This window comes from Electrophorus electricus, chromosome 2, assembly GCF_013358815.1.
Source record: "Electrophorus electricus isolate fEleEle1 chromosome 2, fEleEle1.pri, whole genome shotgun sequence".
Lineage (NCBI taxonomy): Eukaryota > Metazoa > Chordata > Actinopteri > Gymnotiformes > Gymnotidae > Electrophorus > Electrophorus electricus.
Window position 1 is genome coordinate 25,447,693 of NC_049536.1, and position 69,433 is coordinate 25,517,125.

Below are 69,433 nucleotides of genomic sequence, written 5' to 3' on the forward strand. Positions count from 1 at the left end.
GGGTATGTTCTGTTTGAGATGTACTCGAGCCATTGAATAGATGGTGTCAATAAAGATTTCTGACAGTTGATGTAATTATCTAGGGGAGGGATGGCCAAAGTGTTTTCTGGCAGGAACATGGTGTGGAATATTTTCATGCATATGGGTGCTATGGTAATCGACTTGAACGGCTCAATGCCTGTGTCTCTCAGAATCTTAATCCTGAAAAATGTACACCCTGTTTTCAAAATTTTATATCGTTACAGCAATATACTTTAATCTCTTTTCTGAAGTCAAAGACTTTATCACTGACCGTTTTATACCAATCAAAGAAATCCTGCCTCTCTTTGGGTTTCATTGTATCCACACCGTAAAACTCAGGCTGAGGATACAACTCCACATAGTTCTGATTCTCTAGGGTGTTGTAGAAGTGGGGGAATGTTCCTTTTTTAGCGTCTGTAAACCCCATGGCTTTTGGAATGGCGCTGAGTTTCATAGGTAGGAATGAGAGACTGTCTATGAATCTCTGTTCATAAGCGGTGTCTTCAAAGCACAAACTTTTCCCCCTTGTGCTATGATAGTAGGAGTAACCCCTTCTTTCACCAGATAATTCAACAAAAGATAGGAATCATAACCCCTTGCATTATGTGCTACAAATGTGTATCCTTCGAATTTTCTATGACAGAACATTTTAAAAAACCCATCCCCTTCAGCCGTCCACACACCCTCATTAAACCCCATGCAGCATATAAAATTAGCTATATGTACACCTGTTTCCTGTCTGGACTCTATATCATAAAATATGTAATGTTCGTCCGCCATCTCTACCTGTAGCAGTTGTATGAAACATTCGTGATTGACCTCTGATTCTGTTTTTTCCTTACAAACTTTGCACCGAGGCTGAGCACATTTATGTTCTTTTCTACCTGTGCTAAAGGAGCTCAGATGTTCTACCATTCCACATTTGGAGCAATAGAATCCTATTTTGCATAACGAATATGTATCATCCAACAAGGTTCGCATCTCTTCTTTGTGTTTTTCGTAGCAGTTATCTGACCTACACAATCTTAGACAATCTGAACACTGTAACGTATTCTGAGTATAAGTATAACATTCAGGATCAAGACATACTTTACAGTAATACTCGCATTTGTGTTTTCTCATACTTGTGAACCCTTTGTAACAAAAACGACAGACGTAATGAAACCCGAGAAGACCCTCAATATTTTCAACACTGTAGTAATGGTTGTTGTGTAAGAATAAGAAAATGGTATTCTCATGGGGTGTCCTGCTAGTTTCCAAAAAAGAGTAGCCACTTTTGTTGAACGTCTGATACAACACAACTATTTCACAATTCAATAACTTCTCAAATCGGTTTACAGTGCATCCAGAAAGTTTTCACAGAGCTTCACTTTTTCAATTCACAATACAAATACAATTTACAATTCGATAACTTCTCAAATCGATTTATATCATTAAAACTACCATTATCAGACACCCTACACCCCGCTGCATTTGATTAGCAACATTTTCAATGTATTGGGGTGTTTCCTGAGGATTCAAAAGCTGTGTGACGCATAAGGCAAAGCATAGATTGTTGACAGTGTTGTAAAAAACATTCAGATGTCTCATCTTCTTTCGGAAAATGTCTGATATGAAGAGGTGTGCTATTTTACTCTTAACACCGCCTTTGGTGGGGGGGGGGTGTACTATCTGAATCACCAGTTCCATTCTATCACTTGCCAGGATCTCAAGATTGCTCTGCATAGCTTTCTCGAGCATGGTTAGAAAAGAGTCTAGTTCCATGGCTCCGTTATTCAACTCTAGTTGTGATGAAACATTCAGATTATGACCTTGAACTAGAAAATTTACAGCATCTCTCGGACCAGCTATTTCATTAATGGTATCCATCATGCCATTTATAACCTCTAGAACGTAATTGTAAAATTCTGCAAAACTGTTAACGTTACCCAGTGAGGCCAAATGAACCCTCCTTCTAATTTCTGTGTTATTGAACTTTTCTCTACAAATTATTCTAATGTTAGGATCTACTCCATACCCCGTTTGTTCTGTTTCCATACGGTTTTCAGCAATATCCAAAGGGCGAAATTCTACATCAGTTTCATATGTTCTAGGACTCTGTTCTTCATTATCAAAACTGGTGGAAGAATTCTGTGAGCCTGGCTGTTGAGTACATTCACCACTTAAGAGCCTCTCATTTAATGCAGCCAAGCATTGATTCAGTTCATAGAAAATGTCGTTTTAACTAACCTGTATATTTTCAGGACACTGCACTTCATATTCATTTTAACTAAGGGATTCTGACATTAAAGCTAGACTTTCATTCAACTGATTCACAGCATATAGTACATAATGGTTCAAAGAATCTTGTTGGCTTAGACTATTTTATAAATTTATGAAGCTTTGATTAAGCTTAGAAAATGTCAGTTTGACTAAAACCCCCTGTGATATCTGATTTTTTTTAAGCATTACCTAGTTGGTTATTATTTGGATGTTTCTGAGCCATAGTATGATGCCGTATATTCAGTATGCATGTGTAACAGTAATATTCCTTCTGATGGTTTATAAATCTCAACACGTCATACAATGCAGAACCAAACCCACACCCCGGACCATATACAGGCGTGGAGATCAATTTAGCAAATGCTCGATCCAGAAGTTCTTTTTCATAACATAGGTCAGTCAACGTATGCCCCCCTTGTGAAAGATCATCAGGAGGTGTTGCTGCCACCGCTGTTGCTTCTCCTACTTCCGATTGCAGTGTCTGATCCTGGTACGACGTGTCACTGTTGACTAAACACAATTGATAACAGCTTTAGGAATTGAGTGGAAAAAATATGAATTATTTTCAGTAATTAGTTAGAATTCTTTATCAGATCACTCACATGATTGTGGAGGCACTCTTAAATCAGCCTCCCAGTCAAATAGACTCAACTCTTGATCCCCGTTGTCCGAGCCATCTTAGAAGAAAAAAAAAAGATTCAATTATTCTAGTATAAATATGATTAATAATCATGCTTTTAAAATTTTACTTATGCGGTGATGGTGGCTTACAGGTTAATGGTTGAATAGCTTGAATAGGCTTAGAGTTATATAGACGTATGTTATAAGCCACAGTGACCTCTGCATACGTTTCTATAGACGTTGCCAGTTGTATGAGGTCCCCTGAAAAAATTGTGAGCTCAACCGGAACGCTCAATGAATAGTGGATGACGGTAGAGGGATTCACCCCTTCTGCCTCTGTGTGACAAATTAATGCACTGCATAAACCTTTAGACAAAATGCTGTCTTTTAACATATGTTAGACTCACTCTAGAATGGATTACCTTGTATCAACTTTAGACTCACTCTAGAATGGATTACCTTGTATCAACTCATTCAGTATATGAACTGTTTCATCATCATGTGTCCTTATATCTGCTGATAAATAATTTTTAAAAATTAACATGATAAATAAAATACATAAAATTAAAATGTAAAAAAGTTAATAAATAAGAAATTACCTTGATCAGCAATTCTCTCCATAGATTCAAGGAACCCGTGATCATCTGAACCTACGGAATTAAATAGAACAGAATTATAGACCGTGAGCAGAAAAGATCATCATGATGGTATCCTTTATACCAAAACAAATAGATGTTATGTCATTTAATGCTTAATTTAAGTAAATAGAATTACCTACTTCGAAGTTAAAGTTTTTCTATATAGCTAGCCATGAGAATAAGAATAGCCATCAATCAAAAGAGTTTTAGTGGATCAAAATGTTTCACGTACTCTAAAACACAATGGTCATATTACATAATGATCAATAATCATCAGAATAAAGACAATATCCTTTCCTAGCTAGCTCACAAAAAGAATATTTACAATAGCTTGTTTAAAATATGTAATGATTGTTTGATAAAATACAATTAAGTTACACAACTGGTAGAGATATCCAATCAGCTAATTCATAAAATACCTTCGTGAAAAAACATTACTATTTTCCCCTAGTTTAGCTAATATGTGGCGGTGAAAAAAAGATGACTGACCAACGTATTCATTTCCTGTTATGATTATTAATTTTCAGATCCTGACAGCGTAGGCCTTGTAGGTTTTATCTAGACCTGAATTTAATTACTATGTTAGGACCCAACAAGTTAAATCATACAATGCGTGATAAAATATTTCAACCATTAGCTAAATTAATAGCTAAATACATGTCAGCCTTTTTAGTAACTAATATAAGTTAGAACATGAATGGATAAATAGAACGTACCTGTTGATAACAGATGAGCCATGTTCATGTTCGTTTGGAGGTCTTGGCAAATGTTTTCAGATGTATTGCTTACAATTACGACTGTGAACTAAAGGAGTGGAGTACCATAAAACACGTCTTAAGAAAGAATGGTCGGCGGGAAAAAGAGATGGTTTTCAGACAAAAGCTGTAAATTACAATCCACCCCTCCCCAACACCACTCTCCGATGTGTAATGCACTGAAAAGTGTTAAGGGCTCAATATGTGAAAACGGACAAGAACCTTGTGTGATAAAACGTATAGAGAAAACACATTTGTTTAGAGATCACAGAAAAAATAAATAAAAGGAAACTTTATAATGTTTTGTGAAAAATTTACTTATTGCCGTTTGAGTACATATGGCAGAAAAGATGTGAGGAGGTGTGTGTGTGTGTGTGAGAGAGAGAGAGAGCGTGTCAGTGATCCCTGACTGCAGAGTGTGTGTCAGAAAGGATCCTGAACAGACAGAGAAAGTGGTGAAAAACTAGTGTAGTAGAAGACTGAAAGCTTTAATTTTCTTTAATCATGACAATATTTCTCAATTAAAGAAACCTCTTATACACAGGTCTGGTTCGTGGGGTAGAAGGCAAAAAAAGGCAGCAAAATTGTAACTTTCTGGTGATCAATATTCGGAATTGGGAACAAGATGGATGTGGTGTGTGTGTGTGTGTGTGTGTGTGTGTGTGTGTGTGTGTGTGTGTGTGTGTGTGTGTGTGAATTGGTATGTCCCTCTGGTTGGGTGCCCCATGCACTTTGACAGTGTGGTTAGGGGTTAACAAGCTGGGAGGCACGTAGGCCTGGTCTTCACTGCTGTTGCTTTATTGTTGGTCAATTATTGTTACTCCATTTAACGATGAAGGTGGGCTTACACATCTGTTAGGACAGTTTTGGTACTAAAGCAAGAGAATCTTTATTCTAAATCAACGGTTTACACGATGCACGGTGTTTAGTTCGTATTACTCAGCCAAAAATCTTTTACATTTTTAGGTTCCAATGAACAGTTCCTTACAAGAAGAGGAAACCGTAATGCTTTCTTTAGTCTTTTTGAGAAAGGTATGACAGTGTGCTACTGAGTGTTTTGTTTCAGTTATGGCTCAACGGATTATGTACTGTGTTTTTCAATAAGACATAATAAGAACACTTTGTGCCAAAGTATAAGTGGAAGCTTTAGCTATATTCTGTTCTCTTCAAATTAAGTGCAGTTGCAACTAATGTGCAACAGCACTGCGCATTGTGTTCTTTGTTTCTGATGACTCATTCAAGTCTTATTCAATTCAAACAATGTTGAGGGAAGTGGTGAACTATACATTTTTTCATTTTTAGTTTTTATCCTTCAAGTTTCAGAACAGAAATTCTTCATCAGATCTCTTATACCAGATCTTAAAAGCAATTTTCAATCAAAAATATTTTTACATATATAAAAAGCAATAATATATATATATATGTGTGTGTGTGTGTGTGTGTGTATAACACATGCTCATGTACAGTGGAAGAATCACTGTAGGCTCACTTTTTGCTGAGAGAGATTGCCATTGATGTAACTGTGATCCACACTGACATGCTGCGAAGCTTTGTTTTTTATGTTTAGTGTGTTGCTACCTTGAGTATATATTTAACTGTATATATTGAGTATATATTTAACTGTATACTGCCAATCCAGTCTGTGATAACAGCTTGCTACTCATTGTTGTCATCTTTCAACCAAACCTCATAAACTTAACTTTTGTCTTAATGTTTAAATATTTTCATTAAATATTGTATTTGTATTTATATAAGGTAAGTGTTCCCTGAGGCAGAAAATAGGTTTATCCATTTATCTATCCATTCAGTACTTCACATAATCCACTCTGCTGTGAACAGTCTCTCAAATGTCAATTTGCTATTTACCCTGTTTTTAATTTTGCACAAATGCACTATAAATACAGACTATGAAATAAATGTTTGAGTCTTTTTTGTTCAGTTTTGTCATTATGCATTACATATATGAAATTATGAACGCATGATGAATGATGAACACATACAAAATATAATGCATACCTTTGTACCACATCTTTGTAACTCTATGAATGTAAATGTACCTTTGCTTTCGCTTCTGGTTTGTCACGTTTTCTCGGAAAGATTATCGCTGTCTAGTACACGAATGACTTGTCAGGAAGTGCTCCCACCACAAGTAGTGTGTTACGGCCCGCCGGGGGAATCATATGTGTACTGTTTTGTGAACACCTGCGGGGTTAGCAGGCGCATGTGCTGGTTTAATGGCGCAGTTGTTTTTGTGTGTTTACAGGAGCATCACGTCGCGGGGAGCGTATTGGACTGCCCCGAGAGAGGCAGGGATTCTGCCTTTCTCCTTCGGTCAGAGAGGTCTCCCTGGCTGGCGGTTCCTGGCCTGCCTTGTGTTGGGTGGGCACCGGGCATGGCCATGCGGTGTCTGTTTGTGTGCACGGCAGCCTGGGATTGGCTGTCCCAGAATAGGACGCTCCGGAAGCCGTGCCCCTTGGGAGGGAGTACTGTCACGGAGTGCTCCGCCCCCCACAAGTCACGTGGTTTGGCCCGCCGAATGCAGGGGGAGTCATATGTGTAGTGTTTTGTAATCACGCCCCCCGGGATTGCACACACGTGCACAGTTTTTAATGTTACGTGTTAGTTTGTCTATTTAAACCCCTATCCATGTGTGCAACCTTGTTGGTTATTGTAATTATGTAGCAAGGTCGCTACTTATGTGTTAAGGTCGATCTATGTAAACATCGCGGTAGCCGTAACGTGTCTGTGTACTCACCATTAATGTGCATGGGTTCTTCGTTGAATGTTAATGTGTAATTATGTTCACCATAGATGTCTTATGTGAGTGCCGCATATGTTGTCTGCGTTTAATGTTAGTGAACATTAATTTGTTATGTTTACAGCCTTACTCCAAAATGGATAAAATTCATTTTTTCCTTTGAAATTCTACACACAATACCCCATAATGACAAAGTGAAAAAAAGTTTGGTTGAATTTGTTGCAAATTTATTAAAAATAAAAAACTAAAAAAATAACATGTACATAAGTATTCACAGCCTTTGCCATGAAACTCAAAATTGAGCTCAGGTGCATTCTGTTTCCACTTCAGTTGTTTGGACAACTTGATTGGGGTCCACCTGTGGTAAATCTAGTTGATTGGACATGATTTGGAAAGGCACACACCTGTCTATATAAGGTCCTATTGTTGACTGTACATGTCAGAGCACAAACCAAGCCATGAAGTCCAAGGAATTGTCTGTAGACCTCTGAGACAGGATTGTATCGAGGCACAAATTGGGGGAAGGGTACAGAAAAACTTCTGCATCATTGAAGGTCCCAGTGAGCACAGTGGCTGCCATCATCTGTAAATGGAAGAAGTCTGGAACCACCAGGACTCTTCCTAGAGCTGGCCGCCCAGCCAATCTGAGAGATCGGGGTAAAAGGGCCTTAGTCAGGGAGGTGACCAAGAACCCAATGGTCACTCTGACAGAGCTTCAGTGTTGCTCTGTGGAGAGAGGAGAACCATTTCTGTAGCACTCCACCAATCAGGCCTGTATGGTAGAGTGGCCAGAGGGAAGCCAGTCCTCAGTAAAAGACGCACGACAGCCCACTTGGAGTTTGCCAAAAGGCACCTGAAAGACTCCCAGACCATGAGAAAATTCTCTGGTCTGATGAAACAAAGATTGAACTCTTTGGTCTGAATACCAAGCGTCATGTCTGGAGGAAACCAGGCACTCATCACCTGGCCAATACCATCTCTACAGTGAAGCATGGTGGTGGCAGCATCATGCTGTGGGGTTGTTTTTCAGCAGCAGGACCTGGGAGACTAGCCAGGGTCGAGGGAAAGATGAATGTAGCAATGTACAGAGACATCCTTGAAGAAAACCTGCTCCAGAGCGCTCTGGACCTCAGACTGGGGCGAAGGTTCATCTTCCAACAGGACAACAACCCTAAGCACACAGCTAAGATAAAAAAGGAGTGGCATCAGGACAACTCTGTGAATGCTCTTGAGTGGCCCAGCCAGAGCCCAGACTTGAACCCGATTGAACATCTCTGGAGAGATCTGAAAATGGCTGTGCCCCGATACTCCCCATCCAACTTGATGGAGTTTGAGAGGTTCTGCAAAGAAGAATAGGAGAAACTGGTGTACCAAGCTTGTAGCATCATACTTAAAAAGACTTAAGGCTGTAATTGCTGCCAAAGGTGCTTCAACAAGGTATTGAGCAAAGGCTGTGAATACTTATGTACATGTGATTTTTTTGGTTTTTTATTTTTATTAAATTTGCAACAATTCCAAACAAACTTTTTCCACTTTGTCAGTATGGGTATTGTGTGTAACCTTTTGAGGGGAAAAAATGAATTGAATCCATTTTGGAATAAGGCTGTAACATAACAAAATGTGGAAAAAGTGAAGCGCTGTGAATACTTTCCAGATGCTCTGTAAACCGATTTGAGAAGTTATTGAATTGTGAAATAGTTGTGTTGTATCAGACGTTCAGCAAAAGTGGCTACTCTTTTTTTGAAATTAGCAGGACAGCCCATGAGATTTATAAATCATCAGAAGTAATATTACTGTTACACATGCATACTGGATATACGGCATCATACTATGGCTCAGAAACATCCAAATAATAACCAACTAGGTAATGCTTAAAAAAAATCAGATATCACAGGGGGTTTTAGTCAAACTGACATTTTCTAAGCTTAATCAAAGCTTCATAAATTTATAAAATAGTCTAAGCCAACAAGATTCTTTGAACCATTATGTACTATATGCTGTGAATCAGTTGAATGAAAGTCTAGCTTTAATGTCAGAATCCCTTAGTTAAAATGAATATGAAGTGCAGTGTCCTGAAAATATACAGGTTAGTTAAAACGACATTTTCTATGAACTGAATCAATGCTTGGCTGCATTAAATGAGAGGCTCTTAAGTGGTGAATGTACTCAACAGCCAGGCTCACAGAATTCTTCCACCAGTTTTGATAATGAAGAACAGAGTCCTAGAACATATGAAACTGATGTAGAATTTCGCCCTTTGGATATTGCTGAAAACCGTATGGAAACAGAACAAACGGGGTATGGAGTAGATCCTAACATTAGAATAATTTGTAGAGAAAAGTTCAATAACACAGAAATTAGAAGGAGGGTTCATTTGGCCTCACTGGGTAACGTTAACAGTTTTGCAGAATTTTACAATTACGTTCTAGAGGTTATAAATGGCATGATGGATACCATTAATGAAATAGCTGGTCCGAGAGATGCTGTAAATTTTCTAGTTCAAGGTCATAATCTGAATGTTTCATCACAACTAGAGTTGAATAACGGAGCCATGGAACTAGACTCTTTTCTAACCATGCTCGAGAAAGCTATGCAGAGCAATCTTGAGATCCTGGCAAGTGATAGAATGGAACTGGTGATTCAGATAGTACACCCCCCCCCCACCAAAGGCGGTGTTAAGAGTAAAATAGCACACCTCTTCATATCAGACATTTTCCGAAAGAAGATGAGACATCTGAATGTTTTTTACAACACTGTCAACAATCTATGCTTTGCCTTATGCGTCACACAGCTTTTGAATCCTCAGGAAACACCCCAATACATTGAAAATGTTGCTAATCAAATGCAGCGGGGTGTAGGGTGTCTGATAATGGTAGTTTTAATGATATAAATCGATTTGAGAAGTTATCGAATTGTAAATTGTATTTGTATTGTGAATTGAAAAAGTGAAGCTCTGTGAAAACTTTCTGGATGCACTGTAAACCGATTTGAGAAGTTATTGAATTGTGAAATAGTTGTGTTGTATCAGACGTTCAACAAAAGTGGCTACTCTTTTTTGGAAACTAGCAGGACACCCCATGAGAATACCATTTTCTTATTCTTACACAACAACCATTACTACAGTGTTGAAAATATTGAGGGTCTTCTCGGGTTTCATTACGTCTGTCGTTTTTGTTACAAAGGGTTCACAAGTATGAGAAAACACAAATGCGAGTATTACTGTAAAGTATGTCTTGATCCTGAATGTTATACTTATACTCAGAATACGTTACAGTGTTCAGATTGTCTAAGATTGTGTAGGTCAGATAACTGCTACGAAAAACACAAAGAAGAGATGCGAACCTTGTTGGATGATACATATTCGTTATGCAAAATAGGATTCTATTGCTCCAAATGTGGAATGGTAGAACATCTGAGCTCCTTTAGCACAGGTAGAAAAGAACATAAATGTGCTCAGCCTCGGTGCAAAGTTTGTAAGGAAAAAACAGAATCAGAGGTCAATCACGAATGTTTCATACAACTGCTACAGGTAGAGATGGCGGACGAACATTACATATTTTATGATATAGAGTCCAGACAGGAAACAGGTGTACATATAGCTAATTTTATATGCTGCATGGGGTTTAATGAGGGTGTGTGGACGGCTGAAGGGGATGGGTTTTTTAAAATGTTCTGTCATAGAAAATTCGAAGGATACACATTTGTAGCACATAATGCAAGGGGTTATGATTCCTATCTTTTGTTGAATTATCTGGTGAAAGAAGGGGTTACTCCTACTATCATAGCACAAGGGGGAAAAGTTTGTGCTTTGAAGACACCGCTTATGAACAGAGATTCATAGACAGTCTCTCATTCCTACCTATGAAACTCAGCGCCATTCCAAAAGCCATGGGGTTTACAGACGCTAAAAAAGGAACATTCCCCCACTTCTACAACACCCTAGAGAATCAGAACTATGTGGAGTTGTATCCTCAGCCTGAGTTTTACGGTGTGGATACAATGAAACCCAAAGAGAGGCAGGATTTCTTTGATTGGTATAAAACGGTCAGTGATAAAGTCTTTGACTTCAGAAAAGAGATTAAAGTATATTGCTGTAACGATATAAAATTTTGAAAACAGGGTGTACATTTTTCAGGATTAAGATTCTGAGAGACACAGGCATTGAGCCGTTCAAGTCGATTACCATAGCACCCATATGCATGAAAATATTCCACACCATGTTCCTGCCAGAAAACACTTTGGCCATCCCTCCCCTAGATAATTACATCAACTGTCAGAAATCTTTATTGACACCATCTATTCAATGGCTCGAGTACATCTCAAACAGAACATACCCATTCAACATGTACTTAACAATGGAAATTGGATTGGAAATTATTGGAAATTATTTTGTAGATGGTTACTTTGATGATGGTAAAACGCGCAAAGCGTTCGAGTTTCTCGGCTGCTTTTATCACAGATGTGATACGTGCTTTCCATCATGCACGCCATACCCTTTAAATAAAGCCTCAGAAACTTTCGGAGACGTTCGTCAGGAAAGTCTTAATAAAATTCAGACACTGCAGTGCATTCACAAATTGTCTGTCACCATCATATGGGAACATGAATGGAATGACATGAAAAATGAATGATGAAGATGTAAAAAAGTTTCTCAAAACCTTTGACTTTCCAGAGCGCTTAAATCCTCGGGATGCGTTGGTTGGGGGTTGTACAAATGCCCTGCAGCTCTATTACACAGCTCAACCTGGTGAAAGAATCGATTAATATGACTTCACCTCCCTCTACCCTTATATGAATAAGGTAAAAATGTACCCCATAGGTCACCCTTTTATCCTTTATCATGACTTTGGGTCATTGGAAAACTACTTCGGCATCATCAAGGTAAAGGTTTTACCTCCCAGGGGGTTGTGGGCCCCTGTTCTTATGAACAAATATGAGGAGAATGAAGGGGTTAAGCTAGAGGAAGAGAAAATTTCAGTCAACCTGGCCAAGAGGTCCGTAGCTAAACTCGTGCTGAATTCGTTGTGGGGTAAGATGTGTCAAAAATCAGACAGGTCAAACCCAGTTTTGACCCAAGATCCTGATGAGTTTTTAGAGTACATGTTCTCAAACCTGTACGATGTAAGTCATTTCTTTTCTGAACTATGCCTAGTGTTGAGTGATAGGTGACATTATGTTGCCCAGCTGATCGCATGCTGCTCAGCTTCAGCGCGATGGTCAAGTGTCTCTCATGTTCATTGGGATGGTCACATGCTGCTCAGCTTCAGTGCGATGGTCACGTGTCGCTCAGCTTCAGCAGGTTGGTCACGCATCACTCAGCTTCAGCAGGTTGATCCCATGTCACTCAGGTTCAGCAGGTTGGTCACGTGTCGCTCAGCTTCAGCAGGTTGGCCACGTGTCGCTCGGCTTCAGTAGGTTGGTCTCGTCCTGCTCAACTACATTAACTTCATTCTGCAATCTCCAATGGAGGTCTAGACAGGCACGCATGTACTAATACTTTCATTCTTACACACACATGCTCAAACCTTCTTTGCTCTTCATTTCTAGGCAGGAGTGGAATTTGCCAGAAGGTGTGAAGGCAGAGGGAAAACGATTGCATTTCCTGAAGTTGAGCTCCGACCTCAATGGTTTGTACATCTGTAAGGCAGTGAACAAGTTTGGCGAAGCAGTAGGTTCCCTCTATCGATATAAAAGTTTTCATGAAGAGTTATAACAATGCTAAGTCAAAAACAGATGTTTTCAATTTCACTAAAATGTAAAAACTTAAGGATTTCTGCCTGATCAAAACCAAATTTCTTTTAAAAAAATGGAGAACTTCAGCTAAATGATGTGTGTTAGAGGTCTGATTCATGATAAATACAATAATTTTAAATTAGCATAAAAATCATGTTCATTTCATAACCACAAACATATGCTTGGAGTTTATTAAACCGTTCCCTTATGGAAAAAAAATTTTTGTGCAGTAAATGGGCTTTTGTCCGAAGGGATCCCATCCCTGCAAATTCCACAACAAATGGCAAAAGAGCAGCTTCTTTCTCTCACTCACTGACTGTCTCTCTGTCTCTCTCCAAAAAATATAATAGCATTGTTAATAATGAGATAAGAATGAGATGTGTCGCTTCATTTGTCTTCTGTCTGGGTTCCAAATGATGACAGTAATGATAGTAGTTTGTCCTAAATTCACTCTGTTGTGTTACCTTTCATCGGATTAAATTTTAAATTTGGAGTTTTTCAGTACTGATCACATAGCATTACACAGACCCTCCTTAGCTTAAATACTCACACTCATCTGTATCCTTAAATGAGTTTTCCCATTTCTACAGTTTTAGGGCTATGGATGCTGCTGAAAAATCATTGTTTCTTATACTCTCTTCAGTACTGATCTCCTTCAACACCTCAAAACTGTACTGTGACTATCCAGTCTATCAGGAGACTAAAGACATATATTCTTAGCCACCTCCCTCAGTACTCAGCTTTACTGATCTACAAACCACCAACCATGCAGCTGAAATCTCGACTCCCCCCTTGGCTCCATAGCGATTAGAATCATCTGTTCATCATTATGCAGTCATTAGGACTTGCATTAATGGCCTCTTTGTTATTTACTTTGTTAAGCTCAGGTTCATTCTGTGTCTCAAACCTCAGTTTGCAGTAGACCCAATACCTTGTACCTCCTTGTTTTCACCTGGACATGTTATATGAGTTTAATACACAGTCATATCAGAATCACCAGGCATCACCATTGAGTGAACACTTTTACATTTGGGCTTGCGAAGCAGATGCATGGTTATGGTGGCAATGTTAACCAAGGTTCATTGTCCCTGTTGCCTCCAGTGTGTAAGGGGGAACCGTAATTGGACACTGGAGGATTAGAAAAACGTTGTGTCTCAGATGAATCCAGGTTTATCCTACAAAAAGTGAACTAACAATGGCATACATGCCACCAAATAGAGAACTGCCTCCATCACTAATGTGTCATCTCCTTGAGCTGTTAGCTCTCAGTTTCCCCCAAAACAGATATCTATGTTGTATCATCTGTGCTATAACCTGTTTATGTATCATAACATTAAACTCTGCATTGCTGTGGTTCTCTGGGACTGGAGGTATGCAGCTGTCCTCTAGATGAAAATATTTAGTAGTTTAGGAAAGCAAATCTACTGTTGTTGTTGTTGTTCTTCTTCTTCTTCTTCTTCTTCTTCTTCTTCTTCTTTTAGATTAAGCAAGCTTTTGACCTAATTCACTGCTTGTAGTCTCCATTTCGCTTTCTTGCACATTTTGCCATAGTTTACTCACATTCTGTGCACGTGTCCACAGAATCTGTGCTAAATGGTCTAAATTTGTACTATTAGCTTTCAGTTCCCCCCAAAACAAATGCACATTTTGCCCACATCCTGTGAACCTCTACACAGAATGTTTGCTAAATGGTGTGAAGTTGTACTGCAGAAATCACAGCAAACTGATAATCAATCAGGCTGCTCAATAAGTTTAGCTCATTTGTATGAATGTGGTCACACATGCTCCTTTACTATTGTAAGGTGTCTCATTACAACTCAATCACTGTTGGCCATTATTACATTTACGGCATTTAGCAGACGCTCTTATCCATTATCCTTATCTCATTACTCTGTCACTCTTGGCCATCACTTCTCTGTCATTCTTAGGCATGCAGTATTATTTAAGGAGCTGATGATAAATAAGCTGTGAAATAATTTTAGCACCAATAATATGCTTGGAGTACTTCATAAGGAAATTGCAAAATTTCCATAAGGAAATTGCAAAATTTTTGAAACCTAACTCTCCTACCCCCTCTGTTGTGAAAATAAAAATACTACACCATCATTGCTTGCTTCACTGGCCCAAAACCCTTCATATAGGCAACATATTCTATTAAGAAATTAAAATTACCTTCTCGAGGAGGTCTAGACTTTGCAGCAGTAAAGCATTGTTTGTTAAAACATGTGGAAAAATATTTAGTTTTTTTTTTTGGAGGTGATTTCACCCATTAACGTATGCTCAAGACTGGAGGTCTGGCAAAGACTTTTATTCTCTTTTAGCAGTTTGGAAAACCAAATATGCTAACATTTTTATTTATATTGCATTTAAGTACATATATATTAAGTTATATAATCAAATATTGTTACCCAAAGACACACATTTGGCCAAGTTAAGGAAGGCTGAAACGTGACCACCACTGAACAAGACACGAGGCAAAATGTCAAGACTTAGCCAAGAAATATCTGAAGATATCAAGAGGTTTTATGGACCGATGAGACGAGAATGCCATTTTATGGACCAGATGGATGGGCCCATGGTTGGATGAGCACACAGGGCACAGAGCTGCACTGTGACTCCAGCAGGGTGGAGGTAGGGTACTACTATGGGCTGGTATTATTAAAGATGAGCTAGTTGGACTCAAAATCAACTCCCAAACCTACTGCCAGTTTTAGAAGACACTTTCTTCAAGCAGTGGTACAGGGAAAAAAAGAAGACCATGATTTTTATGCAGGACAATGCTCCATTTCATGTATCATAGTACTCCATTGTGTGGTGTGGTGGAAAAATGAGAGCACATCAAACACAGATAGCTTTCTGCATTGAGTATTAAAAAAGTTTATCGAGTTCTGTCTCCTGTATAACAGAGAAAGAGAACTGAACCCGCAGTACAGTCCCCCTCCCCTTATACACAGACAGTGGCAGTGACGCCCAAAGTGAATAGAAAAGAAGGAAAAAATGACTACAGTATATCTGCTAATCATGCTTTGGTTAGTCTGAGCATTCAAGGATTACTCTCTCTCTATGGTTAGTATAGTGTGTGCACCTGCTGGGCCAGCACAAGAAGAATGCATGTGAGCCGCTGATGTCCCTGACTCGCATGCCTATCTGCAGATTGTTATGCTGTGACTATAGAAACAGAAAGCATAGTAAATTTCCACAACATCAGCTAGCCAGTAAAGGCCTTAAAGATGAAAGAATAATGGCATGGCCCCCTTCCTCACCTATTGAGTACTTGTGGGTCCTTCTTAAATGGGAGCTTTATGGTAAAGAAAAACAGTACAGCTCCTTGAAGTGTGTCTGGGAAGCTGTGGTTGCTGCTGCACAAAATTGATTGGCAGCAGATTAAGAAACTGACCGACTCCATGAAAGGAAGGCTTATGAGTGTTATTGAAAAGATGGGTGGCTATATTGGTCACTTTTTTTGTATTGTCAGAAGTGTTTATAAATTGAGTTGTTTGTTTATTATTCTCACTTTAACAGATGAAAATAAACGAGTGAGATGGGAAATTTTCCATTTAGTTGCATAATAATTCACCAATAGTTAATATTGTCCTACGAATGCAAAAACCTCACTTTTACTTTCTTAAAAATATTCAGGTTTGAGGTCTAACAACATTTTGGATTGACTAAGAGCACTGTAGTTGTTCAATAATACAATGAATCCTCAAAAAGTACAACTTGCCTAATAATTGTCCAAATATAGATTCTACTCATCTACAGTATCTACTCAGGGTATGTTTTGCAATGGTGCACAGTATGTATGATGTGTGATGCAAGACATGTGTCTGAACCATGTCTGTTCCCTTCTAGCCTTTCTAAACAGCATATAAAATATTTTTAAAATGGTGTAAAAAAAAAAACAAAAAACAAAGCGTTTGCCCCCTTCCTGATATTTTTTGTTTGTCAGTCAAACTTAAATGTTTCAGATCATCAAACAAATTTAAATATTAGACAAAGATAACACAAGTAAACACAAAATGCAATTTTTAAGTGATATTTAATTATTAAGGGGGAAAAAACCCAAACCTACATGGCCCTGTGTGAAAAAGTGATTGTGCCCCTGTTAAAAGGTAAATTAACTGTGGTTTATCACATCTTTGGAAATCTGAGTTCAATTGCTCTAGCCACACCCAGGCCTGCTTACTATCACACCTGTTCTCAATCAAGAAATCACTTAAATAGGACCTGCCTGACAACATGAAGTAGACAAAAAAAAAAAAAATCATAATAATCCTCAAAAGTGAGACAGCATGCTGCGAGCCAAAGAAATTCAGGAACAAATTAGATAAAGTAATTGAGATCTTTCAGTCTGGAAAAGGTTATAAAAGCCATTTCTAAAAGCTTTGGGACTCCAAGTAACCACAGTGAGAGCCATTATTCACAAATGGTGAACCTTCCCAGGAATGGCCGGCAGACCAAAGTTACCCCAAGAGCACAGCAAAGACATGACTCATCCAGGAGGTCACAAAATACACCACCACAACATCCAAAGAACTGCAGGCCTCACTTAAAGTTTAGTGTTCACCATAAGAAAGAAACTGGGCAAAAATAGCCTGCAGGGCAGAGTTCCAAGATGAAAATCACTGCTGAGCAAAGAGAATAAAGGCTCGTCTCAGTTTTGCCAGAAAACATCTTGATGATCCCCAAGACATTTGGGAAAATACTCTGGACTGATGAGACAAAAATTGAACATTTTGGAAGGTGTTTGTCCCATTACATCTGGTGTAAAAGTAACACATTTATGGCATTTAGCAGACGCTCTTATCCAGAGCGACTTACAAAAGTGCTTTGTCATTTACTCATAGAATATATGCAAAGCTCAGTATAGTAGGTTAGAATTAAACATACCAATGAACTAGAATACAGGGATGAATGCTGATACCTAGAAGTGCAAAATACATAAGGTCTATCTTAAACAATGATAAGTGCTAGAGTTTGTTAAAAAGCATAAATAATGCCCTACAATAAGTACTAAATTAGTCAGTCAATAAGGGAGCAGTGTCAGTTGTCCTTTAAATATTCTGCAAATAGATGGGTCTTCAGTCTGCATTTGAAGACTGCAAGGGACTCTGCTGTCCGGACAGCATGCGGGAGTTCATTCCACCATCTTGGAGCCAGGACAGAAAATAGTCTCAATGCTTGTCGTCCATGAGACCTGAAGCAAGGTATTTCAAGCTGAGCCGTACTTGAGGTACAGATTGGGCTTTGACCACTGACCTCATGTATGAAGGGGCTGGTCCATTTTTGGCTTTGTAGGCAAGCATCAAGTTTTTAAATCTGATGCATGCAGCTACAGGGAACCAATGAAGGGAGCGCAGCAGTGGAGTAACGTGTGAACTTCGGAAGATTGAGGACTAGTCGTGCTGCTGCATTCTGGACAAGTTGTAGAGGTTTGATGGCTCTTAGAGGAAGACCAGCAAGTAGCAGTAGTCTATCTTTGAGATCACAAGAGACTGCACAGGCACCTGGGTAGCTTCCTGCGAAAGAAAGGGTAAAATCCTTCGTATGTTACAAAAGGAGGACTCTGCAAGCCCGGGTTAGATTAGAAACATGAGTTGAGAATGACAGCTGGTTGTCCAAAGTTACACCGAGGCTACGGGCAGCTTCAGATGGTGATACCACGGAGTTCTCAAAGAAAACAGTAAGGTCATGGTAAGGGTTGGGAGTACCTGGGATGAACAGAAGCTCATTTTTACTGGGATTGAGCTTCAAGTGGTGGGCTGTCATCCATAACGCGATGTCAGTCAAGCATGCCGAGATACGTATGGAGACCTGCTTGTCAGAGGGTGGAAAAGAAAGAAATTGAGTGTCAGCAGCATAGCAGTGGTAGGAGAAACCATGAGAAGATATTATAGTCACCAAGAGAACAAGTATACAAAAAGAAGAGAAAGGGGCCCAATACTAAGCCTTGTGGAACACCAGTGGAGAGTCTACACGGTTTGAATGTGGATCCTCTCCATGTCACCTAATAGGACCGTCCATCCAGATAGGACTGAAACCATCTCCAAGCAGAGCCAGGTCACACCAAGCCTGGAAAGAACAGAGAGAAGAATGTTGTGGTTCACTGTCAAAGTGGGGGGATTAAGGAGAGAGAAAAAATATATATATATATATATATATATATATATATATATATATATATATATATATATATATAGTAAAGATCTTGCGTGGATCAGATGATTCCAATTTCTCTCTGTAGTAGGATGACTTTGCAGATGTTACTTCCAATGAGAACTTGGAAAGGAGACTTGTATGAGCTAAGATCTGAATCCATGTGAGATTTCCTCCACCTCCTCTCTGCAGTCCTTAGTTCTCTTCTGTGGCAGCAAAGTGTTTGTTAGCCAGGGGGCAGGTGGGGAGGACTTAGTGGGTCTAGAGGAGCGAGGGCACAGAAGAGTCATTGATGAGGAGTGTAGAAATGAAAGTATTTGTAACTGTATCCAAAGAGAGAGAGGATAGAGGGTCAGGATGAGGAAGGGTGGACAAAATAGTAGAAGTAAGGGAAGAGGGAGTTATGGAGCGCAGATTGCGACAGAGGAAGGAGGAACATGTTGGATAGGACTGTTTGGAAAGAGAAGGAAGGGAGAGAGAGAAGGATAGAGAAAGTGATGGTCCGAGAGGTGGAGGGGGGTGACTGATGTCCGATGTTGTGGTGGTAGAAGAGCAGGTCCAGAACATTGCCTGCTGTGTGAGTCAGAGGAGAGTTGTTGAGGGTGAGGTCAAATGCTGACAACAGCAGAAGGATGCAGGAGGAATGCAGCTTGTCTGATGGAAGGTTGAAGTCACCAAGGAGAATGAATGGATTTCCTTCAATGGGGAAATGACTCAGAAGGATGTCTAGCTCATCAATGAAGTGATCTAGGGAACCTGGAGGGTGGTAGATGACAATGGTAATTGTTTTGGTTTTTAAAGAAACTGTAATGGCATGAAATTCAAAAGAAGAGATGGAAAGTGTAGAGAAGGAAAGTGGAGTGAAATGCCACTCTCAGGACATTAGTAAACCTGTGCCACCACCACTGCCAAGATGCTTTGGAGAATGCACAAATAAAAAGGCAGAGGACAGGGCAGACAGAGTCGCCGAGTTCTCAGAGGTGATCCATGTTTCTGTCAGAGCCAGGAAGTGGAGGGATGCTAATGCTGAGATGAAGTCAGCCTTCTGGACAGCAGATTGGCAGTTCCAGAGCCCTCCTGCCACCATGATATGTGATGGTGTGAAGCGTTGTGAGTCAGTGAGGTTGCTGAGATTGCAACATCTATGATTGTATTGAGGAGATCTGTGGGATATGTGGACAGGAATTGTGAAGCACATTTCAGATGCTTGATTTGTGGATGTATGAGATAAAGGATTGAAATAATATGAGAAGATACTTAGCTGAGTTTGTGAAGTCCTGTAAGGGAGATGTAGATGAACTGATTGAGAACACCACCAAACCTCCTCTAGATGTTGATTACCACTGTGAGTAATTACCGCTACCAAGCAACTAACAACTAGTTTTAGACAACAAGCCTTGAATGTCACAGAATCTAAGACAAAAGTAAGTGAACTCTGAGCCTACCTTAACCAGCCAGATGATAATCCAATGAGACAAACCAAAGCACACTGAATCTGATGTTAGAGTCGTCCTAATTTAACTCAGTTCAATAAGTGCTGAGCCCGCCCCTCAATTCACACCTAAGGTCAGGGCGAAACTACACCTGTAGTGAATAATTACCGCTTCCAAGCAACTAAGAACTAGGTTTAGACAACAAGCCTTGAATGTCACAGAATCTAAGACAAAAGTAAGTGAACTCAGAGCCTATCTTAATCAACCAGATGATAATCCAACGAGACAAACCAAAGCACACCAACAGTAAAATATGGTGGTGGTAGTGTGATGGTCTGGGGCTGTTTTGCTGCTTCAGGACCTGGAAGACTTGCTGTGGTAAATGGAACCATGAATTCTGCTGTCTACCAAAAAAATCCTGAAGGAGAATGTCCAGCCATCTGTTCGTGACCTCAAACTGAAGCGCACTTGAGTTCTGCAGCAGGACGATGATCCAAAACACACCAGCAAGTCCACCTCTGAATGGCTTAAACAAAATGAAGACTTGAGTGGCCTGGTCAAAGTCCTGACATGAATATGATTGAGATGCTGTGGCATGACCTTCATGCTGGAAAACCCTCCAATGTGGCCAAATTACAACAATTCTGTAAAGATGAGTGGGCCAGAATTCCTCCACAGTGCTGTAAAAGACTGTAAAAGCCAGTTATCGCAAATGCTTGATTGCAGTTGTTGCTGCTAAGGGTGGCCCAACCAGTTATTAGGTTTAGGGGGCAATCACTTTTTCACACAGGATCATGTAGATTTGGATTTTGTTTCCCTTAAAAATAAAAACCTTCATTTAAAAACTGCATTTTGTGTTATCTTTGTCTAATATTTATATTTGTTTGATCTGAAACATTTAAGTGTGACAAACATGCAAATAAAAATAAGCTATCAGGAAGGGGGCAAACACTTTTTTTCACACTACTATATATAATAGAATACTCATGTTTATTTTTTAAAATACTGTCAAACTGTAAGGAGTTACCACTTAAGCTTTTAACTCACCTCACTCCTGTGTAAGTGTGAGTATGACAATAAACCTCATTTGATTTGATGCCTAATTTTATTTTTGGAGTTTTCTTGTTTAAAGTTTAAAATTACCCTGAAAGGCACATCTCTCATCATTATCATCTTTAATGACAAATTAAGAAGTTGTGCCATTTAAGGTTTACAGGGAAGTGTCTTAAACCCCATTTGGTTATGGACACACGAATACACACACATAAATGGATATTATATTTCTGAAAAAAAGATGTAGCAATAGCAAAAATTGCAGTGAGTTACACAAGGTTTCCAGAGAAACTGGATGTTTCAGACAGAGGTCTTTCATCAGCTGTGCAAACAAAGTATTTCTGACATGATCTTGATTATATTGGAAAAAGTAGATGTTTAAAAAAAGAACATTAATTTAATGGGGTTTGAAAGTTCAGAGAGTGTAGATCAGTTCTTTTCCTTTGAGTTTCCTAGCTTCATTGCTTTCAAAGCAACAACTGGCAATGCAAAAAGATATGTCATTAATGCAATGTCTATTATCATTAAAATACCTTGTCTGAAGTGTTTAAGTATAAAATTTAGGATGATAAATGAGAACCAAATTCTTGTTAAATCAACAAGAAGGATTAATACATTCAAAACTGATTTAAAAATTATATCAGAAATATTTTGAGTATTATTAAAATTATGTATTTCCTTTAAAGGGAGTGTCAGAGGTTCGATTATTGAGTAGCTATAATGTTTAAAAATCCTGATGAAATTATGTAATCTCTACAAACAGATGTCATTGCCCTCCCATATCTGTACTCATGTTTTTGTCTGTTGTGTAATTTAAGTGTGATTGTAACTTCGTAACCTAAATGTGCTCTTGCAGGACTGCAGAGTACATCCATTTACCCTCTATACAATCTTTAATAGAACTTCAACCTATTACATATACCATTATAAATGCTAATTATGATGGAGGTACAGCAGTAATTTTATTCACTATATCATATAACCTAATTATTATAATGCTAAATGTATTTTTATGCCAATAAAATCTAGCCATATCTGAAAGGTCATTTCAGTGCTGGAGACCCAGTGTGTTGAAAGCCTGATAACCCATCATACACAGCCATGAACACTGGACAACCATTGGACAAATTCAATACAAGATAATTTTTGTTGTTGTTGTTCAAATCACATGCTGTCTTGACATCAGGACGTGTTAGTGTATGTTTTATTTGAAAGGATAGTCTATTTGCGAATCTGTTATGGTTCACAAGAACCTTGATTTTTTTTTAGTTCTGCCTTCTAATACGTCTTATTTTTTACAATAAAAATATTCTGTAGGCGGCAGTATACGGTAGGATCTGAGTCTATTCATCCAGTACGGAGGAAGAGGATACCCTCTTCTGTTTTTTGTTGAAAATGGCCGAGTATTTGGCGTCTATTTTCGGTACAGAGAAAGATAAGTAAGTAGTTGTTGGACAATATCGTGCATGTTTAGTAGTTAACGTATTTTCTTTGGGTAGTAATATATCTAGATTTTAGTTGTGGATATGACTAGAAATTGTTTTTAAAAGTGCATATTTTCAGCAGGGACGCTAGCCTAGTTAGCTTGCCTCTCGGTGAACTTTAGCAAGCTAGCTAACGTGTTTGGTAGCAAGTGAACTAGTTTGAACGTATTTTCGGTATTATTTCGAACGCCGATGTTATTTCCTCTTAGAACATGGACCGTGAAAATGTACTTAAATCGAGATTAAGATTTACCTACCGTGTAATGTGTTCACGCTGGTGATGTTGTCGTGATTAACGCCACGTTATTTAGCTATCTAGCTAATATAGACGGCGTGCTAGATAGCTATCTTTGACTAGCGACCTACTTACTCATTTAGCGTTATTTGGCCCGCTAGTCAGTTAAGATAGGTAGGTTCGTTAGCTACAGTCTAATCCTATTGGGGTCTTTCGTGAAGATTCTAGTTGTCTACATACCTAACTAAATGGTTACAGTACCCAAAGTTAAAACACTGGCGATGAAATTGCTAGGTTACCGATTCCATGAAGTATCTTGGTGTTAAAAAAGCAAGCGTGTGATCCTAGCTAACCTAGCATACAGAAGCTATCTTGGATACCGCTCGTCTTTGTGCTAAGATCTTTTGAAGAATTAGTAGCAATGTTAACCAAATTGTAGACGGTGTTTTTTATTGTATTTCTTGATTATATAAATGTTTTATTCATCTTAGAATATATACTTGTTTTGTTATCAGAGTTAATTGCTCTTTCTACTTCAAAATCGGAGCATGTCGCCATGGGGACCGATGCTCTAGGCTCCACAACAAACCCACTTTTAGCCAGGTAAATAATCATTTTGGTCCTTTTTTTTCAGACCAGAGTGAGTGAATCCATAAATAAACGTACAGCACGCCCAGAAAATGAAAAGGAGAAAAAAGAAATATGAAAAGAAAATATCAGATGAATAGACAGACATTGCATACGTAGTCATTAATGAGTATATTAAAATGTTTACATTTTATATATATATATATATATATATATATATATATATATATATATATATATATATATATATATATATAAAATGTTTACATTTTATATATATATATATATATATATATATAAAATGTTTACATTTTATATATATATATATATATATATATATATATATATATATAAAATGTTTACATTTTATATATATATATATATATATATATATATATATATATATATATATAAAATGTTTACATTATATATATATATATATATATATATATATATATATATATATAATGTATATGTGTGTTAAAACAAACATTTTGAATAGCGCTACAGCTGTACTGCAGTGCATGCAAACAGCCCTTAGATTATGAGGATATATCTTTTCACTGTGTTACAGACTATTGCTCTTTTGAATATTTACCGGAACCCTCAAAACACTGCTCAGTCTGCGGATGGATTAAGTAAGTCTATTCAGACCCCATATGTGTATACATGCGTTTGTATGTGTGTGTCTACATATGTGCTTGTGTGTGACAAGTGCTTTTACATTCCGCATGGCTAACTTGGGTTATTTAGGTCCTTCCACAGTTTTAGTTGTTGGGTCTGTACAACTGTAAGGTTAAATATCAGATTTAATTTGTAGGCATGTTTATTTACATATATAATTATTACATATCGATTGACTGCATCCTTCAGGCTGAAAACACAGATCTGTCTAAAGCTACCATAATGAATACATGTAAATATAAATCACTGGTAACTCTCCAAAACTAACAATTCAGATTGCACTCTGTTAAAAAAGAGAGTTTTGGTACAGATGAAACAGATTACCCTGTCCCAGAGGAGTGGATCAGGGAAAAAATGTGAAACATGATGGCATGGGCTTGTATGGTTACCAGTAGAACTAAATCACTTGTCTTTATTCGTAAGTGACTGATGAGGTCATCATCAGAATGACTGATGAAAGGTCCAGAAATACCTTAACTTCTTGGATCCAGTTAAATGCCTCAAAACACATTGGATGGCACTTCATCTTACAGTATGACAGTTACCCCCAATAGTGCAGGAGCAATTATGGAGATTTTCAGAGCCAGAAATAGTTGTGGGTTTTTTGTTTTTGTTTTACTGGCCAAGTTGGTTCTCTTACTTTCTTACCATTGCACTTGCCTTTCATTTAAGGCAGGTAAGTCAAATATGCCACTAAACAAGCAGGAACTGCTTGTTTAATTAGACAGAGTCATCTGGGATCCCCTCTGGCCTTGGTGCTATTGACCGTTGATTGATGCCTTGTAAGACATCCCATAGTGGCTTGTTACACACGTTTGTCTGATGCTCTTTGTGTCCTTCGGTCAACCAGGCACGGTCAGTGATGTTGAGATGCAGGAGCACTATGATGAGTTCTTTGAGGTAAGCATTTGGTCAAATGAAGTTTACCAGAGGAGTGCAGAGATGTGCTTAATAAAGAATAAGGACTATCTCAGTATAAGCACCAGTGTCCGTTTACACAAGACAGCAGTACTGGGTTTTGTAGTTATCAGTAGTTCATTTATATCATAGAACACGGATCTGACGGACCTCAGTATTCATGTACTACAGATTTAAAGCCCTCTGTTTCTGTGGTAGTCGATGGTTAATGGGCTACAATTATTTCACTTAAGTTCCAGCAATTAAAAAAATCTAACACCAGAAACGGGAATCTTGGTCTGGAGTGGAAGACCACTGTTAAATTAATTCTATAATGATAATTAGGCCTATATTTATCATATCTTTTCATTTTAAAAAACGTTTACAAAGTGCATTATATGATAAAAGTAAAACGAGACAAGAATAGGGGAATAAAGTGAATGAGAACAATGAGTGCATAAAAAATGTAAAATATAAAGATATATAAAGGACAGAGTGATGGAGCAGAGGTCCTAGTTAAAAGTCCATTTTGAAATGTATTGAATGCAGCAGGTTTGTCAGTTGATCTTTGACTTTCAGGTAGGGAATTCCTGAGCATGGGGCCATAATGATTAAAAGCAGCCTCTTTTCCTTTGTTTATGATTGTTGCTCATCCCACAGCTCTTGCTTGGAATTCTGTCCTTTCCAGGAAGTGTTCACGGAGATGGAGGAGAAGTATGGGGAGGTGGAAGAGATGAACGTGTGTGATAATCTTGGAGATCATCTAGTGGGAAACGTCTATGTGAAGGTGGGTTGAGACATATAGGGAGACACCAAACAAGGACACTTGATAAGTTAGAGAGGTGCTCTGTTAAATGCTCTGTCCAAGAGATACCTTATAGGTATAATTTTTACATGCACTTTAGGACAACCATTTTTGGAAAATGTCACAAAATATTATTTATTAATACAAAGTATTCTTTGTGAATAGAAAGTAATGGTCTGTCCATGTAAAAAGATGGATGTAACAGTCATATTCAAAGTTTACCTTGCATCATTAAATCATCAGTAGGAGGTTATTTACCTGACAAAACAGCTGATTTTTCAACATCTGTCACCACAGTTTGCTTTTCAAAATCCCCTTTTGTGGCCTGTCTGCAGTTCCGCCGTGAGGAGGATGCAGAGAAAGCTGTGCTGAACCTGAATAACCGTTGGTTCAATGGGCAGCCCATCCATGCGGAGCTCTCTCCAGTCACTGACTTCAGAGAGGCCTGCTGCAGGCAGTACGAAATGGGGTGAGTGGTGCTGCTCGTGGGCCATTTACATGGCCCTTCCTATCTAGCTGGTTCCCCCTTTTTACATGCATTTATGTCAAAAATGAGTGAAACTAAGTTGAGATTATAAGTGAATAGGGTTCTTTTTTAAGTCAAAGATACAACTGGCATTACTATAATTTTTAGAGAGATTTGCATTAAAAAATTGCTTAAAACCATTTTCTAGGACAAAATCTGGCACAAACCCCAGCAGTTAGCAACACTGAGAAATCCTTCTGTAATTTTCTTTATAGCAGCTTTATAAATGAACATGTAAATTCATGATGAGGTGTTGAATACATCGAAATCTTGGTTTGTATATAATTTCTTAATACTAAACCTTATATTTGCATTACCGTCTCTGCAAATATGCACCATCTGCAAGAATATTGTCATCTTTACCAGACGAAATTGTTAGTATGCTAATTAGATCAATATGTTGTGTAAAGTCATGGCGCTAAACCTTCTATAAAGTCACTAACTACTAGAAAGTGTAATTGGCCATGAGTGGCACAAGTTAACAGAACATGCTACCATAAATATATTTCTGTTGAATTTTGATATTTACGATGGCAGTGTAAAAGAAGTTGCATTGTATAGGCAGTGGATCCAAAAAATGATTGAACTGAGCAAAATTGTCATTATTGCCTGTCGTTTTGCACCTAAAGCACCTCTCTCTTTTTGGTGGATTGTGTGCTCAAGGTTTATATAAACTGCCCACACTGGAGTATATGCAGTGATTTTAAGAAAACCGATTCTTACACAGGAATAGCCTTGTGTTTGTTAGCATTCATAGATGCTAGATCATGAATTACTTGGCATATTAAGAATAAGTCTCCATAATCACAATAAGAATCATGCACTGTTTTCACTGTACTGCTAGAGTTTTTGACCTACTTTTTATTTGGAGGGTCTTACTGTGTTCCAAGAAGAAGCAACTCTCACTTGTCTAAGTACACCTCCTTTGTCTTCCCCTCTAGAGAGTGTACTCGAGGTGGGTTCTGCAATTTCATGCATCTAAAGCCAATCTCACGGGAACTCCGACGAGAACTGTATGGCCGCCGGCGAAAGAGGTGGGTGTTGCTCCATCTCGCCACCAGAAGGATTTGCTGTAGAGGATATTTAGGCCTGAGTGTGAAGAAGCATGGGGGGAGGGGGGATCCATCTGTGGCACAGGCAGGGTGTGCTGCTGACATCAGTGTTTTCAATGGATGACTGAATACAATGTGTAGAAAACATGGCAAGAGTCAGCTGAGGAGAGTCCTGTGGGGTTCATTGAGTTGTTCTGCAACTGGCTTTGGATAAGTGGGGGCATCTAAACGATGCAGTAATGGCTTAGGACACATACATGGAGCATCTTACATTTGCCTCCATGTTTGTCCAAGGAAGGATTGCTACATTTATTATAAATTGAGGATAAACTGAAAGTAACTGGAAATGTATGTACATGATCCTGGTCCAGCTGCAAGCCTTTTTTGACCTGTTTTAGCTTTGTTCTAGAGTCTGAACCATGTGTAACTAGCCACAACTAATATTGCACTTGTGTACAAAAAAACTTAGATCTGCAGTCTGGAAAGAGGTGCACTGTCAGAAATACTTACTGCTAGTAAATTCCTAAAGATCTTCTTGAAAAGTTTATTTTTATTGTAAAAACAAATTGGCAAAAAATGGCTTAAGATAATTATAATTTACATTGGTGGTAAAATGCATTATCTAATAAACTGTTGGCTTAAACTAATACCTCAACCTATAACACGCCCCTCCCCCCAACCTGGCCTCAGCAGAGCATAGAACAGCTTTTTGTGCCCATTTAAGCTAGGTATGGCAAATATTCCATTGAGATAAGATGGGTGGGTATAGTTACATGTTAAGCACCTTCAAGGCCTATCTTGTAACTTACTCCCTTATGCTCTTAAGAAGGTGAAGATTTTCCACAAGGGGGAGCTATGTAACAGTTAAGCTTTGCTTCAGTGATGGTCATCCCTTATCCATGTAGGCCTAACACCAGGTCTGGTGCAACTATATGTAAGAATAGGTTAAAGGCAGTGGATGTGGGAAATTTCTAAAACTAACTGGTTCTTAGAAAATTGTTGACTCTGGTTAGATTAGTATTGCATGTGATTATATAATGTATGCATGTCTAAAAATCTGAGCTTCACATGTTCAAGGTACCGTAATATTATAATTATATTTTCTAATGAAACTAAACTATAGATATTGTAAATCCCAAAAATCTAGCATGGAAATACTACCTGAACACTCGTGAAAGATGTGGAAGTTACACATATCGGAGCAGGATGGATCAAATACAGTCAACCACTATTAAGGATGTGATTGCTATGCACAACAGTGCAGGAAAGAATACAGTCCACTATACACCATGTCTTCGGATTCAGTTTCGTATGCTTTGGGCAATTTAAACCGAAACTGTTCTAGAACCTAGAACTAACCAATGAAAGATTAGATGAGTTTAATAGAGGTGTTTCTCTGCTTGATAGCTGTCACCAGTGTATTGAGTTGGAGAACAAGTATGAAAAGTTTTGTTGGGAAGTTGATTCATAATACCTACTTTCACCCCTGCAGGCCTGTACACTTAAAAACATCATGTGGCTTGTTTTAGTTTACATTTGTATTATTACTGGTATACAATAATACAGAATTGCTATTTACTGAACATATTTTGAATTACAATAAGAAGCATGCTTATGTTAACATTGTGGTTAAATATGTAAGAATATTAACATTTTAGAATTAACCATAACATTGGCACCATTTAAAAACAATAGGAAGCCCAAGTATTCAGATACCCATTTGGAAACATGGAAGAACATTTTTGAACCTTGTAAATTTACATTTGCTCCTGATCTGAAAACAGTCTGTGGAGTGTGTTTTTTTTTTTTTTTTTTTTTCTTTTTTTCTTTTTTTTTTTGTATGCATGAGTGAGTTTGTAAATGTCTGAAGTTGAAATTCTGTCTCCTGCCCATCAGGCATCGTTCTCGCTCTCGTGAGCGGCGCTCACGTTCCCGCGAACGTAACCGAGGTGGACGGGACCGCGAGCGGCGGAGGTCTCGGGACAGAGAGCGCTCCGGAAGATTTTAAAGCTCCGGCCTAGAGGCCACCCTCTTACCTTGCTTTTGGAGGTGTTCCATGCCCTTATGGCAAAAATGTGATAAATGTTTGAGACTCTCCTGCTTTTTTTTTTTTTTTTTTTTTTTTTTTTTTTTTTTTTACACACCCACATTGATATGTCCTATATCGTTCTTACATAGTGAACTAAATTTCTGCTTTCTGATTAAAAAAAAAAAAATGTCATACTATTGTAGTCCTGTAGTGTGTGTGGTTATTTCCATATCTAATACTTTTTTTATTTGACTGAAATTGTAAGGAGCAAGTCTGATTGTGTGTGACTTGCATCATACATCTTGTTGCATCATGTCTCTATTCAACCTTAGAAACCAGAGCACCTGAAAAGACGCACTGGGGTATGTGTACTGTTTTAATAGATAAGAACACATTTAGAAAAGGCTTTATGGATGCTGCCAAAACTGGGCCTTGGATTAAATTAGGCAGCCAGTAAGGATTTTTCAGTGAAATGCTTTTTTTTGTGTAAACTGGGATTGTTATTCTTGATTTCAGAAAAGAAAAATTGTTTTTAACAACTTGTTTTTAGCAGGAAAGAATCTTCAAGGCTGGTTGAGAGGCCTGGCACCTGGAATCACAAGATTAGCACATGAGAGAACAATGGGGAATTGGGAGGGAGGGAGGGGGGGGGGGGGTATATATGAACTCGTGAGAGAGAAGTTTGAGGCTTCTCTCCCCTGATGCATAAGGGACAGAACCAAAAAAGCTCACTCATCTGCACATCTGGCGCGAGTCCTATTGATTTTTCCTCCACAATTTGGCGTTGTCGGCATGATCGCACAGCTCCGTACCCCACAACTGAGAGAGACATCCATGAGGAAAAAAGATAAATATCCTAACCTCCTAAACCCCATATTTGAAGGGAGAAAGGAGTTCCAGAGGCGGGATCCGGATTGCTGCAATCAACCGTAGAGTGAACCGAAGGTAAGGCGGATCTGGCAGCTGTTGTAGGGAGGTTTGGGACCTGGCACAGTGCGACAACACTGGGGCAAAAAGTGTAGACTCCAAAACGTGGACTATAAGGAAACCGTTGCACCGAAGTCCCCTCCCGTCGACAGACGCAAGTGGTAAAGCGTCAACTCCAACGAGCCGCGGATCAGGGCCACTCGGGAAAGTTTGTTTTAGTATGGAGGATGACCGAAGCCAACTGACGTAAGTAGTAAATAACTTTCCAATATTGGTATGAATTTGATTGATGCCTCTAATGGTGTAGAAGAAAAAAAAAATTTTTAAATGAGAGAATAATATTCTGTAACACCAACGGGTTAACATTTTTATTGATGTCTTGATTTTATTATTGATGCAGTGGTGGATAACAATAAAAGTAAGACACAAAAAGCTAAAACAGCTGCAGGGTGTCAGCCTCAAAAATGGAAGTCGCAGTTACATGAGAATAAATATGGGCCAGACGTAACGGCTCAAGTAACATGGAGTAAATGCGGGTTTCCACTGGGAGGTTGTATGGGGATAAATAAACTATGATGTATACAGTATAATTTGAGGGAGGCAGAAAAGAAAGGACTGATTACAGTCAATTGGGGAGCATGGGAGAGTTGGATGGGGGAGACAGAAGAGAGAAAGGAAAAAATGGGGGATGTTAACCGCATGTTTTGGATGCTTCAGTCTGTGCAGGTTTCCAAGGTTGACCCCGATACCGGCTCCTGCCCACCAATGCCTTGCGCTCCACCGGTAGCAACGGCCCCTGCAGTGCCCACCCCGCCAGTTCAACCACCGGCCAAAGAAGAATAAGGGGCTGTGACGGGAGCTGCAGCATCAGGACCAAGCCGAGAACCGAGGCAACTCAGGCCAAGGCCAAAGCAAGACACTCCAGCGACGGTGGTGGAAGACTATTCCAAAGTCCCACCCCCCAGCCTAACCAGGACGACCCGGACCTTACGACGACATCATTGGAGGCATGCATGTGGCGGCTCTTGATAGTCAGCCGTGGCCGAGCAACCATGGAATTCCCAATACAAGTTAACACTGCCATCATAGCTGGCTGCAGACAAAGGCCGGAGGAGAATGTGGCAAAATACTGAGGCAGACTCAGAAATCCACGCTACCCACTGTGGAATAGAAAGACTGGACAGGATGGCAGAGGGACCAGCTGAGGTCACAGCATGGGAAGTCCACCTCCGCAATAGCTTCATGAACGGTCTGCGAGACGAAATCAGAAAAGAGGTATGCAAGCTATGCGTCGGGTGGGAAACAGCCCCCATGAGCACTATCGAGCAGTAAGCCATCTACTCTGAAAAACAGCTGAGAACCGTATCAGAGAAAAAACGAACGAGGAAAGAGAATGAGGCACATCAAGCAGCCCTCACAACGTATCAAGCTGTTGCAGGACAAAGAAGCAGAGGCCGTGGTCAAGGACGAGGCCATGGAAGAGGAAGAGAGGGCTATGAGCAGAACAACAGCCAAAGAGATGACCGATGCTACACAAGTGGAAAGTAAGGGCACTTCGCAAGAGACTGTAAAACACAGAAGGAGAGGAGCTGTGACGAGGAAGCAGACTGACGGGCCAACCGCAGCTACAGATAAGGGCACACACACACACACACATCATGCACACTGCACCCTCCCAGCACACACACACCACATTCTCGCTCCCTCATATCTGAAGTATACCACATTGAAGTATACTCTTGCTTGCCGCAACTATCCCTAACAGTGCAGGGTATACGTATGTCATTTCTGGTGGATTCAGGCACTGCTAAATCTGTAATTCAGGCTAGGGAATTAGACGTCCCGTTATCTGGGAAAACATTGACTACGGTAGGGGCCACTGGACACGCTACACTAGAACATTACTCACACACTCTCCCTTGCCAAAGTGAAGGGGGTCGAAATTTCACCCATGCATTCTTAATGTCCACAGTGTGTCCAATAAATCTGTTGGGACCAGATTTGATGCGCAGGCTGTGCATTGTAATCAAGTCCAAACAGAGGGCCTAAAGGTAATCGAGCCAACAGCGTAACAGATCAAATTGAACCACTGTACTCATACCAGTGGCTGATTGCGCAGGAACCCACCAGAACTGACTATGTGCAGATGTCAGATATCCTCAAACAAAGTGAACAAAAATGCGTAGAAGTAATGAAACTAGAAAACCTGTACTGTACCGCATATGTGTCCGTAGGGCCTGATCATGAGTATGAAAAGGAGTGGTTCAGCAAGGAGCTCCAAGGAGAGGTAATTTTCCTCGATTATGTGTATTGGGGAAAGGGGAAGTGTGCAGCCTCAGTGATACTCCTTTTGGTGAGTAGGCGGGCCTTCAGAAAGTGTTTTGCCATGGCACTCTCACGTCCCCATGTGTCAATCACAAAACCGAGAGGCCTCAAATGGAAAAATTTGGGGCCTTGGGTAAGAGCAGAACAGGAAGGTACATGGGAAATTAATGAGCAGGGAGAGGAGGTAAATAGCTGCATGGGAACAAGAAGACAAAAGGTGCAATTTACCTTCAAGATTACAAGACATGTAGAGGTGGTAGAAGAACACGGGATGGCAGGAACAGGTTTCCGTTCCTCTTCCTGAGTCCCCCCTCCTAAAAAAGATTCCCAATGTGTTGTGGGCATGAGGGAAGAATGATGTAGGGTTGATTAAAGGGGTAGCACCAGTACAAATCACACCTAAATCAGATTACAGGCCCAAAAAATGTCAGTATGCCCTGAAACCAGAAGCCATAGAAGGCATTAAACCAGTGTTCAAAGACCTCCTGGACGCAGGAGCGATAGTGCCATGCCCGGATTTGCCTGTATGAACACCAATTTTCCCTGTTAAAAAAACAAGTTGTAATGACTGGAAGTTTGTACAGGACCTCCAAGCAGTCAATACAGCAGTTAGACAAAGAGCCACAAACAATCCTCTCATCTATACCAGACGATAGTAAATGGTTCACCGTCGTGGACCTAGCTAATGCCTTTTTCAGTGTTCCAGTGCATAAGGATAGCCAGTATTGGTTTGCCTTTCAATTCGAGGGAAAACCTTATACGTTCACACGCTTGTGTCAGGGGTATTGTGAATCTCCCACTATTTATAATGATACCCTCAGAGACAGCCTAGCGCCACTCCAGTTATCGAAGGGCAGTGTGCTATTGCAGTATGTTGATGATTTGCTTCTGGCCGCACCCACCCAGGAACAGTGTGAAAGAGAATCCTTGTGCTTACTCATGCACATGGCCGAGACTGGCCACCGAGCCAGTATGTCAAAGTTACAATTTGTACAGCCAGTAGTAAAATTCTTAGGTCACATGATTTCTGGAAAAGGGAAAGCATTGGCCACTGACCGTTCATCAGCCATCGCTCGCATTCTAAGGCCCACCACCAAACGCCAGCTGCTTTCATTCCTAGGAACGTGCTCATACTGCCGCACCTTCGTTCCTAATTATGCACAGTTGGAAGCCTCATTGAGAGCTATAGTCCCCACAGGGGGATCTCAAAACAAGGTGGAATGGACCCCAGAGGCAGAGGAAGCATTCGTGTGGTTAAAACAGTCCCTCCAAACCACACCCACCTTAGGTATACCAAATCCAGACAAGCCATTCACCCAGACAGTTGACGAACGAAATGAGTGTATGACGTCAGCTCTCCTGCAGAAGCATGGAGACAGAAATAGGCCAGTTGCTTACTATTCCTGCAAACTAGACCCGGTGGCCACAGGCCTGCTACCATGCCTAAGGGCATTAGCGGCAGCTGAAAAGGCCTCGGCCGCGTCACGAGACATCGTGGGGTACACCCCACTAACCCTGCTGGTTCCACATGCTGTACATGCACTTCTTAACAACCACAAGACATCACACCTCACTGCTCAGTGATGGCTAAAATATCAAACCACGTTGCTGGAATTGCCTAATGTAATGGTTCAGCGGTGTACAACGCTGAACCCAGCATCCCTCCTGCCTACACCGGAGGACGGGGAGCCGCAGAATTGTGTGACACTAACAAATCATCTCTGTTCCCCTAGGGCTGATCTCCAGGATGAGCCTCTCGAGAATCCTGATTTAGTGCTGTGGGCAGATGGGAGTGCATCCAGAGACCCAGAGACTGGGAAGCTGCAGATCGGGTATGCAGTAGTCACTGCACATAGTACTGTTAAGGGAGAACCACGCCCCTCACATTATTCAACCCAGGCAGCTGAACTGATCACGCTAACAGAGGCCTGTAAAATTGCTAAAGATAAAACCGTCACCATTTATACAGACAGTCGCTACGCCTTTGGTGTAGTGCATGATTTTGGCATGATTTGGAAATAGCGAAAATTCCTCACTAGTTCAGGGAAACATATTCAGCACCATCACCTTGTTGCGGCAATGCTAGATGCTATCACCTTACCAACTGCTATAGATGTGTGTAATTGCACAGCCCATACTAAAGGCACAGACGAAGCATCAAAAGGGAATCACCACGCTGACTTGGCAGCAAAAAGAGCCGCCAGGCTTCCAGTGACACTGCCAGCCATGTCAGTTCCCATTACTCCCACTCAAAATATCCCGAATGCAGCAGAGTGCCTCAGCAGAAGAAAAGGCCACCTGGAAAAGGGCTGGATGCACTCTCAGTGATAACATATAGCATGGACCCGACGGCAAACCTTGCCCTTCACGCTACATGTTTCCTTGTATGGCTACTATTGCTCACGGACATACGCACATGAACAAAGGGGGGGATGACGCAGCAAATAATGAAACATTGGTATACAAAGGGGTTTACAACTTACTCTAAAAGTTTTTGTAGCCGCTGCATTATATGTGCACAGAACAATGTAGGATGAGGACAATCCTCCACCGTGAGGACCATTCCCACACCTACAAATGGACTTCATAGAATTAAAACTGAGTGGAGGGAAAAATACTGCCTTGTTATTGTGTGTATGTTTTCTAAATGGGTGGAAGTGTTTCCTACAGGAAAGCAGGACGCTGAGGTGGTGGCAAAAGCTTTGTTGACCGAAATTATTCCCAGGTGGGGAATTCCCAACAGAATCTCCAGCCATAACAGTACCCCATTCGTGAATCAGGCATTAGACATGCTAAGCAAATACTATGGGATAAACATGTGCCAGCATTGTGCCTACCACCCCGCTAGTGGCAGAGCAGTGGAAAGGGAAAATGGCACACTCAAATCCAAATTGGCAAAAACATGTCAGGAGACAAGCCTGGCATGGACTAAGGCCCTCCCACTGGGGCTCATGAGTATGAGGCTGGTGCCAAACACAAAACACCGTCTTAGCCCGTATGAGATTCTGTTCGGACACCCACCAAATGCAGGATTCGGAGGAATGGGAGCAATTAACCAGCTGGAAGGAGCCATATCTGACATCATGCTTTCTTATTGTGCTAGACTGCATGTATCTCTTTCTCAGGTCCAGCGCCATGTGAAGGCGAATCACACTTTGAGAGCCTCTGATCCAGAGAGGTGATAAGGTGACTGACCTAAGGGGGGAGTAGGGAGGAAAAGGCTGCGTGCCACCCACTCGTCCCTAAGGTATCAAGACCGGTCGACCTTCACCTCCCTCGACAGGATGCTGATCCCTCATGGGCCCAGAGACTAGTGGCTCCCCCAGTCAGAGTCCTTATTCCATCAGAGACAGTTCAGGACAAAAACTCAAGTAGGACAAAACGAGAAGCAACCATGCCTCGCTGGTGGCATCAATATCATCTGTGGGACCCTTGGACAACCCTGGGGGCAACAATGGGTTGGGCCCTACTACCTGGTGGCAGCACTGCTACCACCTTGCAAAAATTAAACAAGCTGGCATGGCAGACACAACTTTCAGCTAACGAAACTGAAGTGGCTTTAGGAACAATAGACAGGGAGTTGTCCACCATTCCCACCGCTGTCCTTCAAAACAGGCTTGTTCTTGACACGATTTTAGCAAAGGAAGTGGGTGTGCAAAGTGTTGGACACTGACTGTTGTTTTTACATTCCAGATGGTCATCATAACTGATTTAATTACAGCCATGAGAGATGGTCTACCTCCCCCTCCAGAAGCATAATCTTGGTTATCTCAACTTCAGCAGCAGTGGGGCCCATGGGGCCAGATGTTACTTCAAATTTTCATCCCAGTTATCTGTGTGATGTTATTGCGTTTGTGTTTTGCTCCATGTGTGTTGTCCTGTTGTTCCAGGGTTGTAGCTCAACTAGTCGCTCCACAACTGTTGTCATTTCCCTACAATAATGGGAATGCCCTGGAGCTGCAGGATGACTTCGACCCTGACGAGGAACCAGACTTAAACCCTCTTCCTGACTGGATGATGGATCCCGATGTTTAGAAATGCATTCATGAACTTTAATATTATGCACGTAACGCGTTTGAGGACTAGCCTCAAATGAGTTCAATAAGCTTATTTGCAAAATCATGTTAGGTAGTGATAATGTGTGATATTATCAAAGGGGGGAAATGTGAGGGAAAATGCTTAATACTTGCTTAAATGAGGAAGTAAGGAATATGTGACCTTGATGTGACTTTTGTCCTCATCTTGACCAGTCTGCAAGAAAGGCGAAAAGAGAAGTGATGGAGTATGACAGTTATCACTTAACTGTTGCTGCGCAGGGGTGTAGCAGCAGGGAGTAACAACTTGTTTTTAGCAGGAAAGTATGTTCAAGGATGGTTGAGAGGCCTGGCATCCGGAGTCACAAGATTAGCACATGAGAGAACAACAGGGAATGGTGGGTTTATATGAACTGAGAAGTTTGAGGCTTCTCTCAATGAGAGAGAAGTTTGAGGCTTCTCTCCTTCGATGCATAAGGGACAGAACCAATAAAGCTCGCTCATCTGTACATCTGGCTCGAGTCCTATTGATTTTTCCTCCACAGCTGCTAAAACAACCCTAACCTGTCATGGCATGGATGACCTTGTGGTATCTGGTACCAAGGTGATGGCAGGTGAGCATTCAAAGCCCTTTAAATTGCAAGGTAGGGCCTCCATGGATTGAGTTGCTTTTTCCACCAAGGATGCTTGATCAGATTGAGATATGGGGTATATGGAGGCCAATTCAACAACTTGAACTCTTGGTCATGTTTCACAAACCATTCCCAAACAATATGTACAGTGTGAGGGTGTATAATTCTGCTGCATGATGCCCTTGCCATAGCATTACCCTGAAGGGGTTTTATGAAAGTAACATCCACATTGCAGTACCTACGTTTTCCCAGAAAGCCATTGCCCACAGCATCACACTGCCTCCACAGAATTTTCTTTCTATGACGGAGCGTTATAGCAATCAAAAACGCCAGTTAAAATATGACACTGTCAGATTACCAGAGCTGAGAGATTTGACAATTTCATATGATGTTGAAGCGATTCATGAATAATATAATATGAAATATCTCGTTTTCTATAGCCCATTTAATTTGCCTCTTTTGCAAAAACTAAATCTTACCGCTAACTTGTTCTTCGGACATGAGATGTACTTGACGAGAAAGTCCGGGACACAACTGCGCCCACGGTGAGAAGATAAGGCAAATGTGATCTGATTGACTGCAATTTATGGAGCTAACTTCGATTAGTGTGCCATTGAATATTTGGCATACTAATCGAAGTTAGCTCCATAAATTGCATAGTCAATCAGATCACATTTGCAAATGTTACGATCAGTCAACTAACATTTAAGTACACTGAACTGAAGGGAAACGGAATTGTATATAGGTAACTCTACAAACATGCACTTACCATGTGATCAGTCTGTAACGTTTGTAGCACTGGGGGAAATGGGCGTTTGTTTATGGCCACGAAACGAAGGCACGACAGCATCTGAGGCTGTGATTATACGAGAGAAATAAGCAGACACCCACACCGTAGCCAATCAATGCACGCCTTGAAAAAAGGCAATCCGCGTTACCATTGGTCGTCTGTCTTGTTCTTTAAATCGTGCGACCATCTGGGAAGTGATTTTCGCTTCAGTTTTCGGAAGGTCGTTACTTCGCCGTTTTGCTTCAGACACTTCTGTTCAACATTCAGGTGAGTAGGTGTCGGTGTTGCTCAAAGAACAGCCCGACTTTTACCTGCATTCAAGACGTAGAGTCAATGCGTCTGGGCATCAGTCTCACTATAATGCATGTCCTGGATCATACAGTTTGCTTGATTATTTCAATAATTTGTCATGTTCGTTTGTGCAAAAACGCATGCATTATTTCACAGTAATGATTGTGTTCAGTAGTCTACATTAAACACCATACAGGTTCCATCCTGGTGTGATGAAATAATCCGTGAGTTACAGCATCACTGCCCGTAAAAACTGCCGGGCTTGGACAAAGCGATTGCATCATCCGATTCAAATGTTCAGACAGGGAGAAAAGTAGCTATACAGCTTTAAATCGTTAGTGGTTCTCTAAAGGAAGCAACGTTTACTAATTTGTTTGTCTATAACACTCTCATACTATTGTGGTTGTAGAGTAACCGTCTGTATCATATTGATTTGTTTAACCCAATTGGATTGCCTGCCTATATAGCGAGTTCGCTAACCTAGCTATAATATATTGGTTAATAGCTATGTGGTAACCGGTAATTTATAGCTAAAAAGGGTTTCTTAACTACTTCTCTTGATGTATATTAAACCAGCTATAATATTGAGAAAGAAACGCATTGTGCGGTTAGATATCTGGGTTCCTATACAGGTCTATATTGAGATTAAAACGCGTGATCATATAGGCAGTGGTATAGGTTGACCTGGCCCTCAGAAGAGGGTCTAAGTTTACTAAGCTTCACAATATTGTTAGGAATATGTATCTGTTGTGCTTTTTATATATATATATATATATATATATATATATATATATATATATATATATATATATATATATATATATATATATATTACACTGTGTGTGTGTATATACACACACACCGCTGCCCAGTATTACGACCACAGAATGAGAGCTGGAGGTGTTATTGAGTTTTCTGATTTTATACTGAGATCCATTTTGGAATATAACCGAGTACATTTATCATTATTGTTCTGAGAAACAAAACTTAAAGTAACTCGTTAGTTCTCGTTTCTGTTGCTAAAACTGATATGCAGAGAACAACTATCTGCGTCATGGTAGATGGTGTGGAAATGATGATGCAATAAAACAAGGGACGTTATCCAAACCCCTTTCTGCCTGTTGCGTTCTCGTGATTGGTTATTAAAAAAAAAAGGAAAAAAAAGAATTGGAATTCCTAAATATCATTCGGTTAAATAGATGGCCCTGCAATAATTACGAGATGGCAGAAGTGCGTATTTAAGTTTTACATGTGTTTACTCCACCCCCCCCCTCCCCTCAAACACACTAGAGTGGTCTCATTTTTCAGTATTTGTCACACACATGGTGTAAATAACTTCACATTCAGACGCAACATTTAGCCTCATGACAGCCATGTGTATGATGACCGTAAATATTACCAGTAAAATCACATGACATGGGAATTAAGTAATTCATAGGCTGAACGAGGTTGCTTGGTGATTCCAAAAGGAAGCTCAATTAGCTTCCGGAATAAGCAGGTTTGCAGAAGCAAGAAAAGTTGACATCGTGAACAATGAAAAAAGCCAGCTGGCTTCTACTCTAAAACACCCAGTTTATTTTCATGTTAATTTTGCTGATTTTCTTATTCGTTTCCTTTTTTGGGGTTGCTGCGGGTCTCCCAGAACTTTTTTGACTTGTTGGCAGATGTTTTACTACGACCGGTGCACAACCAAAACAGTTTAGTCTATTTTCACTAAAAACAGTTTCAACTAAAGCCACACATTTATAGATGCAATGTATATGCACCCAATGATCTTGGTTAAAGTTATTTTTGATACAAATTTATTAAAACGTGGCTCATGAACTCAGTGTAGTGTTTTGTATTCGTTTCCCTTGCTTAAAGAGAAATGGAAAAAGTCTGTCTTCCTTACAGTAACAAAATTAAATAAAATTGGTTTGACTTCATTTTTTTTTCTTCAGTTCAGCTGATTAGTTATTTTTCAGAAACAGACTTTGAGATCAGTACCTCCGGGACTGGAATAGGGGTGGTTCTATGTGAAAAATTGTATTATATGCAATTAAACACCGATAAACTATTAGCCTTACATATTAGATTTTGGGGAAAAGGTAGTCATTGTTAGCAAATAGTGTACTGTTGGACACTGATATTAAAATGTTGGCGAATACCCATAATGTGTCTTGCAGTCTTTAACTCTTGGATTTCTGAAACGAAATGTTGCCGCCTTCAAATTAACAGAGGTCAAGAATATAATCAATATTTACTCAGTGAACCATGCTATAAAGCTCCTTTGCCTTTAACTTATTATCTAAACCAAGGATTCAGTGAGTGGATATGTACAAGACTATAGAAACAAAATCACTTTAGAACTTGCAGTGGTGTTTAAGAAGAATAATTTGTTGTTGTTAATTTCTCTACTATTTTGAGCATCATTCCAAAAGGAATGAAGCTTTAGAGGGCGGTTTGTGGTTTTTTAACTGTTTTGTTTAATAAACCCCAAAGCTAATATAATGCGTAATGTCAGTCATCTGCTACAGCAGCTGCTAAGAGACGTGGACATTTCTGGTTGCACCCATTTTTTTCATGATGACATGGATTGAGTGAGAATGTGTGAGGGTGCTCTGTTGTGTATCAGAGACAAGGAGGTGTGTCCAACACTCTTAGCTTGATGTCGGTATCTTGGCTTTCTCTTCTGTGACTTGTCCTGAACAGAACACATTATGTAAGGGCCTGCATTACATATGCACTGTATCCAGACATATCATGCCAAAAGTTTACTGTTGTAAATTGCTGAAGGGGAGTGGCTATATCCAGTTCCCCAGAATTGCTGACTGGTATTCTTTAGTAGCAATGGTTTGTGACTAGATATATCTACAGTATAACTCCCCAAATTAAATAAAGCTTAAAGGAGGCATGGGATTTTTTGCAGGACTTTCTGTAAAAGGGCACTGTTATGCATGTAATCTGTTGCAGTGCCTGTTATTATGGATTATGTACCTTGGTCTTTTAGGTGTGTGTGTGTGTGTGTGTGTGTGTGTGTGTGTGTGTGTGTGTGTGTGTGTGTGTGTGTGTGTGTGTGTGTGTGTGTGTGTGTGTGTGTGTGTGTGTGTGTGTGTGTGTGTGTGTGTGTGTGTGTGTGTGTGTGTGTGATCCTTTCTCCCATTAGGTGAGCCATGCCTTCAGTCCCTTCTGATACAGATGCAGCTGCTCTGGGTCCTGTCTGCACCCATGCAGCCAAGAAGGTGGCGCTCCTGCACCAGGAGGACAATGCAGAGCTGAAAGGGGCTGTCATACTGAACGGGACAGATGGCTGTCAGATGGATAACCTAACGGAGGTAGAAAAGGACCACTGCGTGGCGAACAAGTCACCTCACGCAAACAGTGAACGGGATGACCAAGGGGAAAACGGCACACAGGGCCTCGCAGAGAGAAAATGGATCCGACCGGATCTGTCCAGCAGATGCAGTTGGAGGCTGGGTGGTCTGAATGTGGACTCGCCACACCTGCACTCCCAATGGTGAGGGACAGGGAAGCTCTGAACATGAGAGAAAGTCCTACTGCCTAACACCAACATTTACTTATCTGCTTCGCTATTTGTGTGACCTGTGATTGTAATCTGTTTATTTACATTAGCTTCTTTAGAGGGTCAGCTTTTTAAAATTTGTTTTTGTTTGTTTTTTTAGATTTTAGTGTGTGTGTGTGGGTTTTTGTTTGTTTGTTTTTTTCCCCTGAAGCAGTCTGTGGAAATAAATTTTATCATGTGCTACTTCACTGATGCAGGCAGTCATTTATAACATGAGGAGTATGTAATGAGCATGCTTTATCCCCCTCCCTCGAACATGTTGCCTGTACTTTGAGACTTTTCCCCATGGGTAACCTCTTGGGGATATAGCCCTAACACAGTAACCTATGTGGGCAGGCCAGTGCTCCTAATGGCATACTTGATTTGGATAGGCTGGCTTATTCAAGGTGGGTGGCTTGCCAAGGAACTTGTTTTGCAAGTGTGCTGTGCTTGGAGAAAAAGGAAGTGCTTCTAAGCCATGAGGATTGCCAAGTCATGGTGTCAAGAGACTGCACAGGTTGCTTTGGGGTGATGCCAACATTTTAGAGGTGTGCCAGTTGGTTACTCACTGAATCCAAGGGTTATGTTCATTCCGTGTTCATCTGATTTGAGTCGAGTCACCTCCAAAGTTTGCCTTGATCATAATACGTATAGAATAAACCCCAAATTACTGTTACTAAAGTATTTTTATGCATGCATTCATTTTGGTGTGTGCATTGCTCTCCAGACATGACATGCTCTGTCTTCCCACAGCACCAAAGCCCCCAATATTCTGCCAAACATCCTGGGGAGGATCGGTGACACCCCGATGGTCCGCATCAACCAGATCACCAAAGCCTTCAGCCTCAAGTGCGAGATCCGTGAGTATGAGTGTGTTGGCTTCTTACACTAGGTCTGGATTTTTTTTTTACTTGTAGATCTGTCCTTTTATATCTATACATGCCCAGCTCTTGGAGGGTAAAAATCCAGCACAGTTTTTTGGGGGTGTTGTTTGTTTTTTTTTTGTTTTGTTTTGTTTTTACCCCTTTCTCATAGAGGCTGTATTCAAATAATCAGTTACCTACAAAGTTTAGTAGGTGTGTTTTTGAGAAAGGAAATTCCAAACTGTGCTGGACTCTGGCCATCCAGGACCAGAGGATCAGGGCTGTTTTGAAATGGAAGAGTGTTTCCTAAAGCCTCGTCCAGCGGTGTGGAGTTCAACTTTTTGCCCTGCTTTACTACACTGATTACAGTCGAAGAATGTAATTAGTTAAAAGGAGGACTTCAATGCAGGACTGAAGTTGGAACCCACTGAAAGAAGTGGAAAAGGATAAAACATGTGTGGTTGAAGGTTCATTCTGTCTGTGGAAGAGTTAACTGGAAGGATGATATCAGGTTTCTGGCTCTTCCATTTTGTCCCTGAGCCAACAGGTGAGCCCCAAGCCTGCTGCAGCAAACGAAATGGAGTAAAGGTGAAATGTCATGAAAAGAACATAGTAATTGGAGGAAAGTAGTCATGCCCTTGTCAGAGGAAAGATTTGAAGACGGGAGGAGAGCCTGTTGTCACACATTATCAGACTGTATCAGAACATTCTGCACTAACATTGAAAATTAGAACAGGCACTTGCTGTGTTGTTTTATACACACACGCATGCACTCTCACTCTCAATATCTCTCTGCCTTCTGTTTTGGTTCAGAAACGTTTCAGTTAACTTCAGTTAACTTCAGCCATGACATTTTAGAAGTAACACTTTTCCTGAATCTTTTCTAAAAAAATAAATAAATAAATACATTAAAACTTTTATTTTTTATTTATTTTGTAATAGTTTGTGGCTTAAATAAAAGCTAGTGTGCTCTCAAAGAAGAGCTCTAGTCTAATGCTAAATAGATCTATGAAACAGTCCAGAGCTGCATGGAGTGACTGCAAGTAACCTAGTGCTGTAAAGGTTTTCAGTGCAGGTTCTCCCTGCCCTGAGGGTGAGGAGCCAGACTAAACAGGCCAGACTGCTCAGGTTTCAGTTAAAGCCTCCCTTTCACTTAATCCTAAAGACGATTCTAAAACGCTTAATGAAGCTAAAAACCAAGGATTTGATGTTTCTGGAAAGTGCACATGAAATGGATTTCTGTTCAGATGAACGTAGACTTTGTAATCTGTGCCAAGTAACTGTGTACGTGTACATGTTTGTAGCAGTCTTGATCTGGCCATAGATCAATTCAATTTTGCTTTACAATACACCTCATTCTCTCAGACCTTACTCATTAAAAAGTTTGTGGTTTAAGAAAGATTTGTCTTATGCTGTGTCCTGAAATATAAAAAGAGTGGCAACCTTTATTAATTAATAATGTTGGATTGCAATCAAATGATAGATTTGTTACCATTTTTCAGTGTTCTTAACAGTAAAGTGCATGTGGAGAAATAATGACATACGAAAACATATGAAAAAAAGTCTAATACTGAAATCCCCAGTATTTATAATTATTGTATGAAGTATTCAGTGAAAGTTGTGCAGAAATTATTCAGAGTTGGGTGAAATGTATTCTTAATTATGGCCTGGCCTGATGCCTAGGTTAGTTGTTTTGTGTATGTGTTTGCAGTGGCAAAGTGTGAGTTCTTTAATGCCGGAGGCAGTGTGAAGGATCGTATCAGTCTACGTATGGTGGAAGATGCAGAGAGAGCTGGAATCCTCAAACCAGGAGACACCATAATTGAACCCACCTCTGGAAACACAGGTGTGTGTGTGTGTGTGTGTGTGTGTGTGTGTGTGTGTGTGTGTGTGTGTGTGTGTGTGTGTGTGTGTGTGTGTGTGTGTGTGTGTGTGTGTGTGTGTGTGTGTGTGTGTGTGTGTGTGTGTGTGTGTGTGTGTCCCATTTCTCACACACACACAGTGTAAGTATCATTTATGGTGATCATATGAAGAGTATTTGCGGTGTTTTTTATTGCCATGCTTAAAAGGCTATTGCATATCCCCAGGAATCTGACACTGTATCTATGGAAATCACTGCTTTCACTACAGTGAAGAATATTGTTTCATTTCAGCAAGACCATGTAGTTTGCCAAGCGATTTCAAACACACTAAATGATTCCATGCTCTTTAAACTATTCTACACACTGTTCTGTATAAATATATTTCAAATATAACACATCACATAAGATATGGATTATAAGATGTCAAGTTGTGTATGTGCTCTCAGGTATCGGTCTTGCTCTGGCTGCTGCAGTAAAAGGCTACCGCTGCATCATTGTTATGCCTGAGAAAATGAGCATGGAGAAGGTGTGTTTGGTTGAGATTTTTTCAGGCGAAGCATTGTATTAAGCAAACTAGGCTTAATGTTAAATGATGGAAATGAAAAGTTGACACATTAAACATTAGAACAAGCACCAGATAGAACCACATGTGTATTTTCTGCATATCGGAATAAGTATGTTTTATTTATAATTGTGCATTTCCTAAAAAATGTCTTTGTAATTTGTTTGTTAGGTGGACATCCTCCGTGCTCTCGGAGCTGAGATTGTTCGGACCCCAACCTCTGCCCGGTTTGACTCCCCGGAGTCTCACGTGGGTGTGGCTTGGAGGCTGAAGAATGAGATCAGCAACGCTCACATATTGGATCAGTACCGCAATCCCAGCAACCCCTTGGCTCACTATGACACCACTGCTGAGGAGATCCTGGAGCAGTGTGATGGTAGTGGTTTGTGTTTGTGTGTGCTAATGGGAAGGTCCAAAAATATCAGACTTCTACTAAACATAATTACACATTTTCCTTTTTCTTCCATTATAATTGAGATGAGGCAGTACAAGATATTCTTTATTTGAGCAGTGCTATTTATATAGCAATTGTCATGATCCAACTATAAAAAGTAATTAAAATCAATACGACTGGTTTCCACAGGTTTCAACTAAGCAGGACCTAGAAAAACTAATCTATGCCTTTATCTCTAGCTGGTCTAGGTCCAGATGTACTTTCTATTTCACAGTTTTGATCTCAATCGATAAATCATTAATGAATATGCAGATCGAAGAGAGCAGAGATGACAGTCTGGTGTACTAGATTAGTAAGATAAATGTCCTGGAAACACTGCTGACACCTGTTACACTCCAAAGAGCTCTTCTATCCACACATAACTGTCATTATACGTGTTATTTCTAGAAATGGAAAAAGCCTGACATATTATATAGGCCTCGTCATAAAAACCACTGACTGTAATTCTTCATCATGTCACTGCTCCTGCAGGTAAAATAGACATGGTGGTGGCAGGAGCTGGTACAGGGGGCACCATCACTGGTATTGCCCGCAAGTTGAAGGAGAAATGTCCCAACATCAAGGTGGGGCTCAGACCTGTGCATCAGAATCGCCGTATTGCCAGTATTATCAGCTGTGATCTAGTATTGGTCTACTCTCTCCATTTAAACTCACTTAGTTCAAACACCATGTCCTCATCATTGTAATATCGTTAATATGATCACCTGGGTTACTGTTTTATTGTCTTGGTTTATTACTGGGTCATTGTTTTGTCTCAAGATTGCTGTGATGTCAGTAACATATGAGGCTAGTAATTGTGAGTTGATTTTCTTTTGTATATAGCTTCTTTTTTTTATGGTCATGTGTCTGTGTGCATCTCTGTGGGTGTGTCTGGTGCGTGCGTGCATCTCATAGATTATTGGCGTGGACCCTGAGGGATCAATTCTGGCTGAACCAGAGGAGCTGAATAAGACGGATAAGACCCAGTATGAAGTGGAAGGCATTGGCTATGACTTCATCCCCACTGTACTAGACAGATCTGTGAGTGCAAACCATCAAGAAGTCGTGTTTGTTTTTTGGGGTGTGGGTATGTATGCACAAATACGTGTTTGAAACTTCAGTTCTGATCTTGGGTCTGTCTTTGCCCTGCAAAATCAAATGAATGTACTTGAGACATGGGAGTAGCTGACCCTGGTGCAGTACCTTTACCCTCCAAGGCCTGATAAATTCCCATTGTATTAAAACTGTTTATCAAGCCTCCTATTCCATAAGGCCATCTGAAGAGACCTTTTGTTTACACTTTTAGTGGGGGCTGATTATGTACTGTGGTATGTGGAACTGAATGCCTTTATTTAATTACTAGTGTAATAGTCATTTGGGTTACAGTTATTATTTAATGAGCAACTGAGTAATATATGCTAAGCTAGATGCTATCCCAGGCTTACACCTGTACCCGTTGTCAGGTGGTGGACGGCTGGTACAAGTCCAATGATGACGAATCCTTCGCCATGTCACGCATGCTGATCCGAGACGAGGGCTTGCTGTGTGGTGCGTACTTGTCTGTAGCTTGTCCTTCCTTAAATTTGTGAGTGTGTGCAGAAATCCCTGTATTTCCTTTTGGTTATTGAGGTTATGGATAGATTTAGGTATAGGCTTAGCAAAGCACAATGACGTAAAATATGGACAATGCACATATGCATATATTTCAATCAGTGTATGCATGACTACACTGAAATGTGTAAATGTGGTATAAGTTGAAAGCTGATAAGCTGCCTGTGTGTTTATGGAGGAATGAAATGTACTACTACTACATTGGATAAATTTAACAGGAGACCATGAAGAGCAGGTGAGGGAGATCTGCAGTCTATTCTATTAGGATGGACAGGACCAGTTAATCTCCACTACCCACAATCATATAAAATTTCAGGCTGTTTGGGAAATTGTTTGCCAAAATTCAGTATATTTTTGCTGATATTCATATTCCTGAATGAATAATAAAACTGTACATTTGGTTAGAAACTGGGTGGGACTTAACACATGTTCAACAGTAGACATACTTTTTCATAGTAAAAAAGGAGGAGGATTAGGTGTTCCAGATGATAAATGGATTTACCCAGCATCCAGGATGAACCAATTGTGTGCATGCTAAATAATGCTGCTCCTGCAGTTTGAGAGCTAGCCTGTGCATCACCTCTTCTGGCTCTTAAAATCTGTAAAATCCCTCTGCCAGTGCCAGAGGAGGCTAGCTGTCTGGGATTTAGTAAGAAGCTCAATGGTAAACTGGACTTGCAGATGGCAAGGTTTGGAGCATGCTCAGACTGGCCTGACTTGCACAACCTCTGCAGCAGTACTCGGATACAGCTGAGCTAGAGGAACGCTGATGCAGTGGAGATCACTGACACACTGATTACGGATCCAAACGTACATGTGGAGGTGGACATTTTTAATAAGGGAGCCTCACTAGAAACTGAACATCAGAAGATGTAGACATGGCACATGTAATTGATCGAAATCTATTAGGTCAACACTGGACTGACCTACAACCGCCTGAGAAGCTCACCCACATGTTTGTGGACCACTCACTATTGTACACTGTCTTACTAAACTAATGAACAAGCAGTTAGGTTTACAATTAACACCCAATTATGGATTTTACTTAAAAAATATAATTGGCCTCCTTGGTACTCTTCACAACATGGATCATATTGCTTATTAAACATGTTGTGTTTTTGGAAATCGTTTGGTGGTTTTGTTGGATCAATGTTATGCCTTGAAGTCAATGTTATGCCTTAAAGAGAAGACACTATTTGTATCCATCTGGGATGACTTGCTGTGGGATGGTGTTTGAACTACATAATGACTCTGGTATTTGGATTATGTTTATGAGTATTTTATCTTGCATATTAGTCCAACTGAAGTATTTAAATACTGTGTGTGTGCAGGTGGTAGCTCTGGCTCTGCTATGGCAGCTGCAGTGAAGGTGGCGGCTGAGTTAAAGGAAGGTCAGCGCTGTGTGGTCATCCTGCCAGATTCTATCCGCAACTACATGTGAGCCGTCTCTGATCCCTCTATGCCCATGCCCTTCCCCCCCGTCGGCTGGGTAACCCAATCCGGCCCTTTCCTCAGGGCTCCAAGAAACCTCTTACTCATGCAGTCTTGGCTTTAAGACAAACCTACATTTAAGATATACAAAAAGAAAAAAAAAACATAACATAAAAATACAGCAATGTAGCTTTTTATATTCTTTTTATGGTGGCAATAATTGTGTTTTTAAACTGTGTTTTTGATGAAATCACTTATGAAGACAATCTCTCCCAGGTCTAAATTTCTCAGTGACAAGTGGATGTGTGAAAAAGGCTTCCTCAGAGAAGAGGATTTGATGGGGAACAAACCATGGTAAGACAGACACGCACACACGCACACATGCACTCATGCCAATGTGGACAAGGATAACATAAAACATGTGGTGTAGTCTTTATCAAACTTTCTATAGTCTGATTTTTTTTTTTTTTTAGATTAAAAACACTGAACTGATCCAAGATCGAATGAGTATGTGCCTGGTCTGGGGCTCTGGGGACCATGGCTCTGGGGACCATGACAAAAATGGTGCATAGTTATTTAACTTTGCACACAAAGGCCATGATCTGCTGATAAGATGAATCAGGTGGGGTGCAGGACCAGCACTGAGGGCTTCACACTCACATAGTCCAGATAGTCACGGAGCTGTCACTCTGTAAGCACCCTGTTGGCAAGAAAGTTGACTCTAAACATAGAGGCACTTCAACTGCACATGGGTGTAGGCCTGAGAATGAAGAGCTCCTCCTCCTGCAGTTCACCATCCCTAATGTGTGAGATTTGATCTAATACACTGACTCACACATGCTCGCTCGCTCTCTCTCTCTCTCTCTCTCTCTCTCTCTCTCTCTCTCTCTCTCTCTCTCTCTCTCTCTCTCTCTCTCTCATATATTAGGTGGTGGAATTTGACTCTTCAGGAGCTGCACCTGTCTGCTCCCCTGACTGTTCTGCCCTCTGTCACTATTAAGAACACCATTCGGATCCTAAAGGAGAAGGCTTTTGACCAGGCCCCTGTGGTTGACGAGGCTGGGTATGCTATCCAAAAACACAAGTACCTGCTCACCTGGTACACAATAAAGCTGTGTTTGAGGGTCACTTAAGGTCATCTAGCATGGGTAGGAACATAAATGATCTCAAGACTACTTTAAATCAAATCTGGGAGTCAGTTTGAGTCCATACTTTTATTTTAGTTTAACTTTTTTTTAATGTTTTCAGAACAACAAAAAATTTAAAAAATTGGACAACATTCAAGCTACGATTAGTTATCGGCATCCGTTTAAATATATATGTAAAAATCCAGGTCTCCTTCTACTTAATAAATTGGTGTTAGTCAGCTCTCTCTCTCTCTCTCTCTCTCTCTCTCTCTCTCTCTCTCTCTCTCTCTCTCTCTCTCTCTCTCTCTAGGGTGATTCTGGGTATGGTCACACTGGGCAACATGCTCTCCTCTGTGCTTGCTGGTAAAGTGAGCCCTTCGGACCCTGTTGTCAAAGTACTTTACAAGCAGTTCAAACAGGTAATCTGCATGAACACTCCTATAGATTTGCACCTGATTGGTTAATTTGGTTAAAAAGGTCATTGCTTGGTAGACAAATAAGTTTTACATTCCACAAAATCAACACACCAAAGCTCACCAGATATTGCATATACAGCCATACACACCCACTCAGGAGAGATGGCAAAGCAGCTAAAAGGTTAATTGCCCTAGCATGTAGGGGTAGTGAACTCTGGCGAACATTCTGTTCTTTCTGAAACTGATTGATTTAAAAGCAAACTTAAGGCAAAATTTTCATTGTGCAGAGTGATAACCGTTTTATCAGAGTGTAGATCTTTGCTCTGCGGTCCAGCTGAGGCCAAACTCCCTTCCACCTGAAACATCACTCTGCACTTGTGTGTATACACGCAGGTTCATCTAACAGATAATTTTGGCAAACTCTCCCGCATCCTGGAGACAGACCACTTCGCCCTGGTGGTGCACGATCAAATCCAGTGTGAGTAACCCCGTGCCCCATGTCTCTGCTTTTAGTGTCTTGTTGGCCAAGACACTACGTGCATACTCATTTTGTACGTGCATGCTCATTTTGCTCCTTGTTGGTGTTGATTTTGCTAGCTAACTGCCATGCCAAAGCTTTCCACAGTGCACAGGATCCAGGCAGTGTTTGGTTTATATATATATATATGACACACACACATATTATTAGTTAATTGTTGAATGATTGATTTGGTAGTTGTATGAATTGCTTTGCTACTTTTCAACACCTGAAACAGCCACACCACCATAATGCAGTCATAAAGGGGATGACCCTGTCAGTTGTTCAACAAAACCAGCTACTGTCTCCTTCACACTGCTTCTGCTGCGTTAGCTTACCTGCTCATGTTCTGCTAGCCTGCCAGGGAAATCTTGCAGGTCGGCATAATTCAATCTTTTTTAGTTGCATATAGATGCCTAATAAATGAATGTGATGCATAACTTCCATAAACCACACATATAGCTTTGCTTTCCTGTGACAGAGGGTTTTCTGTGAAAAGACACTTAGAGTGTGGGGTACTATGGGGTAACTTGCATCCGAGTGGACCTTTTTGGTGCTTTTTGCAAAAACCTGCTGTGTTCTCTTCTGTGACCTTGGCAACAAGTTCCTTGGCAACAACCAAGTGTAGGCGTGGCGTATTGCCCAAGGTCACAATAGATGTTACTGGAACCATGGTCACAAACTTTGCTTCATCTTATCGCCTTCATACCTGTTGCATCATGGTCCACCACTCTTGCCTGCCAAAATCTGTACACACTGTTTGTGTGTGCCATGACAGGGCCCCTTAGTCCTGCATGCTGTTCTGAAACAGAACACTTTTTGATGGCCTCCTTGTGGGTTTTGGAACTGAATTGTGATGTGTATGTGCAGACTGAACAGTAAAAAAAATGTTATTTCTCCATCTCCATCTCTATCTCCATCTCTCTAATATCAATAGACATGACCAATGGGTCTTCTGTTCTGAAGCAGATGGTATTTGGCATTGTGACAGCCATTGACCTCCTAAATTACGTGACCAGTCGTGAGCGAAGAGGGCGTACGATGTCCGAGTGCTCGCTCCCTGATGACCTGTAGTGGCTTTCACACAAAACGCACCAAAATCATAACACAGTACAGTTTTTGCAAAGATGCATAGAATTCTAGGAAAAGGATAGTGGAAGCAAATACTTTTAGTTTCATAAATGCTTGTTTTTTTGTTTTTGTTGCTCCCACCAACCCACATTTAATGACTACACCTTGAACAGAGCCCAGATCAGTAGAGGACATGATTTGTATTTCATTATACAAACTGCATTTCTACAGTGATTATGCTTATTTTATCCATGAAGGGTTTTGTGGCTTTATTTTAAGTGAAATAAAGCTATGCAGATTTGTCATTACATTTTTTGAGATGTGTGTATATATATTAAATGATACAGAAGTAAGCTTTATTTTGGGCTTATTACGTTGTTAAATTGAATATTCCCATTTTCTTTCCTGTGCTTTCGAGAATGACCATTTTCGTATATGATTTCGCATTCATGTAGGGCTATACTGCCCCCTTGTGACAAGGTGATTAGACGTCTATTCTTAGATTTTTAGCGCCTCTTGATTTCATCTGCTTGAGGTAAATTTTGAATTAAGGTCAGTAATGGGTGAAACACGGGTATGTATGGAAAAGCAAACGGCATCCAACCAAACTTCGTTTGAATTAATTTTTTTCTGACATTGAAAACGGGTGTTTATGTGGACAAGTGTAAATAACTGGGGTTTGGCTTTTGATCATGTCCTATTGTCTAGTCCCCAAGCAAGCAAAAATTTCCCCCCCTCTTTCTGTACTTACTCTTCATTTGATTGTGCTTTCTTTGGTAAATTTTAAACTGAATGTAAGAGTGGAGGTGATCCTTCCAAAGGACTGTTAATTCAGGAAGTCTACAAGTTCATAAGGCTACATGCCTCAATATCAGGATGTCTTTACTGTGAACCTTGTTTACTTCAAATGATTTCTTTCTTTTTTTGGAGAATATGTTGAATGCTGTAATGAATTTGCTGTTTTAAATAAAATCTTTTCCCCCCCCCCCTCCCCGAGTACAGATTCATGTTTTATGCTTTTGCCACTGGAGGGCGCTAAACACATTCACTTCATATTCAGAGTCCTAGGTCACAATAACACTGGAATAATGCTCATTCCCCTATTTAACTTTGCCCCAACCTCTTTTTGAGTTTCCACTTGGCCCATGGAACTGAGTTACAAATGTTTGAAATCATCCCCTGCGAAATCGGACAACCCTTCAAAAGCCTGATAGGTCATCAGTAGACCTCCATGGTCTTTACGTAAACATTCACAGAGTTTTTGTCAGACATTTTCGTCATATGCCTTCCAAGGAGGAGAATGCGACACGAGTATGTCAAAACGCGGGACTGTCATGCACAAATCAGCAATAATGACGCAACGTTAACCAGCTCCCCCGACATCGGCATACTACTAGCGCTTATGCAATGCTTTTATTAACGGAAAAAGGAAAAGAAAAAGTAGGTTTCTTTGATCACTTGCGCAGGCAACTTGCCTGTGATTCGCAAGCCATTTTATGAATTTTCTCACTGTGGTGAATGCCTCTGAAAGACGTCCGCGTGGAGGGACATGTAGCACCAATACTTCGCCCTATCCCTCAGTGGTGAAAGTCTACCAGCCAGTGCACGCCCCCAACCAGAAAAACAAAACAAAACAAAAAAACAGGAAAATTGTTTTTATTCCATTACATCTTATTGAATAGTATTGATTGGGTTTTATTTGTGTGAAAGATATAAATGGCTTGGATGCTTTCAAAAGTGTGATTCACCTTTCCGGAAAGGGGTTTTATAAGATTTTTCAGAGCAAACCCCTTATCTCGCCCTTATGCTGGGATAATCACAGGTGCTTGGAAGACAAATAGACCACTTGCAATGCACCAATAATTTGTTTTCTGGATAGTGTTCTCTCAAAAAAAATATTTAATGAAATCCAAAAGAAAATTTATTATATGTGCATTTCAGTGACACCGTATTTGGCTTATCTGATTTTCTAATGAAGTGTGTAGCCCCCATGCGAAATTTAATGTAGCTCATAACGTAGCATATTCTAGCTCACTCCAAGCAATGATTCCCCCTCTTTTGTAGGTTTGTCCTTACAGTGGGAAAGAACGATAGAGACTTTCATACAGGTTTAAGGCTAGGTTTAAGACAAGAAGTTGCAGCTTTTTAATGGTGTGATTAGAAATTAGTGCAGAAGTCATACAAATTATTCAGGAGAACTCAAATGTAAATAATGTACCTTTTAGAACTGGGAACGGTTCTAACCTGAAATATATAAGACGTTATCCTGTGGAAGGTACACCAAACTTACATTTTGAATACAGCCTCCGATGACCTGGTGTAGGGTCACACTGAGATATTCCCTATTGCCTTCACCCAGATTCACAGTACAGGCTACGAGTTGAATTGTATGGTCAGGTATGGCCATCGTGTATGCTCATGTATGGTAATCAAACTTTGTGCTGCTGCAGGACACTGGTGTTCATGTTTGGCAGGGTGGTTTGTCCAGTATGCAGCTCCAGTGCCAGTGAGAGCTAATGTTTATGGCCACTGGGGACTGTAGTCTCAGTGCATTAAAAGCTCAATGGAGATTGTAGACTAGTGTGTTTAGAGTTGGTACTGGCATGTTTCCTCCCTGGCCTGAAATGCTACAAACATATATATGGCTCTGCAATATGATTACTTACCCTCCCTCACACACTCACAAAAACACACATGCAATAGCCTCGAGAAAAGAAACCTTTTGATGGCAGACAGATGGAGTGATCATAAGCAGGTCAGGAGGAAGGAATTAAATTATGTAATAGGAATGTGTATATATATATATATATATATATATATATATATATATATATATATATATATATATATATATATATATATATATATATGTGTGTGTGTGTGTGTGTGTGTGTACATGTTGTTTTGGAAGCTGTCCAGCTCGCATGGATGGTGCTCCTCCCACTCTGCCCGCCTGATCTTCGGGAACATCATCTGTTCTTCCTTTGAGCTTCCTGGCCCCAGGCTCCTGTGTGTTATGGGAAATCCCTGCTTTGTTCCTATCCAGGAACATTATCCATTTTATCATGAGTATGGCCTCTGAGCAGAATGCTGAAATATGACTGGTTCCGAGGTTCCAAGGAACCTCCAAAGGGGAATATCTTTATTTATGCGAGTGCAGTTACATGATTTCAAAGTAGAATGTATGCGATCTTGCCAGAATGATGAACAGGAAATTAGTTCAAGTTTGGTTTATTCGTCACATACATAGTCATACACAGTATAACTCGCAGTGAAATGGTGGAACATTATTATTTATTACATTACATTATTATTTAAATTATTATTTAATTCTGTTTGCACAAGTGGAAATTGGTCTAGAAATTGCCCCAATCTATGATTTTTGCAACATTTGAGTTTTATTTTTGTCTTATTCATTGCTTACCTTTGAGGTGTCGGAAAAATATATATTTGCCATATATTTTCTGGATCAGTTAAGGTTGAATTATAGTACACACAGGCTTAGTAGGTCTACATCCACATTCCTGAGGTGTGAGGAGCTTCTCGCTGCTGCTAGAGAGGAGTTAGAATGGAGCAAAGACAGATCTGAGAATGATTTGAGTGGAAGGTGATGGTGCCTCAGAGACAGAGAGAGAGAGACACACAGACAGACAGACAGTGAAAAAGAGACTGACCCAAACTCCCAGATTAAAAAGGCTGGGTCTGCCACATAGACAGATTGTTTAACTCTGAGGATATCTGTGCTGGTTTCACTGACACCTGCTAGAATGCAAAAAAAATTACACCATATAATGCAAAATAGGTTCTGCCATGCAGCAGAAGAATGCATCATTAGTCAGATTAGTGCAATACAGTGTAGTGTTGTGCAACTAAATGCTATTCAAAAGAGCAGAGATACAGGAGCACAATGGCAGGTCAGGGACATAGGGACATAAGGGAAGAGCAGGGACACAATGGAAGCCACCAATTACATTTACATATGGAAGACTTTTTACCAGGTCGATCTATACACACACATGCATACGCACAGTTGATAAAAGCTAACTTGTCTTGCATGTACATATTACTTAGTGCATCAGCCCCGTCGCTATGGTGTCATTTGTGCAGAAATGTATTTAGTGGGTGAGCAAAAGTTAATTAAATGACAATTCATATTAAAGATCACTATCTAAGTCTGTTAAAGGTTGTCACTAGCATAAATTACATTTCCCCTACGTAAGAATTTCACCCTTTTGTAAGCTTGGATACAAAACGGTCTTGACTGAAGCCTATTACATATGCATATTACCATTAACACAACACCAGCTTTGACAGATTGAGGCCATGTCAATGGTTTATATGACATAGCATAATATTCATGTTTTCACTTTATTGTACACTGGTTTTCACAATTGCCACCTCCACATGACCTCTAAGCATCTCAAGGCACAATATCACACGACCCAGTGCAAACATGGCTCTCGGCCACAGTAAAGTTGCCCTAATTCGAAACACTTGCTGTGGCTTTGCCTGTCAACACAGTGGGATCTAAGACTTGGTAACTGCATTCTCATATAACAGGCGCAATATCGCAAAGAACATGTGGTGTCCTGTTAGCACGAGGCAGCAGTCACTGTGCCCTCACAGTAAGCGCTCAAGGCCCTCACCCTGCACATTCTGGGGGAAGAGTTTTGCAATGCCGTTGTCGGCTATAGTTTTGAGATCAGGGTGCCGGCTGGCTTCAGAAAGCTAAACTGCGTTGAACATAAGGCTTTGTGCGCCCACAACTATTTTTTTCACCCTTCTAAAATCTCTTTAACATGCCATTTGCTATGATTATCCAGTGAGTTGGCTGTCTGTGAATATGTCCTTTAGAAAAGTGAAAAGTCAGGCTACTGGATTGACATGGGAGAATTGGCCATGGGGTTCCGATGCTGCAATCGCCAGAGACTACTGACCTGAATAAGAAGACATCACCTTTAGATCTGCTGAGAAAGGCTGGTCTGAGCCAGGACGAAACAGACAGCTGCGTCAAACAAGGATGAGGGCCACTGAGAGAGAGGAGGAAAAGATTACATGGAATATAAAAGCAAAGGAGAATGGAAGTGAGAGAGAGCAGAGCAGGCCAAACTTGCAGCAGAGAGGACAGCCTGGTGGTGTGCAGAACCCTGGACAGACATATGGGTCTACTATAGGATCTTGTGCATGCAATCTGTTGTGTATGAGAATTATTAATCCATGTACCTGTAGGCTTAGTTCCCCATGGTAGATCAGAACCCAAGATATACCTCATCTTCATTAATGCACACACATATACACACACACACACATACACACACTCTGACTGACTGACTCTTTCACTCAGCCATCTTCACAGGACAGGTTACAAGGGTTGCTTCCATATGCACCTCTCTCTCTCATGCACAGAAAGGTCACGTCCTAATGCATATACATCTACCTTTGCTTTGAAAATAGGAAGACTCTCTCCCTGCAGTGTTGAGGCGTTTCCTACAAATTTAGTACCCGAGGGAAAAAGGCTGGAGTTTGCCAGAGAAAGTCCTGTAACAACTAGCAAGATTCGCTGAGGCAGGAGGAAGCAGCAGGCAGAGCATACGCTTCAAACTGCAGAAGACACGGTTTGTGTGCGTGTGCATTTGGGCAAGGTTAGAGGCCGAGGTAAAAATGGTTTTAGTTTTGAGTGTTTTGCGTCATTGCTATGAAAGCCATAAATCACAGGCACAACTTCCCGCTGCACTAGTCCCGCACCTCTCCTCCTTTCCCCTCCCACCACACTAGCCGTGCCCCCTTCCCCTACCTCTCAAGTCTCCGTCCTCTCCTACATCAGCCGGAGCTCCAGATGATAACGTATGGGTTATCGATGAGAAACAAGGAGAGTGGGGGAAGAGTCAGAAAATCTGTAAAAACAAAGCCACGCCAATGTAAAAAGACAGGGGGAGATAGAGAGAGCAAGACAGAGGATGAGCGAGAGCGAGAGAGAGAGAAGTAAACTGAAGGGGTTGATAACATACTTTTCTGTACAGAGAGAAACAGAGAAAGAACCCCCCCCCCCCCCCCCCCCAAAAAAAGTAAAGGCAGTTAGTTAAAGTGGTGACCGAGACCATTTACTGATGGAGGTGGTCCGAGGTGTGAGTAGAAGGGAGATGTGGTGTTACATGGGGAAGCGAGGGGAAGGACAACATAAGAGCAGTGTGCAGGAACTTGGGGGGCATGGCATGAAGAATGGAAAACAGGTGATGCAGTCAATAATCCTCCTTTGCATTTTTACTAACGTCATTGCCACCGTACAGGTGCAGAGGGATATTGTGTGTGTGTGTGTGTGTATGTGTGTGTGTGTGTGTGTGTGTGTGTGTGCGCGCGCGCATCTGTTTCGGAGTATAGGGAATGGGAGCGTTTATGTTTTAACATTTACCTTTGTAAAACATATTTTGTGGTGCCGTCTTGTTTGGTTTGTATTTTGTGTTTAGTTTGTACTCCAAACCATTCCCTCTGAAGCATGGACATGTAAATGGGACAGATGACCTGTGGCCTGCCAAAAAAACATTCAGGCAGAAACTGTAATGCTCAGTGAAGAGGAAAAGCCTTTGCTCCCTCTAACTGCTAGCAGCTGGAGCAGGTACTGCATTCTAATTACCCTTCGTTTGGCTTTAAATTATATTGTAGTAAACAAGTGCTTTTTGCTCACTGATGACACACCTCCCCCTTTAAGGTCAATATAATCTCAGGGAAGCTCTTAATAGACCTCACCACAGATTTAATTGCAAGACTATCAAAGGGCTCATGAGTTGTACAATGTTTTTCCTTAAAAGCATTTAAGTTCTTAATATTAATCTATCCTCCATGAGTTACTCTCAGCTACTTAGCAGTGCACCCCAACAATATGCCAAGAAAGGGGCAATCTAGAAGAAGACAAAGAGGATTTACATAAAACTATGTTACAGTTACTGCTCCCAATGTACTGTTTTGTGAACCTGATCTGCAGCCAAAAACTGGCTCCTTCAGTTCCCAGAAACAAAGTTTTTGTAAACACTTAGTAGGCTAAATTAGGTAACTTCAAAGGCCATCAAGCTGCACTTAGCCAAGAGAGTGGCCGATAAAAGAAGGCCATAAGTGGAACCCGCTTCTCCAACGGGTGTTTGTCATGAGCCAGAGTACGACAGCAATATAACAATGCTGATTGTAGTCCGCACGCAGCAGTGTCCTTGCCTATTAATGGCCGTGAATCACCACAAAAGCAGCTCTCAAAAGTTGCTGACGCAAAAGCATTATCAGGAGTTTTCCTTTCAGTGCAGGTGGAGACTAACTGTGTTAGACTGATGTTATTCAGGGGAAATAGACCTCATCTGTATTCTCCCTGTTGGCTTGGAGATATTACTGGAGCACGTTCCCAAAGTCCTAACACAACACTATTAAACAGCCTGCCTTTGTGCTCCTATCTGTGTTTTCAGTGTGCATTACACAGAAGAGGATGTCAGGTCGCGCGTTGAGAACATTTCCTGGAATCCCTCCAAAGCAATGGCTCAAGGCCAAAAGTACTGAACAGTATCAAACAGAAGCAGGAGTGACCCGTACCCTAGTTCAGAAGTGACCCGTATCCTAGTTCCGGAGTGACCTGTACCCTAGTTCAGGAGAAGTAGGCCTACAAATCTTATTCAATGACTTTGTGTTTTTAAAAGAATTTCACTGATTCATTTGGAATTAATAAAAAGTGGTGGGGACGCATAAAAACCCGTCTTCCTAACCTAGTTAACACCGCGTTCTGCTCAGAAGTATTGCGCAACTCTTGTCATTCTGGCTCAGAGCGTCATATGGGATACATCTTTAGGAAAAGCACCAAAGGCCCTACTCAAGCGTGAATCCAACAGCGCTAGTCTACCCTCCGCCAGGCAGTAAGCTAACATGGTAGATTCATTCAGGACTTAATTCACTGAGAAACGCGGGTAATAACTGCATTATCCCACATCGCCACGTAAAACTAGGGGCCTCTGCTACTGGAGATAACTGGTGCACATACTCTCGTCACCTCCTACTTATACTTGCGGGTGTTTCTACGTTTAGCTAATTACACTGTAACAATACAAAGTTTCACAGTATAGTTTGCTGGCTATGATCGGACGATTTAGAATGTGTACCAATTCCAGACGACCAAGGAACCTTACTTTTTAGAAGTAATCCTTCACTAGGGTCTGTTTCAGCCTCACTCATCTTCTGCACGGTTTTGGTGCATGTCTCCAAAATAAATGTTTAGCGACTGACGGCAAAGGGAGCTAAATTCCAAGTGTACTAATTTTCCCATTCATGGGTAGTTCAACATGTGCAGTTTGTCCAGCATATGGAACCAAAGTAATAATCTGCATCCACAACTGCTGCTAATCGTTAAACGTATGGTTTAAAACTTCATTTTTTTCTTTTGTTTTGTTTCATTACATCTATATGATGAAATATATTCTTATTAATATATTATATAAATATATTATGAAGAACCATATGATGGCACTGTGTCATACCGCTTTAACACTGGTATACTGCCCTGCCCTAGACCTGAATAGCAAATAACTCCTTTAACATTTAGAGTCCAAATTTTCCTAACTGCTCATCCAGAGCACGGCTTGTTGTTATAATCAGTTTAACTTACTTGAGACGTAATGACTGCCAGTGCACATTTACTCTTTGCCGTTGAAACTGCGAAACTACAAAAGTTGAAACTACAAAGGTATCTGAAGACATAAGCAACGGGTGGGAATGTCAGCCGTGTCCGAATCCCAGCCGGATACGGAGGTTTCGCAGGCTACATGGGTGTTACCAAAGCAGGACCCGAGCGGCCAGACCCACACCGACGCTGTCGTGCGTCAGCAGTGCTCTTCTGCGCGTCACAAGCGTGCTTGACAACTGACAAATGAGTGATATATTTCTATACGTCATGGTCTACTGCAACATGTGTCTAATTTAACTACCAGTATTTGCTTTAATTTTTAATAAGTAAAACACAAAAGGATTATACCATAACATGAGAAATTTAAAAAATGCATTATGACCTGTTAGTAATGGTGAGAGATTATAAAAGAAACATAAATAAACTTGTAATTTATAATAATAATACAGTATAATATAAAATGCACACAACTAGAGGAATTCTATGAGTGAGAGAGAGCGAGTGGGACGTGCTCGTTCTTTTTCCCCCAACACTCTCAGGGTCAGCGGCTGTACCGGATGACGCACATAGAGCCCCAGTTAATATAGTACAGGAGGCACTGGCATCTGACTGAGCATTCCATTACAAGCTCTTCATGCTGGGTTCACTCAGCAGCTGTGTGCTGATTTAGCCACTGCTAACTAAGCCCCCCACCATCACCACATACCCAATCTTTCCTCTCTGCTTGAAGCATGGGTCATTCACCAACATTACAAATGGTGAGGCATGCTAATTAGTTTTGTTGGAGTTCACTTTAATAGACTAACTTTAGCTATGTGTTCCAAGTTCCACTTTTTTCCCCAAAATAAAATCTGCTAAGAAGAAAAGCTGTGCTTATGAGAAGACTGTTACAAGTGCCAGTCTGAGAATGCTAAAAACCAAGTGACTGTCAACCTGCAGACCACACAAAGCCTTCAAACAAGCAACCATTTTTCTCAGTTATGTAACGCAGACCGGACTGCAGGGTTTCCTAATGATGCCATTTGAGTTAAAGTATGTTACAGCATACAGACTGCTGTTAGCCAGCCTTGAACTGACAATTTGTGCAGGGTTCCAGCTGTCCACAGAGTGATTCAGATTCAGCCAGCCTCTACCACTGCTTTACTTCTCTCTTTGTATATTATTAATTTCATATTTGTTTGCTATCTGATTTCAATAGTTAAGTAGTTTGGCCTTGCTCCAAAATCAGACTCTCTCTCTCTCTCTCTCTCTCTCTCTCTCTCTCTCTCTCTCTCTCTCTCTCTCTCTCCAGTACTCTCTCCAAACCAGACTCTCTCTCTCTCTCTCTCTCTCTCTCTCTCTCTCTCTCTCTCTCTCTCTCTCTCTCTCTCTCTCGGCTTTCATTTTAACCTGTTTTCATTTTAACACTAGTGGGGACTTTTCCGGTTGGATGCATGGTTGGATGGTAGGTATGTAGGTAGGTACGTAGGTAGGTAGGCAGGCAGGCAGGAAAAGGCAGACAGACAGACAGGTAGAAGAAATGACAAGGAGAAAGATACAGTAAGAGATACAGGAAGAGACAGAAACTTGGTGAAAAGTAAAACATCTCACTAGTGTTTCAGCATTTTAGTGTCAAAACAGTTTGATAAAGTTTGATACAGTAGCAAGGTTTACATGCACACTTTTGTCATTTATATTGAAATCATTCTGATTTAAGATTTCAGTTCAGGATGTGATCTAATATAGTCTGGGATGTGATCTAATACAGTCTGGGCCTATGCATTTGAATCGGAACAGCTGTGCGACGTGCACATACAGCTACGCTTTATACTGTAGGTGGTGGTAATGTACCAACTGGTGTCTGTCATAAAATGCTGAAGAAGAAGATAACATGAGGGCATGAAACCTATCTTCAGACTTGTCCAGTGTTTTTTTCTTGCATTTGTTCCAACACTGTGGTCTGTCTTGGCTTCATTCTTTTTTCTTTTTTTTCTTTTTTTGTCGACTTGTTTAATTATTTCTTACTTTTCCTCTGTCTAGTGCAGTTGAGTTTGGAAGCTGTTTTTTTGTTTGTTTTGAAATACAATTTTCATTTTACTGTGTAAGAGAAAATGTGTAAGCGTTCTCATATCAAACTATATTAACCGTTTTATTGCTTCTATTAAAATTATTAGTCAGAAATATTTGTCCAGACATGATGTACCCTTTGTAATGAATGTTTTCTAACAGATAATAAAAATTCTTTCTGAGGTGGTCCTCAAACGTGCTACCCTGTCTTGATCTTACTTCCCATTGTTTCCAATGATGATTTTCACAATGTTATTGAATGAATCATACATGCCAGACCTGACAATCAGTGACCCTGGGCGGAACCTCTGCATGTTTAAGTACACATGTATGTGCCCAACTCTAAAGTAGTGATTTTGTGCACTTAAATATGTTAGTAAATAAATGCAATAACACTAATATACAACTGAATTAACATTAGTGACAAGTTTTATAGTGAACTGTAATGTCTAACATAATAATGAAAACTTGCTAACCAGGCTAGTGTGGAACTAGAAATAAGGATACAATAATTAAACTAAACTAGGAATTAATAGAGAGTACCTATACCTATATACAATTTTTAAAAGTAATACAGGTGATATTTATTATTAAGTGAAATAAAAACACAAAAACATGGAATCTTAAATGTAAGACTTTATAGCCAATAACTACAATTTAGCCATTTATTACCTTAATATCACCAATTCCATTCCATATAATATTACTGAATATAAGGTTATTAAACAATTGTACAGGTGTATATAAGCACAATAATCAAACAATAATTGCACAATATAATTTTAACATTTGCTTATCCTTTCTGTACAAGCTATCACGATAGCTGATATTTGCGACTTTTATTTTAAATTATATGTATGCAGAAGCTGCCCAAGAGTCCTTGAGAAATAGGATCAGGATGGTGAAGCATGTTTGGGCACCACACTGGTCATAAATATGTCTGGACTTTATGAGGCGGTAATAAAAGTTTCTTTTCCACAATAAAAGTCTGCACTCTCTGGGCAGACCCCATTCTTAACTTATATTGAGTGCTAATTAAACATCTTTCCTTGGTAAAGGTTTTCTTCCAGATATAATGTACACAGGGGTCATGAAGTACTGTTCTATAAATGTACTTTGAAGTTGGCCTAGCCAGACGTTGCCTAGTCAGAGGCTAAGAAATGACTAAACTCCTCCTTTATAGTGTGTATTAAGAGTGAGGAGAGAATACATGCTCTCCAGATGCTCCAAGTAAGGTTACATACACTTCTGTCAGTGATGGTTGCATGTCCAGGTTCTCCCCAGAAGTCTGTGAAAACCTGGACAAACAATAAAAGCAACTCTGTCCTGACTAAGATTTGTCATTGGGATCTGATAAACGGGTGTTTTACTGGGTTGTTGTTTTTTATGAGAACAAAGGTGTTGTGACGTTTCTCACATGCCAATGACTCTATTGACATCATGTCTGGTTAAAAATGGCTGAACAAGCACTGATTGATCAGGATAATGGAAATCAGCTCCAAATAAGGCAGTTGGAGTGTGACCATGTCACCAAAATGGTGATTGAGTCATATATAACAATATAATTAGAGCTATCTCGTGCATTCTTATTGTATGTACAATGTTGAATCAAGATGACAGTTTTACTGGCAGTAAAATGAACTTACATTGTTTACTGGAAATATCAGACATCAGGAATAGAAAGTGTTCCAAAAGATTCTTAAGTAGATTTTGGATAATACAACTCATATGAACTGCAAAGTTATTTTTACATAATTAATGTGTTCAAACAAATGGATCAAATAAAAGGGTTGAATCAAACAAATCTCTCTGACCGCACCTCCAAGGGAGGTTGACATATATGACTGTTATACTGGGAGCCAACAAACACTCTATGGGTCAATTTCTACAATTACTTATTAATATAATAATAATTATTATTACTACTACAACAGTTTTTGATGACAAAGAGATAAAAAATGTTACTGAGGCTTATAAAATTACCTTGAAATGTAAGAATAATGAGGCACAAACTTATGATTTCATAAACACTATGGTGCTGGCTATCATTTGTGCTATATGTATTCAGAGGGCGGACTGAATTCTGAATACAGAGACTGAATATAGAGATTGCTGAACCGGATAATTAAGGATACTGACCATCAAGTCAGTGTCTGCATTCTTGCCTGTACAACTCTGAAGACTTCTACTGTGCGGAGAGCATGTGTACAAAGACGTTACTGGCTACTGGAATCTCCACAAGACCCTAAAGCCCAGTGAACCACTCACATGGGAATCATCGGCTGCTATGCAATTCTTTTTGACCCCAAGAAAGAGGTGAAAAAAAGAATTTTGTGATTGAAAATAATGCTTCTGATGATGTAAAGTAATTGCATCTTCTTATGCTGAATGTAATAAGATCTTAACCCCAACTGTGCTTGAGAGTCTGCAAAGGACTGTTGTAGAAAAACTAGCTAAACAAGCAAATGTGTCATGGTTTGAGGGACATGCCCACTCCTGCTAGGGAATGCACCACATACCTGCCCCGCTCCCAATCACCTACCTACCTCCACCTGTTCCTTGTTTGCCTTTTCTATTTAAACCCACAGGTCCCTAGAGATAGCGCTGCACATTAGTGGACAACTGGACTACGTGATTCCACTCTGTTCACCGCTACGCTGAATTTTGGAACATGTACTCCCTTTTTGTTAGTTATGATTGCAAATCTATTATTTTGATGGAAAATAAAGAGCACTTTGGCATGACCTTGCCTCTCGCTTCCTCTGTGCTGCCCATGTCACAGTGATACAGAAATCAAAAACTGGTTATCGGGGGATTATGCATACATTTGGCACAAATCATTTAAAGCAAAATGTAAAAGAAACTGGGTAATTGTGAAAAACATAGATCAGCAATAACAAACTGACATAATGGATATGTCTGGTTTCTGAGAGGCATGCAGACTGATTCTACAAACATTTGTGAAAGAATGGGTCACTCTCAGGAGTTCAGTGAATTCCAGCATAGTAACTATGATAAGACGCCACCTGTGAAACAAGTCCAGTTATGAAATTGTCTTGCTACTAAATATTCCACAGTCAACTGTCAGTGGTATTATATCAAAGTGGAAGCGTTGGGAATGACAGCAATTCAACCATGAAGTGATAGGCCACATAAAGTGACAGAATGTGATCGGCGGATGCTGAGGCGCATAGTGCACAGAGGTCGTCTACTTTCTGCAGAGTCAATCACTACAGACCTCCAAACTTCATGAGGCCTTTAGATTAAAGAACTCAAGAATAGTGCATAGAGAGCTTCATAGAATGGGTTTCCATGGCCAAGCAGCTGTATACAAGCCTTACATCACCAAGCGCAATAAAAAGTGTTAGATGCAGTGGTGTTAAGTATGCTGCCACTGGACTCTAGAGCAGTGGAGATGTGTTCTCTGGAGTGATGAATCACGCTTCTCCATCTGGCAATCCAATGGACGAGTCTGGGTTTGGCAGTTTCCAGGAGAATGGTACTTGTCTGACTGCATTGGGCTAAGTGTAAAGTTTGATGGAGGGGGAATTATGGTGTGGGGTTGTTTTTCAGGAATTGGGCTCAGCCCCTTAGTTCCAGTGAAAGGAATGCTTCAGCATACTAAGAGATTTTGGACAATTTCATGCTCCCAATTTTGTGGGAACAGTTTGGGGATGGCCCCTTCCTGTTCCAACATGACTGCGAACCAGTGCACAAAGCAATGTCCATAAAGACATGGTGTGGAAGAACTTGACTGGCCTGCACAGAGTCCTGACATCAACCCGATAGAACACCTTTGGGATCAATTAGAGCGGAGACTGCGGATCAGGCCTTCTCGTCCAACATCAGTGTCTGACCTCACAAATGCTGGAAGAATGGTCAAAAATTTCCATAAACACACACATAAACCTTGTGGCAAGCCTTCCCAGAAGAGTTTAAGCTGTTATACCTGCAAAAGGTGGACCGACATCATATTAAACCCTATGGATTAAGATTGGGATGTCACTCAAATTCATATGCATGTGAAAACAAATACTTTTGGCAAAATAGTGTATATTATGTATACATGGGTATGTATGGGTATGTGTGATTAAAAATAAGAATGGAACAGAGTTCATAAAAACCTTAAACATACCACAGAAAGGATTTTCTTTCCAGTCTTTGATGACAAAACATAACTGTACATTTTGCTACAGACCTGGGGCAAAAAATCACCACTTTGTGAATGGGTCGATCAAACATTGAAAACTAGGATGTGCAGATACTTTATATCTGTCAACACACAAAAACACTGACATAGTAAAGGATTTAGTTCAACAATCACTTAAAAATAAAAATGAAGCTGGTTGAGATGAATGAGATTGGTTCCTTCAAGGTGTTTAAAACACTGTATGGGCCATTTCCCACCAGAACAAGGAAACTTTGCTTGTTTAAAGTTGATGATACCATTAGAATTTCACAATTAAAACATTTGAGAAGGGTTATGAAGTAGCCTAAATGGATTACATTTTCACTGTTTTGGAGCAGATACTGAGAGATTGTCTAGTATAAAGACTATGTTACTATGACAGGGAGAAAGAGGGTGTATTTATAAGCAAGAGGTAAAAAAATCATCATTGGAAAAGAGAAGGTCTTTAAGTATAGAACATCCTTGTTTTATGTACAATTCGCATTTGACCATGAAAGAGTGGATTCTTTGTAATTCCCCAAAACAGGATGTCCTGCTACAGTAGTACATTGGCTAAATCCCTCGAGCTGAAAGGTGACTAGGAAGAAGCTGTGGTCAAGGTTCAGTAATCTTACTTCTGGTTATTGACAAGTGAACATAAAAACATCTTTCATGTCGAATATTGGAGTATTAAAAATGAGTACTATACAAAAGAGTACTACAAGCACTAAACCAACCATGGGTTTTATGGAAGGACAGATTTCCTGTTTCAGGAAATGAACATGATGATGATAAAATCACAATATCAATTTAACATTAGAATATACTCGTGTGAAGAACAACATTTTTATGGTAACCGATAAACCTATATAAATGTACTGAAAAAGACAGGAAACATGGAATGTATCTCTAAACTGCAGACAAAACTCATATTCTTGGTTGTTAGCACCAGAAAGACAATTCCCAGCACACACAGACAACGTCATATTTTCTCAGCAAGGAACCAGTGGTGGAATTTCCCTCATAATTCTAGAGGAATTTAGTGAGGAGGACAAGCTTGGAATATCACCAAATTACCAGCACATGAGATATTAACATCTGGGCATAATTTATAAAAAGGGCATAGTTAAACAGTAAAGTTTAATTAAGAATCTAGTACTATCTTGAATGTATTTGTGCTTGGTGTTCAACATATTTTGTTTAGATAATTGTAATGCATATTTTTACACACTGGAAGTTCCTTTTCCTCTTTGCCTGTAATCTCTCGATATCTTCAATGATACACAGCAATAATACACAACAACATATGTATCATGATCTCACTTTCCTAGGCTCAGACACACTGTCCTGATATAATTCAAATTGTGGTTGTTGCCAATTTTATCAAAGAAATCACTGTTATTTAATTCCTTTCAATTTCCTTTTAAAAAGTGGGTGGAGGATCCTTGAAATGTGGCCAAGTCATGCGTCCTTCTTTTAGCCAAATTCTGAGGATGCAGCAACATATCCTCCGCAGGCTTTGATTTCCCTCAAGACATTAGTTGCACACAAAGCTGCTTTTGCAACATTAGAGCAGAGCCAGGCAAGTGGTGCAGCAAGAGTTCATTTTTAAGTCCGTTTCCAATTTTTTTGTAAAAAAAAAAAAAAAGAAAAAAAAAAGAAATTCCAATTACCTCAAATATTAACAATTAAGGGATATAATGAGAGAGTGAACTGCAATTAAAAGTAAGGCCTGCATTACAATCCTTTAACTGAGATCCACAATCCTTTAATTTAGACACACCAAGTGACATTTTTCCATAATGTCATTAACACTTCCACATAACAAATAGTATTTCAAAGGTTCCACTATGTCAGGAATAATACATTTTTTTAATAAAATAGAATTATTACTGTTATCGGTTTGTGCCTCATGTTATGATTACTTTTTTTAAAAAAAGAAAAAGATTAAGTTAAAAAACATTTTTATTAAATTATCCTCACTGCTACGACTCCTAGATTTGGGAAAGATATGACTCAGACACACATTTACCTGATGCTTTTATCCAAAGCAACTTACAATTATGACAATTACAATTTGAGCAATTGAAAGTTAAGCGCCTTACTCAGGGGCCCAATAACAGCAACCTGGCAGTGGTGAACCAGCAACCTTCTGATTACAAGTTAAGTACCTTAACCATTGAGACAACACTGCCCAGCAGTGCCATGGAGGCAGATTAGATGTTGTAGGGATGGTTTTATTTTGTTCAGTGCATAAAGTTTTCTAAATAAATAACTAAAGTTTTTTTTTACAACTAAAATTACACTTTTGTTATTACAGAGAGAGTAAGTACCAGAAAAAGGTACCGTTGAGTACTGGTACCAAAATTCAGGTACAAGTATTCAGGTACCCAACCATATCTTTCA

The 69,433-nt window shown here is 40.2% G+C and overlaps 3 protein-coding genes and 1 long non-coding RNA gene across 8 annotated transcripts; 3 read left to right on the forward strand and 1 right to left on the reverse strand.

The window, feature by feature from the left end:
• Positions 1-22,768: 22,768 nt before the first annotated feature.
• Positions 22,769-29,924, forward strand: LOC113568618 (splicing factor U2AF 35 kDa subunit). The gene is made up of 8 exons (XM_026996806.2): positions 22,769-22,869; positions 23,665-23,752; positions 24,312-24,375; positions 25,272-25,321; positions 26,007-26,105; positions 26,459-26,592; positions 27,591-27,683; positions 29,598-29,924. The coding sequence occupies exons 1-8, from the start codon at positions 22,826-22,828 to the stop codon at positions 29,707-29,709; spliced, it is 684 nt and encodes a 227-aa protein (XP_026852607.1). The 5' UTR covers positions 22,769-22,825; the 3' UTR covers positions 29,710-29,924.
• LOC113568619 lies at positions 29,803-32,954 on the reverse strand. Its single transcript, XR_003409614.2, has 2 exons — positions 32,875-32,954; positions 29,803-30,319 (listed from the first exon to the last, which is right to left on the reverse strand). It is a non-coding gene; the product is annotated as an uncharacterized LOC113568619 (long non-coding RNA).
• LOC113581335 lies at positions 30,442-37,896 on the forward strand. Of its 4 annotated transcripts, none has more exons than XR_004775300.1 (4): positions 30,442-30,903; positions 31,375-32,944; positions 34,716-34,814; positions 36,108-37,896. XR_004775300.1 is itself a non-coding variant. In XM_035519978.1 (4 exons), exons 2-4 carry the CDS (start codon positions 32,901-32,903, stop codon positions 37,015-37,017), a joined length of 288 nt encoding a protein of 95 aa, XP_035375871.1. In that variant the 5' UTR covers positions 30,442-30,903; positions 31,375-32,900; the 3' UTR covers positions 37,018-37,887. The 4 variants fall into 4 exon arrangements, 1 of the variants encoding a protein (XP_035375871.1); XM_035519978.1 differs by having other exon boundaries at positions 36,873-37,887; XR_004775301.1 differs by lacking the exon at positions 34,716-34,814 and having other exon boundaries at positions 36,086-37,896.
• A 711-nt stretch (positions 37,897-38,607) lies between these two features.
• LOC113581350 (cystathionine beta-synthase-like) lies at positions 38,608-53,152 on the forward strand. Of its 2 annotated transcripts, XM_035522256.1 has the most exons (15): positions 38,608-38,705; positions 41,875-42,225; positions 43,024-43,130; positions 44,845-44,979; positions 45,442-45,521; positions 45,729-45,933; positions 46,483-46,574; positions 46,906-47,031; positions 47,454-47,538; positions 48,933-49,038; positions 49,309-49,386; positions 49,961-50,095; positions 50,470-50,578; positions 50,969-51,053; positions 52,030-53,152. In XM_035522256.1, the coding sequence occupies exons 2-15, from the start codon at positions 41,882-41,884 to the stop codon at positions 52,164-52,166; spliced, it is 1,824 nt and encodes a 607-aa protein (XP_035378149.1). In that variant the 5' UTR covers positions 38,608-38,705; positions 41,875-41,881; the 3' UTR covers positions 52,167-53,152. The 2 variants fall into 2 exon arrangements, with proteins under 2 accessions (XP_035378149.1, XP_035378152.1); XM_035522259.1 differs by lacking the exons at positions 49,961-50,095; positions 50,470-50,578; positions 50,969-51,053; positions 52,030-53,152 and adding an exon at positions 49,506-49,664.
• Positions 53,153-69,433: the final 16,281 nt, after the last annotated feature.

What these genes read in the sequence shown, in the direction of transcription:
- LOC113568618 (XM_026996806.2), top strand. Translation starts at nt 22,826, where the DNA reads ATGGCCGAGTATTTGGCGTCTATTTTCGGTACAGAGAAAGATAA. An exon ending in ACAAACCCACTTTTAGCCAG is followed by an intron (nt 23,753 to 24,311) that starts GTAAATAATCAT and finishes ACTGTGTTACAG; the next exon opens with ACTATTGCTCTTTTGAATAT. An exon ending in TATGGCCGCCGGCGAAAGAG is followed by an intron (nt 27,684 to 29,597) that starts GTGGGTGTTGCT and finishes CCTGCCCATCAG; the next exon opens with GCATCGTTCTCGCTCTCGTG.
- LOC113581335 (XM_035519978.1), top strand. Translation starts at nt 32,901, where the DNA reads ATGAGTATGAAAAGGAGTGGTTCAGCAAGGAGCTCCAAGGAGAG. An exon ending in GCAAGGAGCTCCAAGGAGAG is followed by an intron (nt 32,945 to 34,715) that starts GTAATTTTCCTC and finishes CTGTTCCCCTAG; the next exon opens with GGCTGATCTCCAGGATGAGC. An exon ending in ACTGGGAAGCTGCAGATCGG is followed by an intron (nt 34,815 to 36,872) that starts GTATGCAGTAGT and finishes CTGTTGTTCCAG; the next exon opens with GGTTGTAGCTCAACTAGTCG.
- LOC113581350 (XM_035522256.1), top strand. Translation starts at nt 41,882, where the DNA reads ATGCCTTCAGTCCCTTCTGATACAGATGCAGCTGCTCTGGGTCCTGTC. An exon ending in CCACACCTGCACTCCCAATG is followed by an intron (nt 42,226 to 43,023) that starts GTGAGGGACAGG and finishes GTCTTCCCACAG; the next exon opens with CACCAAAGCCCCCAATATTC. An exon ending in CCTGTGGTTGACGAGGCTGG is followed by an intron (nt 50,096 to 50,469) that starts GTATGCTATCCA and finishes CTCTCTCTCTAG; the next exon opens with GGTGATTCTGGGTATGGTCA.